A 72089-nucleotide genomic window follows, 5' to 3' on the forward strand; every position below is an offset into this window, starting at 1 on the left:
AAATTCAAAAAGCCTTTTTTACACATATGTATCTGTCGTGGAAAAGATCATGCAACTTCTCTTTGAGGGTTACATCGAGCAGAACTTTAATTGTGACATACACACAGGAAGCTATAGCTATAGGGAAGCCCAGACAGCATGTCCCTGTGCTGATCTCTGGAACTTCACCTTGGTACAAAATACAGATAGCTTACATAGGTTTTTTAAGATTCCTTTTTACATATTGATCATATAGTGGAGTTTCTGATACTTAACAGGTCATTTACCACACCTGGGGTACTTATAACACACAGTGAGGGTCTCACGGTGCCAGCATGTCCGGGTGATTCTTTAGTGCCAGTGAGTCCCGAGTCACATGCAATCATTTGCTATCTATTTGACAGGTTATGGTTGGGTGCAGTTACAAAGGTAGTTAACGTCTTACAACATAGACCAACGATTTTTGCATTTCTATTGTAGTTCTAAGACATCCTGCCTGAATTTCTATCACAGTTTCCAGTCTAAGGCATCCTGTCTGAATTTTTGATTCCACATATCCCTGCCTTATCTATTTGCCAAGAAAAGTAAATTTTTCTTTGGTGATCTTCATTTTCACTAGTAAAAGGACAGGCAGTTTCAGAACGGATAGCTACCTGTGTCCAATAGGAAAGATTTCCCCTCAAACTAAGTTGCACTTCTATTAACCACCGTAACAGAATTCAGTTACTTGGAGCCATTGCACATCCTTGTTGCTCTTGATGAGCTCACACACAACAGCACAGCGAAATGAAGTCTCAAAGCATTTTCAGTCTACCATTACTGGAGTGGCCTAGTATCTCAGTCTTGTTTTGTAGCTTAGAACAGCTGTGCCTAACTGAAGTGCAATTGTTTCTGTGCTGAAAGAAAACCAGGGACAGAACCAAAACAAGTGGATTTATGTACCATCTTGGTGACTGATGTGTAGTCTTGTTGGTTAACGCACAACTGGAAGGTGCTCAGATACTATCGTGATGAACGCAGTATAAAAACCTACATAGAAGAGCATCGGTTGGGACATAAATGCCTGTGCTTCCCAGGCACTCAGATGTTACTGCAGCAAGAAAGCACCATACAATGTAATGCAAGTTAGCCATCACTGTGCCTGCTGATAGCATGTGCTACAAAAAGGACAGGGAAATCACTCCATTCAGAGTTATAAAAAGGTTTCACTCAAAACATATTGGTCTTCAGTTACACATCAAGACTTGGAAATGTTATCTTAAAATACAGCATCAATGTTTTTGAGGCATGGAAAAACTTCCACGTGAAGAAAGACTGAAAAGATTGGGACTGTTTAGAGAGGAAACATACGATAGGCATAATGACTGGACATTTATATGGATAACAAGAACATTCAGAATTATATTTGTTGGGATTTTTAAAAAGTTTGGAAGTGATTTTAGCCATCATGCTTATGGGAATAAACCAACCTTTAACTGACAAGAGTTTGAAAGAAACATTCCCTATGAGCAAGTTATTTCATAATTCCCTACCGAAGGGTTTCTTGCCCCTTGTTCTGGCCACATCTGGAGACAAGACATTGGACTAGATGGACCTTGGATCTGATCCAGTGTGGCAACTTCTAAATTTCTAATTCACGAAGAGCTTCTATACACTAATCTGGGATCATAATGTGGTAAAATCTCATTCTGTGGGCAAGTTAGTGACAAAAGTAAGGGAAGTGTCATTTAATTTGTAAAAATGTATAGAATCATAATTTCAATGGTGTCACACTCTGCAGCGTGGTGGGGGTACCCCAGCTCCAGGTCATCTGGTTGGTGAAAACATTTATTATACAGTTTCATTGGAAATGGGTCAAACTGAGAGTAATTTGAAAGCCCTTTCTCCCACAAACACAATGGTACCAAACAGGACAAACCTAGAACAATTATGTAGATATATATTTGAGAATGTTTACATTTTTTAAAATTATACTTTAACACAGAAATGCACTGCTGACATAAAAAAAGACATTGCTCTTTGGTAATCCTAAAGTTAGCTTTGACATATAGGAGTGAAAACATTTATTCACCCACATCATCAGTGTTGTCTCCATCGAAGGCACCACTGCTAGACTTGTCATACTGATTCTCATTCTGGCCACACTCACTCACCTCCATAAAGGCAGGCTTCTGGCCAAACATTTATAACTTGGTGAGCGACTGGTCTTTGCTCACAAGCATTTGATTATCTGAAGGATTGATTTGGGAGTGCAGGGTATTTCACACATGATCAGTTCATCCTCCAAGACCCATCCATTCCATGCCTGTTAGTGGAAGTAGTTTTGGATGTGGTTGATCATTCCAGAGCCATTCCATTGCTTGATAATTTGTTCTCTAGATAGCTGGTATGAATGTACCCCTTGTCAGTGGCAATTCTTCTCCCTTTGTTTGCTTCTTGGAAAACATCCACCAGCTCTGAAAGTGTCATAATGTTGGTCTTCAAATGGTGAACTTGGCATATAAATGCCTCCAGTGCATTTATGACTTCATCATTCCAAGCACCTTAGAGTAAGGAGAGAATCTTTGGAGGTTGAATCAAATGACACCTTTTAACAACCCAATTTCCTTTTTGAAATTCCACCTATGTGTCAGGGTCAGACTTTTCTACACTTCTTGTTTCAGTGAGGTGCCAGGCAATCATTCAGAATAGTTGGTTAAATCTAAAGCAAAAAAAGTATTTTATGTCATCTTCCATGGCTGCAATGTGCAAATCACAATTAGCAGTCCTGATGGATCTAATAAAGAGAAGCAGAGACTCAACCATCTTCATATATCGCTGCACCATCCTGAAAGTTGGCTTTGCTGTTGATTCAATCTCATTTATTTGCTCTATCCGTTCTGTGATATTGCTTCTCTCCATCATGCACTAGAGGTCATTAGAGTGGAATGTAAAATGGCTGTGTGGAACTGGTCTCATAAGCCCCACACCTTTTGGGAAATAACTTCAAACACATTGGTATGTTTTTCAAAGAAGATACCTAGGTAGTATTTCGTGTATGCTTATTTAGCACATTGCAACTTTTTCCCTGCAATAATTTGGTTCACAGTATTGTCACTGTACAAAATCCTCCAGGTCTCCGGAATACCAGAGCCATCAGCAACACTGTATTATCAAAATTTTTACACTAGAGGACCTGGAGCTGGGATTGGAGGGGAGGGCAGAAGGTGACACTGCTGAAATTATGATTCCATACATTTTTACAAATTAAATGACACATCTCTTACCTTTCTATCATTAAATTGCCCATGGAATTACACATGCACCCAAACTATATTCTGCTCTTGATTTCCTAATCACAATATCTGGCATTATTTAAAATTCAATGTTGAATGGGTGTGTGCGCGCGCATGTTTTACAATCAATGAGATAGATTTGGTATGTTGTACTTTGAAACTGTCAATATCTTGTTGAATTCACTATGTCCGCCCAACTGGTGTGTGTGTTTCTGAAATAGACAAGCAAAGGTTTATAATCATGATAAATATATTGAAATATCCACAGATGTCAGAAAGTGTTAAGACTAGTTTTCATGCTATGTCAGCAAATCTAATTAAAACATTTGTTTTGCAATGGTTGTCTCAGTGTAGGTGCTAATTGTTTCATCTTGGCAATCAGAACTTTCCTCAGGCGTGAAACCCACCACACACTGGTTCCCTGACAGCCTCCATCTCAGTTGCTACACTCTACCCATACATCTGTCTCAGACATGATTTACTGTGTGGGGAAAACACAAGCAGGGAGGCTGGAGAAATTGCCTCAGCAACAGTGTGAAGTGAAAGTTTCTAAAATGAACTCCAACCTTCTTGATGCCATAGAATAGTTATCAGCACTATTCTAAGCAACTCGCTGAGCTGGTTTAAGCAATCAGAGTTACCATGGATTGTTCTTAGTGGGCCTAAGTAAGACGTTCTTACTCAGTTTTATCTCTGTTCTTACTGAAACATAGTCTTTCTTAAAGTCCATGTGAGTTTACCAGAGTAAAATGATCGGTACAAAAATGATGATGAAAAAACAAAGATAGCCCTAAGACTAGCCAAATGACAGGTATGAGAAATATTTTGTGGGGGAAAAAATAATTTAATATGTGATTGTCTCTCTCTGAGTTAAGATCCTAACAGCATGAAATCAAATTATGCAACTTAACATATTTACTGAATGCACCAGTATTTCAAATGGGTTTGGCTCAGTAAACACAAAACTTCTCAGTACCAATGTGAAGCTCCACACATTTGTTCATAAATGGTATTTTTCCAAACACATCCTGCCTTTCAGTTGTGGTGTATTATAGTGCAAAGCCTGGATGATCTGGCACCCAGGAGGTCTGGTTTTGTGGGGGTTACGCTAAAATTGTCATCGAGTAATTCCTGCATCAAGCCCATAACTTCTGATTGAGCTACAGCATTTTTTGAGAACAACATCCAATCTTGATTTAAATACTTCAAGTGATGTAGGATCCACCACATTTTTAGGTAAGTTTTTCCAATAGTTAATTTCCCTCACTGCTAAAACTGTGCACTTTATTGCATCTCATGCCTTTGGGCCCTCTCGACTGCATTACAGCAATGCAAAATATCTGGTCATGTAGCCCTCAGTGCTTAGGAAACTCCAGCTAGTACAGAATGCTGCAGTCAGACTAGTCCACTACTCTCTACACTGGCTTCCCAGTGGATATTGAATCAAGTTCAAGGCCTTATTTTCAAGGCATTCCATGGTCTGGGCCCTGGGCCTTAAGGATGAAGACTGGGGTTGAAAGTTTTGCTCTTGTGGCACAATGGAACTCTCTATAATAAGGATAAAGCTCATCTGTGTGGAGGACAGAACTTTCTCAGAGGCCAGCCCAACACTGTGGAATTAATTCCCTCAGGAACTAAGGACCATCACAAATATCACCACCTTCCATTCGCATGCAAAGTGCATTTCTTTGACCTTGCCTTTCTTTGACAACTCATGGGGTAATGGCTAAGATCCTGGGCTTCTTCCTAACCTGACTCCTGAAGCCATGGTCTGGGCATCATCTGGGTCTCTGGATCCCTCGGTGTACATAGCACCTGGTGACTGAGGGCTCTATTAGACATCTGCAGGCTTCTGGGTGACCACCCGAGTCTTGGTCTGGTACAGCAGCGGTTCCCAGGCTAGAGCCTCCACCCCAGATCCTTCTTCCTCAGCATCCAGCCTAGAGTGTGCTGAGCTACTTCCTTTGATCCTGGGGCAGCAATTGGAGCACACCCAGCATGGCAGGAGGGGTGGGACTTCCTCCACCCATAGTGTGGGGTTAACCCCTTCCCTATCAGAGTGGAGTGAGTACACCCCATCACACCAGGGAAGGAAAAGGGAATGTCTTACCTGCTCTACAACATTTCTGAAGATCTGCCCTTACAAGTAAGCTCAGTATTCCAAAGGGAGTTCAAGATACATCTCATCTTATAGCATGGGTACCTCATGCTAGAAATATCATGCTGCATTAAAACACTGGTAAACACAATCTCACAGTCAATTAGAAGATCCATACTCTGCTTTTACCAAGTGCATACACAACAAAGACTGGTGGAATACAAAGTCAAATAGATGGCAGCACTTTCAGTTTCACTGCTACAATGCATATGCACAGCATTTTTCATAAGGTAATGCCGAGAGCGCAGTATACCAGGACCCACCATCAAGACCAGCATGAGCCCACCCTGAGAATTCAATATACCAGCAGCAACCCATCTGAGAAAACTATGAGTTTATCAAAATACCTAATAAACCGAACACTTGGAATGTCACTTTTGTAATAAGTTTGTCAACTCAGTTCCGACCGGCAATGTCACTGTCAAACTGGCAAAAGAGCTGGGATTAAGCTATCCTCCTCAGAGGATATGCAGGAGGTTACTTTGCCTATTGGCTACTATGTACAATAAACAGATTCAGCCCAAAAAAATTCCATATGCTTTTAATATAAACTATTTAATCGAACAAGCAAGCCACCTGGATCACTAAATAAGTGTGATCCAGGGAAATTCTAAATCCTGTTATACAATCCTCCAACTTGATCCAAGCAGAAAAAAATAGTACATTTCTTGGTCGAGGGCTTTGGAGGGGTACCTTTTGATTATTTACTTGTATAAAATGAAAGAAAGAAACTAAATACATGAACAAATAACACTGCTGTCAAATGTTCTGCGCATAATCAGTGGAGTGTTTTCAACAAAAGAAATGGATTCTCTGCTTTTTCACTTGTGAGAACCAGATGTCAGCCTTATTGTCCTTTCATTCATATTTTCCATAGAAATGTGAGTGCACCATTATATTGGAATGTCAAGCATGTTAATGCGCTCACCCGCTAAGACGACTGTGCTATTCTGTTGCATATATTAGGGGTGTGGATAGAATGGCACTCTTGGGATTTAGGGTCCATGAGCATAGGAGAGGTTGGTTACTCTTGTTTTGGAGACACAGATGCTCACCCAGGTGCTCACCTCATCACCTAGAACTTTTACATTTTTTAGTTATTATTTATTTTTGTCAAAGAGACTTTGTTAACAAATAACTGTTTAGTTCCTGTAGTCATGCAGGAACCTGAAAGTTGCTTCAGTTCTTTGTTTTTCATCAGCTCCTTCCCCCAGGCTAAACTGATTCTGCATCTCCTCTACCTAGCAGTGCTTAGCTCCTTGAGCCATGTCCTCTCCCTTTGGAGCCATATACAACTAATTATTGTAACTCCAACCTGGCCTGAACAGTGGGAACTACAATGTATCTTATAAAACAGAACTGTGAACTAATGCTATGTCTTCATTACATGTTGACCTAAGAGATGAGGAGGTAAGATGAAAAAAATGGCAATGGCCCTTTTGACATCTATCTAGCTTTCAGGTTTGCCAGCTGTGGTGGATAAGATTTAGTTGGGCTGGTCCTTCTTTGAGCAGGGGGTTGGACTAGATGACCTCCGGAGGCCCCTTCCAACCCTAATCTGCTATGATAAGACAAGACTGGTCACACAGATGCTGGAATTCACATTCCACAACATCCCACTGCCATTCTTTCTGCAGCCTTGATGGGTATTTGCATGTGGCAGCCTAGCACCCTGGGGCTCTGTGATAGGAGGAGATAGTTGCTATCCAACACACATAGACACTTCAGTTACAATACCGTAATATACATTTACTTACATGACGTTTTATATACAAAATGAGGAAAAATGGACATACATTTTCATCTACCAAACATCACAAACTAACAAGTCAAACAATATATTCCACCACCAAGAAAAGCTACATACTTACTAATGAACGTGTTTGCAATAACATTTTTATTAGTCTCAAGTCATCATTTTGTTTTTTATCAACAAACACATTGCACCATACATACGATCATTACTTCTCAAGAGAATGAGTTTTGTTGCTTGTTGTAAAGGCCTGTAATCCGTTGCTTAACTGCTGTGCTGATTGCTCTAACAAGGTTCTTTGTGATAGTTCCTTTCTACTGAGCTGATACCCTGTTCTATTCCACTGATGACTGAGGCATGTTTTAGGATAACTTTTTAAAAATTAAAACCAGGAAATAATGAATACTGTAAACTGTAATCTAGACTGGATGAATTCTTGGTCTTTAACTCTGCAGTTTGTTTCTGTGTACGTGTGATTCTGAGGGTCAAGAGGGAGTTTGGACACTCTAGTGTCCTGCATAGTGTGTGGCAATTTAAAATTTCCTGCTGAGGTGTTACCCTTTACTGCACATCTACTGCTTTTCTTCTGGTCTGGCAGAGTGTGTTTTGTTATTGGTTCTTTGTTTTTTTCAGATAGACTTTATTTCTAATACTGTAGAGCTTTCTACAGTTCAGAATAAAAGGAAGTGTGAGTGCCAAGCAAAAAGAAAAATAACTTGAAGTTGGAGAAATATTTTATTTAGGGATGTCACAAGATGGAGATGGCAGGACACCACTTTCATTGCCTGGGAGCTTGTAGTCTGATGTTGCAGCTGAAACACTCACCGAAGCTTCATGTTTGGGGTGTGATTTGCAGACACGGGGCTAGTCCCATAACAATATTTAGTTACATTCCCAAAAGCATCCAGCATGAACCTAATCTTTGCGCTGAAACTGGATCTGCTATTCTGTTTCTGCAGGCACACTGGAGCATAGATTGCTTGAGGAGAACATTTTCTGGGATGCAGCAGCATCCTAAATAAAGGAATTTGGGCTGGATAGATTTTTTCCAGTGATGAGATAGTCAAAAATAAAATGTAATTTTTATAATACATTCAAGTTGTGTCTTGGCCATGTGAAAAGATACATCTAAATAGGCTCTTTTTCCTTTTCTAGGTGTGCTGGGTATACAAACCCTGTGCCTTAATTAGCTGGGTAACAGTGAATTCTCTTTTTTCCCTTGCAAAGTTAAATGTCCCTGCCATTTCTGCTGGGATACTCTAAAGCAAAATATTGGAGGGCAGGGACAGCTGGAGAAAGACATCCTCCTGACCTCATGCATAAAGGAGTCAGATGCTGGAAGAAAGAGAGGAAGGATATGTGTGAACTGCTGAAAAAAGATGCATGGTCCTGTGAACCTCCAGCAGAAGCAAGAATAGAAAGCAACATAGCAAAGTAGGAGACTGATGCTTTGGTTTGTTTGCTTTTCTCCTAAGTTCTCGGCTGATAAAAGTCATCTGAATTCTCATTATGACTGAGTCTGGGAAGCAACAGTGGGAGGACTGATTCTTCATTTCCTTATCTTTGAACTTGGCTAAAGTGAGCAGCCCTTTGCTTGATCAAAAAGCTAAAAATGATGGGGGAGAGGGTCAGTTTTGTTACTGTTGCTGAAATCCGCAGCTGTTGGCTGTGGCCACACAGCATAATGTTAGGTTATTGCACCTACCAATACTCAGGTGGAATATTGACACCTAATCAGAGCTGGTTGAAAAGAGGTGCATGTAGATCATGAAGAAAAAGTGAAAAATGCAATTTTTTTCCCATTTTGTTCCAAACATTTATTTCTGAATTTTAAAAAAAATTTAGAAAATTTTCAAAAAACATTTCAGCTCAATTTTTTTAACCCAAGGGTGGGGAGGGAATCTTTTTTCCCAAAAAGTGAGCAAAAATGGGATTTTCCCCATCAAAAAGGAAACAGTTTATTTTTTAAATATTGAAAAATTACAAACAAACAAATTATACTGATTTTTTTCATTTAAATCTTTTTTTGTTGGAAAATGCTACATTTAGAAGAAATTGAAATGTTTTCGTGAAGTACATCAATTGGGTCAAAACAGATTTTTTTAACTATTTTTTGTTTTGTTTTATATTATTTGGTTGTAAAATTGTCATCAACTTTAACCTGGCCTTAACCCCACCGACCCCTGACGGATGCACATTGAGGGAACTGATGAGAGCAACTCTGATCCACTGTCACTATTTATGATTAATGAAGAATCAGGACACACAGGTGTGGAAGGGGTTTTGCTGTTGCTGTTTGTGTGTGTCTGCCTGCATCTGGAACGTTACTGCAGTAGCAGTGGAAGTTCTGGGGTTAATGTTAGGAGTCTTGTTACCCAGATGATTAATCATTTCCCTCCAGCATGGATGCTTTGCCCTATTCCTGACTATGATCTTGCATCAACATGCCCAGTGTACTGGAAGGATCATCAAGGTGTCACTCCAAACCATTTAAGAATTGGCACTAGGGAAGGGCTCCGTGCACATAGGAATGTTGTCCAGCTCTTCTGAGGCCTGGGGGCTCCTTGTCTACCGCTCAGGGAATTGACGTGATCTTATGGCATTCTCTGAAATTCCTCTCACAGTAGGTAAGGGTTAGCAAATTTCAATATCTGCATACGTAGCAGCTGTGATTTAACCCTTTTGTTGACTTGCTATTTTTTAAAACAACTGTGAAAAATAAGCACCCATGCCTACGAGGCTGTTGACTTGTTCTGTCACGAACATTGTGATTCTTTAGTGACACCCATTAAGCATTTTTGACAGGCAGAGCAAATGTCCAAATCTGTCAGATCGCCTGATGTCATTAGTGAGCACTGAAGAAAATTAATACTTGGTCATCCCTCAGGAATGCATTCAGCCACAAAAAATGCACCCTGCATGGTTAGTACATCAATGTATAACATGTGAGGAAAGCCCTGCTGCTGTAATGGAAAACAACCTCGGTCCACAATGTGAACTGACTAGGTCATAGTAGGGCTATCACAGAGACTCCACTAGTTTTATGGCTGAGGCAAGCACAGACTGAAAACAAAAGACAATGCTGCATGGATTTAGAACCCATGATGGCTGCTGTCTGACTATGTGTCCTTGTCCAGTGTTGTATTCATTCATATCTCATCCTCCATAAAGTGGTGTCCATATGTATGCATGATCTAATCAAGATTACTATCACTTCCCAGTGACAGATGCCAGCTGCCAATTCCATCCAAATCCATATCTTCATACGATTCTTCAGCTCAGTGAGCTGCCAATGGCCATGTAGCTGCAATGACAATGTTGTCTGCACTCTTTACACAAATTTCATAGCAAACCATCCAGTAGGTAACATTTTTACTATGAATTATTATACTGGATGTTTAATAAGAGGATTCAAGAAAATTCCTTACATCTTCTGTGTCTGAGATTTGTCAAGAAGACAACATTAGTTAAAGAAGAGCCATAAGGTGGGGTATGACAACAAGCTACTAAACCTGCCATTTGAAAATGAATCTGTGGCAACATCTCAGTAAGGAAATATGCAAAGGGATACGACAAATGCTGTTCAAATTTGAAAGCTTCAGGGTTGCCCTACAGTTACATACCAGCACACACAACACAAGAAGGGGCTCCTTCACAAGACATCATAGGCTTGCTTCTGTTATCAGACCATTACCTGCATTGTTGGCATTGTAGTCGGCCTCAAGAGGCGTGTTTGACTTTTAACATGCAATCATCTCTGATATTACTCCGCTCAATGAGGGTTCTTGAGAAGCTAAGGACAAATGTGTGCTTTGTTGTTTTGCTCATATCTGCATCGTGGTAGTCTCCATTGGTTCTCAGAGGCTACTGGAGGACACAAAAATCTGTCCAAGGTGATTTGTGCTGCATTCTTTGCCGGCTAGGATAAACATGCAGTTTTTATCCTCTCCTGACAATGAAATATAGCAATGTGGTTCTACAAACTCTGGGATCCTCAAGAGATTGTGGCAGGTCTAGAATCCATTTCTTGAATCTCTGTGCAGTGCTTGTGTAACATACTATGAAAGAAAGGATAATGGTTCACAGGAAAAACAGATATGCTGATATTGTAGGGACTTAGCAGAAGTAAAAGTTTATACTTGCTCTTGTATGTTTCCATCACAGCAATCCCCATCTATGAGTTCTTAATTTGTGATGGAGAGTAGCAGCTCCTTAATACAGATCAGGTGCAGGTCACACTGTTTTTACTGACCCTGGTTTGATTCTCTTAACCTTTCCCATCAAACATGTCTCATATCACACCATTTGTGTTTCAAGGTGTAATATCATATTCATCACTCCAGAGATCTGATTTGAGAAGTATGATTGTGCCAGATGGTTTTCTTTTTATAGAAGGAAGAGTTTAAGGCTTTTTGTCATTCAGTTGTTCATTGAATCCAATTTCTAAATGTACTAACAATTAGAAATCTTCTGTTGTAATCCATTTCTTACTTTTGAACCTAGCTTCATAAGTTGCTTGACCACCATTTTGTTTCTTATTAGCATTGCTCTTAAGAACTCTAAAGCTACTTGTCCCTATGTCATGTAAACCTATTTCGCTTTGCACCTGGATGCTCCCTAACTTCATTTGGGCTGTTTTGATTATTTGGATTGGCGCCCAGTTTGTTGCTCAGCAACGTTGCATGCCTCTGGTCAGTGAGAGCAGGCATTGGTCATGCCATTTTCAAGTTTAAACATCTACCCCTCAGACACATGTGATCTAAGATGAAAGAGCTCATTGGGGGAGTCATCACCTGCCTAATTCCGAAATTGTCAGCTAGCAAGGGACACTGCTTGTAGTAAAAATGCGAAGTGCACCTAAGATTGTAGAACCGTCACGATTTCAGAAACAATCAGCAGTTGAACCATGGCCAACCTTCCCACACCACCCCTGGAGTGGTCACCTCATCCCGGCCTGTAAAGTATCCGAGGCCCCTAGACTGTTTGCCCTGCCCCGGGATATAGACTCCCGGCTTCCCTGCCCTGCCCTGCTTGAGGGCCGGGACCTATAAACTGCTGCCTCACCCTGCCCGGGGCTAGAGACTGCCTACCTGCCCCGCCCCACCTGAGAGCCAGGGCCTATCAACTGCTAACTCACCTGGCCTAGGGCTAGAAGCGGCTGCCTCGTCCTGCCTGAGGGCCAAGGCTATAGACTGCAGGGGCCCCTGTGATCTGCAGGAGGGGCCAGAACCCCTGCCCCAATGCTAATGCCCCCTTTTGAGCCAGTACCCACAGGAGCGCCATAGCGAGGGGACGTGGCTTCCCTCCCAGATGGACAGGGAGGGACGGCACACCGCCTTACAGAATGGTATTTGTCACTAGCTACTATACAATAAAGGCAGCTGGTGCAGGTCAAGGGCAGCCTGTATGAGGAGTGCATATTTGAGAAGGGGTAATGCTGTCTAAGTAGCACAGCAGTGGGGAACCGAAGGACAGTTTTTGAATGCATTGATGTGTCAGCCCCTTACCAGGAGGCTTAGGTTCACTAATTCTATGTATGCATATGGCTGCTCCCTGACTGATCTTCCACATGCTGTGGAATACACAGGAGTGGGAGGCACGCAAAACCTGTGCTTGTTTGAGAGAGAATACATTGGCCTTGGATTTGAGTGTTGGACATGACTGATCAGAAATGCCTACAGAGCTTAGAGCTGCAGGGATCAGTGAGCCATTAAGGATCTTTGTATCCTTTGGAGACCTCAGTTGGACAGCCATGCACATTACACACACACTGTGCCATGCTGACAAAGAAATCTTTGCTGCTCTGTCTATTCTTGCCCCTGGCTCATTCCAGAGAGTTAGTGGAGACACCTCATTAGTATCTCAATCTTTACTATCCTAAAATTGACTTGACTTTATAAAGACCCTACTTATTTATGCTGGGAATTATATTCACTTCCCTAAGACTATGGTAACAGATAGTGCCAAACTTTACTTTTTTTTTAACCTGTTAGAACACATTGCACCCACTTTCCTGTCTCCAATTCCCCATCTTGGAGAGAGAAAACATATAGGAATAGAAAATACTCCCACAGCTTTAAGATGCAGATGCATGGGATGCAAATGAAGTACATTGGTTTCCCAACATATATCTTGACATCAAATCCAGTGGGCAGGAGTGGATTGCTTTAGCATTTGTTGGTTGCTCTTGCAGCAACTAATCAGGTTTTGTGACTGATCTTTAATTTTTAAGGAAAAACCTGATTTGCTGGATCAATGAAAAGCCCGTTTTAAGAGGAGCAAACTTTGGAGGGTTGGATATTGGATTTGTGTGTCTCACTATGGGTACCTATTGCCTTTCTCCTGGAAGATATTACTCATTCAAGAGAGCTATTCAGTGATGGGAGTGCTTTGATATCCATATCATACAGTGCAAAGATATAAAAAGTGGTGCTCTGCACAATCAACCTACTCATGACAATTGTTTCTGACAGATGACTGGGACATGGCAACCCACGGACTTTTGCGCATTTCTACAGTTTTGGAAATGAAGGTAGTTGTGGTGTGTAGTCTCCTAACAGCTTTCCATTCTGCCTTAGTTGCCATTATGTCTGCACCTGTATTGGTGTCAGCCTTCTTCTCTAGTTCCTTTGGTCACAAAAGCTATGCTTGTCTCCATTGTGTAGCTTATGTGGGAGGCAGTAGATTCTCCACTATGTTGGTATGTTTTCCCATGCATATCACTGCATAGGGAAAACACTTGAAACTTCCTTTATGCTCTGGACCTGAATGTCTCCATGAATATTATCCCAATTCAGTTTTCTTATTCCATTAATCAAGAAGGGTAAATCTCCAGCTTGGCTCTATCTTCTCTCATTTTAAAAGAAACATCTTGATACAGAAAACAACATCTTCCCTCCTATGATTTGAAGTGGATGAGAATTTTTGGCCACTCCAATTTCACTTAAGCTTCTCTTGCTTCTCATAGTGAAGTTCCTATAGTATTGGTATGTAGGAATTTAAAATGCTTTTGAAAATTCAGCCTCTAAAATAAACTACATCACACATTGCCCCTGCATGTACTACTATCACTTTCCATGAAAAGAACAGATTTATAGCACTTCAAAGTATGCTACTTTTCAGTTTCAAATATTTCCCTCTATTCATCTAGACACTTTTTTGTCAGTAAGTTGTCCACATGCTGTATATAACTTAATCTGTTCCAGTAAGGAGGGGAGATCCTGTGGTTCAAATACTGTGCTGGGAAGAGAATTTCATTTTCAACTTTGCCACAGACTTCCTGTAGTACTTTCGGCAATTCACTTAATTCATCTGAGCATAGTGACTAGAATAAAACTGCTGAAATCTATTTTAAGGTGTGATATTATAAAGTTTGAACGTATATCCTCAGAAATTAATGGCTAATCCCGTGCTTCTCAACCAGTGGGTTGTGAACACAAGGGTGATCGGGGTGGGGAGATGTCAGAAAAAAATTTGGGGTGGGAGGTCACAAGGGACTGCATTGTAATCTAAAGCAAAAATAATCTCATTCCCCCATTCTCTGCACACCTTTACCCTTTCAAAGTCAAATATTATCTGTCTACCTCTCAAAGCACACACACAGATTATATAGGCTTATTGCTATCATTGATATATTCTTTACTCTTTTTTTTCCCTTTAGTAAATGTCGGGGTTTTGAAGAAGGGTCACCGACCTGAAACTCTGGCCTACTGCATTAACTCAATACGATATAGAATACCCTCTTCCATCCTTCCCCCAAAAGAAAAAAAAAACGTATTCTTTGTATGGGCAACTTGTAGTTATTTATGCAGCTATGACCCAAAAAATTACAAATGATTTTTAATTTTATTGTGCTTAGAGCTAAATGAGACAAGAACCTAAATAATGATCATGAAAGATAACATCAAAAGTATAGGTGGAAACTAAACAGTCATTTTCTATTAAGAAAAAAAATTACCATCTTAATTTGGGATCCAATAAGAAGCATTATCTTTATACATTGCCAGCAAGATGTCTATTTAGACAAGGGGGAATTCTGGTTTTGAAACACAGTCCTTCTAATTCACTATGGGAACATTGTGAAAAGTCTTGCATTGGAGCAGTAATTGTCACGCTGAAAGACCTGAACATCTTGTCTGTAGTTATTATAGGTTTAGAAATCTGTGTACAAAAAGCCCGTGTTGAATGGAGCTTAAAGGCACAATTAATATATGGCAAAAATACTGTTCATTAAAAAAGGTTATGTTTAACTGCCAGTGATGTCACAGAACTGGATAAATGGTGGTACTTCATTAATGGTCCCAAAGCCCCAAATCTCAGTACTCATTAAACCTGAGCCACAGATTAATGAAGAGACATTTTATATTTTCTGTCTGGGTCATAAATAGTCATGCAACATTAAAGGCAGTAGTAGGTAAGGAGGCAGAGGGTGTTACTTGGCAACAGCAAGTACATTTTACAGAGTTGTTTGTTTGAAAAGGAATAATCAAAGCAAAAAAAAAAAAAAAAAAAAAAAAAAAAGCACACTATAATCAAACAGAAGAAATGCAGGAGGTAGCTAACTACAAAGTTTCCTCTGGAGAATTTCCATATCTATTTGACTAACAAAAACACCTGAACATAAAAGTGCCTCAGAACATATTATTGTTGTACATACAACACTTATTAGTATGTAGAATAGTCCACAGAAAATTTGGACTTAGATTGACAAAAATCTTTTAAGATTATTTTCTCTGCATTTAGAGCAGTGGTTCTTAACCTTGTTGGAGGTACTGAACCCCGCAAGTTTCATACGTGCATTCACCGAACCCTTCATAGTTGGAAAAATAAAATGTTTTTTTTTTCAAATTCAAAACATAGATATATATATTTTATTAGTGCACAAAATGAACCATGCATCAGTTGCACATAAAATCACTGTGTTCAAAGAACAAAACCAACAAAACATGAATGTCACACAAAAACAAAAACATAACTCAATGAATATTTACTGCAAATCAATGTGACTTTTGCTGTTGCCTTTCAGAGACAAGTTCAGAAATGCGCAGCTTCACCTTGGCAAGTGCCACTCTCATATCATTTTCGCAACAAAGTCTGTTCCTTTTCTTCATTTTTATGTCTACCATCCTCGAAAAGGATTGCTCGCAAAGATATGTTGTAACAAACGGTATGAGTATCTCAAGGGCTTTCTTAGCAATAAGAGGGTACGGTACGATTTGGTGACACCAAAACGTTGAGAGCGTTGTTGCTCTGAAGAGCTGCTGTTGAACCTGGCTCTGCTGAAATTCAATGATTTCGTCGAGGTACTCATCATTGACATCTGCTGTCGCAACACTAAATGTGAACGGCTGTCTCACCCATGCTGGATATGACTCTCTGGTGGGGAAGTATCCGTTGAGAGACTTTGCGAGCTCATCTAAGTGCATGGCAATTGCTTGCTTCAGTTCCCCAGGTACAGAAATGTCTCCGATTCCAGACACGTCTTCGATCTTACTTACACAGTCGTCCAGCAGGGGAAAGTTTGCGAAGTTATCATTCTCTGTTCGTCGTTTCCATAACGGTAGCTTTTTTTGAAAAGCCTTCAGGTTTTCTTCCGCTTTGATGATGTTGACTCCACCCCCCTGCATCTGTTGATTGAGATGATTGAGAGCATCGAAGATATCGGCCATGTACGCCAAAATGAGAATGAACTCAGAATTTTCGAAGCAATCTGCATGACAATGTTGGTGCTCTCGCAAAAACAGGGCTAATTCCACACGCATGGCAAAAACACGATTCAGCACCTTTCCCCGGGATAACCACCGAATGTTAGAATGGTACAGAAGTACCTCGAATTCAGAGCCCATTTCATTACACAGCTCTTTGAAGATGCGGTGCTTCAGAGCACTATTTCGCACATAGTTCACACATTCCACTACAATTTTTAATACTTCTGCCAGTTTTGGAGGCAAGGTTTTTGTTGCCAACGCATGCCTGTGCAGAACACAGTGCGTAACAATGATGTGTGGAGCATCGACTTTCACCAGCGCACCAAAACCAGAGTTTCGTCCCAGCATGGCTGGAGCTCCGTCCGAACAAATTGCAGAAACCATATCCCACGAAAGATCATTGTCTCTGAAGAAGTCATCCACAAGTTTCTTCACATTGGCTGCCTTAGTTGTTGTTGTAAGAGGCTTACAAAATAAAAAATCTTCCTTTATCATGTCGTCTTTCACATAGCGCACAAATACAACAAGCTGGCTTAGATTGGAAACATCGGTGGTCTCGTCGAGTTGGAGGCTGAATTTTGCTGGGCTTGATATCAGATCTGCAACTACTTGAGCCAAGATGTCATTGCTCATGTCATCTATTCTGCTGCTGATGGTGTCATTTGAAAGAGGAATTTGGGACAACTTATTTTCAGCAGCTTTTCCCAGCATGATATTCGCCATCTTCAACGCAGCTGGTTTTACGAGTATTTCACCACTGGTGTGTGGTTTTCCCTGCTTTGCGATCAGGTACGCAACTTCGTATGATGCTGTTAAGATTGGTTTGTCGATGGGTACAAAGCCGAGAACAGGCAGAGTAGCCCTTTCATCGAATCTGACTCTCTTCACCTTGAATTCAGCAAGTGTTGGGTTCTTGTATTTCCCATCTCCATGCAGCTTTAGGAAGTGTTCCCTTAGTTTTGCCAGTGCTAGACTAGAATTACTCAACTTGGCATTGCAAATCATGCATTGAGGACGCTGACTCCCATCACATTCCGTTATACATGTGAATCCATATTGTACGTATTCGTCCGACCACTTTCTTTTTTTGCTCGACATAGTACGAAGGGATTGGAACATTAAAAAGGAAATCACAAATGACGTACAATCACGACAGTCACAAGTCGACTACTGAGCGACCAAGTTCTCTGCAGCACAGATATCAAGGCCAAGCGAGCAGCCAATGATGGCCGTGCGGAGCGTGACGTCACGAATCATACGAGTGGGGTGAACGGCAGGGCTGCCAGGTCGTGCCATGTATGGCATTTTTTGCCTTAAATTACGCAACAAATTTTAGAATTTGCCATAAATATTCGTCAATATCCTTCAGTTTCTTATGGTGAAACATTGAAAATGCCATAAAAGTATTGTGTGAATGCCAAAAGTATATTAATGCACCTGGCAACCCTGGTGAACGGAATGGACACACACACACCTCCGCCGAACCCCTGAGACTGACTCACCGAACCCCTGGGGTTCGATCAAACTCAGGTTAAGAACCACTGATTTAGAGGGAAAAAATAGGACTTGTGGCCTATGAGCCACATCACACCTAGGATATTTCAAATAATAAGCCTCTTCACATCTTTTAAGCTGTAAAAGATAGCAGGATTTGTTTTGGGTTTTTTTTACCATGTATAAATGGGCAAACCTCAAAAGCCTCCAGAGTCTGCATGCTTATTTATTTCTTATCCAAAAGTCACCTGGCATTTTGGCCAAAGTACGTTTGTACAAAGTACTAATTTTACAAAGAAAAGGACAGTTATTTTGCATTAAAAAACTCGTAAACAGGCTCTAGTCCTCCATACTGCTGTATTACCAATGGCTTCTCTGATCTGGCGCCTCATCTGGCAATTGACTCCAGCAGCCACTCAGACTCAGTTGTAGTAGCTATGCTTCTAGCTATGTGAGGAAACTGGAGCTGTCACTGATGAAGAAGTGAATGTCCTTTATAAGAGCAATGGTGCCCATTTTTAATCATCTCCAGCTAGAGCTTTCATAGATTATAGATGAAATGATTAAAGCTGAGAGAATTGCATTAAAATTTGTTAGTGAATATTTATTTAAATCACAAGTATGAATTTTGATTGAGCTAAGAGTGATCTATGGTCACTTCCTAAAATATTCCAGTACTTGAGCTTTGTTAATAAAAATTTCATTTCCTGACCATGAATTTTAAAAATATATTTGATAGTTAATTTAACAGTTTACAACATCTGCAGTGTTTGTAATCTACAAGGAAGTAACATGCTACCATTTCTCATCACAGTTTAGATTATTTCTGTAACTGACCAATAATAAGAATTTCAAACTCTATATTTAATAGTAACATTTTCAATTCACATTGCATTGATAAATTACTCAAGTCATGTGGTGTTGTTTCTCATTCCAGAATAGACGACCTATCAACTCAGCGTATTGAATTGTATATTTGAATGTAATTTGAGCCATCAGCTGACCAAGAATTATTTGATGAGAAATTTTGTGAAACACTTGCATGAGCAAAACCATCTCTTGTCATGATGTTATTGAGTTCAGAATTTGGCTAAGTATTTTAGGCTAGTAAGATACATAAAAGGAATCGGGATGCTCTTATTTCTCAAATTCTGAAGACAAGAATTTTTAGATCCAAGTCAAGTTAAATTACAAATATTGGATAAATTCAGGTACCAATGAAGACAGATTTTATTTAGAACAGTTGTAAGCTCTAAATCAAGAAACTACTTTATTATCAAAAGTGATTTGAGATTACATGAAATGCCAGTAGAATAAATGCGTTCAAACTTGCATATATATTAGCTGTATCTCAGGGATATAAATTCAGTTCAGGATATCCTTGTATTTTAAGACAATTAAAAATGGCCCTTCTTATCCAAACTGGAAGTGTTTTCTGAAATCCTCTTGAGCAAAGTTTAGCTGTGAAATCATGACTTTCTCAATGTTGTCACTGGAGGTATGCAGCCACAGACTCCTGAATATTAAATGGGGGTTCCGCAGAGCAGAGGAATCAGCCTCAGGATTCATTAACTTTTCCACAGATTCTCCAGTGCTTACTGGGAGGGGAAAGGGGAGGAAAATGGGGGTTAGGACCCATAAAAGGCCCCCTACCAGCAGGAAGAGTAGATCTACACAGAGAACGGACAATCTTCTCTGGAACTGCAGAGACATAATTCTCCCCATGGACTTGCTCAGATATTCTTATCTATTCAGCCTCTCCTTTTCTAATAAAGTACATTTCTTTTCCCTATCTAAAAATGTGGTGCATTTGCTATGATACAAAGTGCATTATAATTTTCATCATCTGAATTTTGTATGGATAAAAAGGTCACACTAATGTTCAACAGATAAACTTTAGGAAAGAATGGACCATTAAGATCCTGTCCCTCCTCTTATGGGAAGCAGTAAGAAAGATACAGTAAAGGAATGGATGTAGTAAGAATCCCCCATCATACATACATTAAACTTGAAGTACAGTAAGGATGTCATAGTTTGTGGGAAATATTTCCCTATTACTCCATAGACCCCTCCCATCTAGTACAGCTAACTTTTGAAGTTAATAATTCAGATGGAGACACGAGTCACAAAGTTCACCCTATGTTGAAAGTCGTTGTTTACTAATATTTATGGGACATTAAAAAGACCTATATGGAGTTAAACTTCCAATATTTACGTCCCAAGATCAGAATTCTGGAGAAATCTCTACAATTTGGCATTAAAAGGCCCCATATTGTGGAGGGATCAAAATTGGATCATTTCAATAAGGCTAAATTCTGTAATCTACCCAGCTCAGCATCAGAGGAGGAGGAACATCAGATAAATGGGAGGAACATTAGATAAAATACTTCTAACGGGACTGACATTGGAGAGGAGCATAGGTGTGAACTGAATAGAAGCAGTGAAAATTATAATGGCAGGAATATTAGCCATACTGGATAAACACAGCCAAGAATAGCAGTTCACAATGCATTCATAGTAAATTACTGAACAGTCTATGCTGGTCAAGTCACACAATTATTACTATTAGAGTTATGATGATACCCAGCTTACCTTAACACACACACAGACAAAGATGCAGATTTCTTGCCTCTAACAGCACAACAAATGACACTGTAAATCCTTGCAGAAGAATCTCTTAAAGGAGCAGTTGGAGCTGGTGATGCAAACGGCAGCTTATAAAAAGGGTCAAGATACAGAAAACAAGGTCATGGAAAGCAATTTGAAAATTGAAACCCAATTTTCTGGTTTCTGAATTTATATTATTTATAAATTACCACAGCACTCTTACAGTGGCATCTGGGACAATGTCCAAATACTAGAAAAATAATTCACATAGAACCGGGTCCAATGGACAAAGGGAAAAGACAACAAATCAGGACAAATGATAGACAACTCAGACTAAGTAAGGGAAGAAGAGGTGAGACTGAAGACTTCCTTCTGCCTCTAACAGATAAGGAAACACACAGCATATTAATTCTCCCCTACACTGTAACCCCAAAACTCTAACTTCAACCTCATACTCTCCGACCCAACAAATAAAACACTACATACTCAACCTGTGCATGAAAATGCTGAATATTTGCTAACATTCCTGACGTGGTAATTTCAATTGTGTTGTATTATGAGGTAGATGAATGTGTTTTGTGTAGTGTTTTCCTTCTTTGATGGCGGCAGAAGGAAATTGCTTGAGAAGATCAGAGTCTGCCTCTGTCAGCAGAAATGTGCTGTAGGGATGTAAGTGTAGGGTTAAGAGGTCTCCATTAACTTGACATTCCTTCTTTTTAAGGGTGTGTATTGGGACGTGGGGGGAGATATCAAACAATAAACCTTACTCTTTTTAAAACTAGGTTTAAAGGATGAATTTATTATTAGATTTCCCATAGTTGGGGTGGGAACAATCCATATCCTATCTTATCTCAGATCCTGAAGACTGCAGGGCAGGGGATGATGGTGCCACAGAGGAACCATCCTTGGTGGCAGATTGCTTGCTGTATCCTCATTGGCTTTGCTCAGACAGAGTCCAGTGTTTCTCAATGACTTCCTTTTTTTGTCTGCTTCACTGACAAAAGATGGATTCATTTTGGTTTGGACTGGCTGATGTCATGGTGGCAACCAGGTCTGGGTTTTAGTTTGTTTTTGTGGGTAGGAGGCAGAGAAAGGACAAAACTTTCCAGCATTTTGGTCAGGTTCCAGAGGTGATTGTCAAACTTAGAGCTACAACTTGCTAATTGAATCTGTACCCCTCAAGGCTGTTCAAAACTTGCAGGAGAAATTGATTCTATTGTTAGTGAAGATGATCGCTGCCTCCCTCCTGGGGGCAAAAATGCAAGCCTCTCTAATGCAAGTGATTAATAGGCTCCTGAACAAAGAAGCCACCTTCTGGTGTTGGTCTAATTATCGCCAGTCTATACCAGTCCTTTCTGGGAAAAGTTATTTAGAAGTTTGACTTTGGCATTTTCTAAACTTAGGTTTGTTAAATCACTTTCAGTCAGCTTTTGGTCTGGGGTATGGGATGAAAACTGCATCAGTATTGCAAACAGATGATCACTTTTTGACAAGTGACAGAGATGAGGGGTGAAATTTTGGCCCCACTGAAGTCAGCCGTTGACACCATCATCCACGAGGTAGTGTTGATAGCTGCAAATCTTGTCAAGGATAGATTGAATCAGATGAAAGAGAAGGAAGTATGGTCAATTGTTCCTCTGCCCCAAAGGCTGTCCTATGGAAACCAGCAGAGCTCTATTTTCTCCCCTTTGCAATGTGTATGTGAGTCTGATTGGGAAGATAGTGAGGTGGATTATGTTTCTGTGCCAGCAGTATGCTGATGAAAGGCAATGTTAAATCACTGAATGTAGATAATATGATCTCTTGGATTACTCATCTTCTAGCCAAAACTGAGATTTGGTTGACAGCTGCTTGGCTTCTTTTGCATGTCCAAATAATCCCCTCCATCCACTAGGGGCAAGAGCAACAAGCCATGTATGTAAGAGAAAGTTGCAATTATCTGCTGGTATACAAAGTAAGATATGTTTCATTACCATTTGTAAGTCAGAGAGCACATCTTGGCTCTGTCAAAATATCATAAATGTGAGGCACGACAGTGGTGGGATAAATGTTCTGGCTGGGAAATAATCTTATAGTCCAACATGCTCTTAACCTTTGAAAAACAATATTGTCTACAACCAAGTATGGTTGCAAACCAATGACTAATTTTTTCTACTACTTTCCAGTTATAGTGTGTTCAGTGCTACTATAAATATATAGATTTTCTGGCAAAACTGTGTGTAAACTAAGTTCTCATCACCCAGTAAGCTCTTGCTTAGAAGTGGTGCTCCTGCTGGTATTATAGTAATGAATGTTTGATGCCAGTGGCATAAAAGGTAGATACAGGTGAACTATGACTACAAAGCAAGAAGATTTATTCCTTTCTTAGATTCCTCCTCACATCCTTCGATACATGCTCTGTTCTACACTGTAACATAGCAAAGGGTGTAGGACATATTATCCACAAAAAAAAAAAAAAAACAGAGCCAAATAGGAATAAGAATGCTAAAGGTGACTCATCACATGAATCTGGGACCCCATTTCTCTCTTTTCCTCTTGATTTTGCAATGAAAATGACCATTTAGGGATAACTGTATAATGGTGAAAGTGATTAACCATTGGAACAATCTACCAAGAGTCATGATGCATTCGCCTTCACTGGCAATTTTAAAATCAAAATAGGGTATTTTTCTGAAGAAATGCTCTAGGAATTATTTTGGGGATGTCCCAGGGCCTGCACTCTATAGGTCAGACTAGAGGATCACAAATGTCCCTTCTGAACTCTGCAGTGCTTTGAGAAAGCTAACTCAAACAGCTAATGTCAAGCACCTCTTCTAGGATAAGTTAGCTGAGAATGTAATAGAAATTGTCTGTTTCTTTGGAGATGAGTGGAACCTGTTGTAACAATTGGGGCCTGATAAGCCTCCCCCAAATGTGAGATCAACTGTGGGAAAGAAGAGGAGGAATGTGGGAAATTAGTTAGCTGGCTGCGAGATTGATGAACTGAAAGGAGCAAGCCTTACCATCATGGATGCTGCCCCCACAATCTCATGGGATCCTGGGATTCACTGTGATACTGTTGGACCTTCATCCTGTTGCCTGAGATTGCCTGACCAGACTAGGCCAGAGAGAGGGATGCAGATGACACCATTACCTCCATATTTAGCTCTGGGTAAATTCTGACCAGCAACTGGGTTGCAAGACTTTGGTTCCTGCTGCCACCCCTTTCTGGTGTATCCTTTTCCTTCCCCCACCTTATTTCTTCCCTTCTTTTTGTCTTCCATCTAATCAGTAGCAGGGATAGAAGCTGCATTTTCCATCTTTGCTATTCTTTTCCCCTTTTGTCTCTCTCATTTGTCTTTTAGGAAATAGGATAGGACTCTAACAGCAACAGCCCCAAGCCATCTCAATTAACTTTTTCTATTCCTCACCCCCCCAAATACCATGTAAAGACTATCGGACAGAGGGTGCGGAGGGTTCCTATAAAACCTCTCTACAAATAAAGGGAAGGGGAATAAGGGATACCTTTAAAATGAAATCAGTGTTTATTTATATTTCAAATGGTTTAAGTTTTTCTCTTCTTTTTTCTGTATACTTAATAAAATGTTTAAAAGATTTTTTCAACAGTGTGTTTGCCATGGTACTAAACAGGCTGAGGTCTCTGTACTCAAAACCCTGAAACATGTTTAACTGTTTAGTGTTGTTCCATGACAGGGTCATGTTAATTCCTTTGAGAGTCTGGGCCCATTTTATTCCACTGAAATGAACACACCGGAACCAAGAGGAAGCAGTGCTACCACAGTATATCTAAGGAGTGTCTTTTTATTTGGAATTAAAATAAAAATATTCTTCTCACACTGTCCCCCATACATGTGGTGGCAGTCTGTTTGCTTTACAGGATTTGAAGAGCATCACAATATTAGTTTAACAATTGCTTGAAAAACCTCCACATACCTCCCAACCACAATGCAAAATAGCCTTTTTTCCTCAATAGTTTTTCTTCCTTCTCCTTTAAGCCTTTTCTTATTCTTTTCTCCATTACCCTTTTCTTCCTCTACTTGTCCGTTGCTTCTACTTCTATCCCTTCCTTCTCTATCATTTCTCTCCTGTAGGGTAGAAATGTTGTACATGTTGCTCCCACTTCTCCGGATTGATATTATTTTCTGCAGGGGGCAGAAAGAGATCTGAACAGAGAAGTGCTCCTCTCTGTGCTTGTCATTTTTGTGTGCAGAGATGTATGTGATTCAGAGAGCAAATCAGAAGGAATTCTATTAAGTCTATTAATTCTATTAACTTAGTCTCCTTAATCTTTGACTTGCTTCTAAGGGGTTCAGCCCCCTTTTGTTTAGAATATTTGAACCCATCCTGGACCTTCCATTTGTTTTTATTTCTTGCCCAGTTGAACTGCAGATTTCAACTTTGAATGTAAAAGATAAAGGCTTTGAGAATGATCCAAATGGCAAGTTAGAGTCAAAAGTTAAATGCATTCACAGATATCCCCTTAACCTCAACCTGCTTCTCAGGTTGGGCGGATAAGTAGTTACTGCTGTTCTTGGATACAAGATGAGCTACACAAATAGATTTCACTAAAATAAATCACAACTGCCTTTCTTTGTCGGAATACAGGGATGACTTGCAGTAGATATTCTTCATTCTCTGACAGTACGCTCTCTCAGAAAGAGAGAGCACTGTAGGTATAATTTAGCAAACACTTAGTGGTCAGACTTACAGTGTAAACATTTACCGAACTGGAAGAATATGGAATATCCTCTAAACAGAACACCATAATGGAAAGTCAAAATTTTAAGCATAATCTTGTAAATGGAATTGCTACATAAAAAAGACATAATACTGACTTGTCCTGAATTGAACATACTATTTTCTAGTTCCTTAACTAAAGAAGACCCAATCACCATTCTAAATTTGGATAAGGTTAAGAGGGAGCAAATAAGACTGAATTACAGAAGAACACAATTCCAGATAGTTTTAAAAGGTGAAGGAGACTCAGATTTTTATGCACTTGTCGGTGTCTTACTCAGCCACTACTATAGGGCTGCACTATGTTTCTTAGAAAAAAATATTTTTTTCTAATCTTGAACATTCCTTAGATTTTTTTTTCAGGCTACCTATTATTGTAGCTCTGTTGGTACCTAAAGATGCACTGATCCTCCATAATCTCCATAGAACTATTTCCATTTCCTATTTCTGGGGGAATAAAAGTCAGAGGGTGCTACTCATCTACAGCAGAAAGTCAGACTGCAATAGAGTATGGCTAAAAGACAAAGGGGCTTGCTAGAACAACTTTGCAAATGGTATGGCCAGTCCTAATTGAAAAGGAGTAGCCCTGTACTTGCCAACCAGCTGCTATAAGTAAAGCTAAGGGCCCAATTCTCCTCTTCTCTGTCCAGTTTTATATCATTGAGTGGAGTTGCACCCCATTTATACCAGAGTAATTGAAGAAGAATCAGTTCCCCAAGCCTCCAATAGCCAAAGCCACCCAAGACATGACATTCTGTAACCATAATCCAAAGGTTATTTAGGCAGAGGAAAAGGAAAACAGGTGAGAAAGAGCAAAAGAAAAAGCTATCTGTGTTTTCCTGTGAAATCACTCAGTGAAGCTCTACATAGGAATTTGCATTGCCTGAGTCTATAGAACTACACTAGGAACTAAATCTACCCTTAGCCCTCAAGGAAAAAGTGAATATTTCTCAGACAAAGGATGTTTCACTCAGCTAGGAACCAACCCATTTAGGTTTTTCCCCACCTTTCCCATAGCATCCTTGGTTTAGAGAACATCATCTCTCTCCTATGTGCAAGAACAAAACAAAGCCTACCAGTCCTCCCTTTTTATATTGAGCTATATCCTGGTTGATGGGGGAATCATAAACACCTGCGCCAAGCCTGGTTTTCACCCTGGTATGGTTCACATGGAGTGTCTGCAGTAAGGCCAAACATCTGTAGTCAATTCCCTGCTCAAGGGCTGGTTAAGGCTTTTAATCCTCTCCTCATGATGCAGCCCAACAACAAGATTCTTCCCCTCTCCTGGTTTCATGGGGGGGGGATTCTGTGGTAAGAACAGCCTCTCAGGTAGAATAGGGAAGAGCTGAGGGAAATGAAAGTAAATAAATAATTGAATTTTAAACATTATCAAAGATTTTTCCTTGGGCTTATAAGGTGGTTGGGGAGAATGTAAGATGGAATATAAAAATATTTAAAAACAGAGTTTGCTGTAAAATCTTCACATCAAAACAGATCTGAGTTAACCTCAGAGAGAAAAATTGGAGTGACTATCTTAAATGTATGAAGCTTTCCTATTTATGAAATTTTGGTTTATCTAGTTACAGGACAGCAGGCATCTTTCCTCCAGCCAAGGCTCCTAGCAATAACATATAAATAATAGTGTTCATTCTTAATGAAACACTGTATAATATTATGTATAGTATATTTCCTCATTAGAGCCATTTCCTCCTATTGCTGCAACCCAGATAAACCTAAAACTCGATTTGCATTACACTGTGACTTTTCTATTTTCTCTCATGTACTCATCTCCAGAATTATTATTCTCACTCTGAACATACCACAGCAGTTTAAAAGCCAAAGGAGAATAATCAGTGAGTTAAATCATTGTTCTTATTATCTATTAACAGAAACCATCAGAAAAAGCTGATTTCATTGGAATAAGAACAGCTGGAAACAAAAGAACAGATGGATGGGGACATGGATGGAAAGACCATTTTCACTGAGTCTGCCTGGGAGGTCTAGGGGGAAAGTAGTTATACTTGTTGAGAAAGTTCAAACTTTATATTGAAAAAGGTAAGAGGGAGGCTGTGAAATGCTCCTACTCTGTCTCACTGGCTTTATTTACTGCAGTTGCTACATCTAAGATGTCATGAATCATCTAGAAGAAGCAGAATGATCATGATAATTTTGGCAAAGTTTTAAATTTAGCTTCCTCAGTACAATATGCATTTATATTATCTTTAATAACATAATTATGGGATGTTGACTATATGGTCATTGATCATTAACCTTAGCATTTGAAGATAGAGCTGTTATTCTGTATGGCATGGGTATTCTTGCAAGGAGCCTACCATCTAAATCAGATACAGAAAATACTGTGTAGCTGAGTGATGCAGCAATTACAGAGATGGCCCAGATATCAAGTCAACAGTTACAAACATATAATGGAATGAGAATGGACCTCCAGAAAAACAAGTCTTTTGGGAGATAGTGGACAATTAGCCCACAAGTAGAGAGAAATTTGAAGCATAATAAGCAGCATGGAAGAGAGCAAAGAGCTGAGAATAAGAAAAAAATAAAAGTGGGGATTTCAAGAGAGATTTGAATATGGGCAGGCTCAGTAGGGGGGATGTAAGAGGATAAAGGCAGGAATGGAATTGTGCAGTACCCTGAAAATAAGGATGAGACACTTGAAGTTGATGGGGAAAACTAGAGAAAGCCAGTATGGTGCAGATCCACAAAATGACTTAGGCACGTAAATCCCCAATTTAGGTGCTACTGTGATTCATGAAACTCCTCACCCCAACTGCTGCCCATCCACAGAGGCACCTAAAATCATTCAGTACTTAAATTTCTGCTGTAAAAGTAAGGTCTTATGTGTCTCCCTGCCAGTCAGATGCCTCATGCCTAAGCCAGGGAACAATCCTTATTCCAGGGGAAGATTGGTGGAGGAATGGCTGTTTCACTGTCTGGGCCTAATCCAATAGGCATGCTCTAAGCACATCTGAGCTATGGCTGTCTCTCTTATGACCTTTAGCTCCATGGCCAGAGCACTCACCAAGAGGGGGTGGAAGACCCTGCTTCAATTACCCCCCTTTGCCTCATGAGGAGAAAGTATTTGAACAAGGGTTCCCCCCCCCCATCAGGTGAGTGCCTAACCATGGGATTATGGAATATGCTGATGTGGGTTTTTCCTCAGACTCTTCTTGAAGCAGTTCCACTTTATATTAAATTTTTAAATATCAATTGGGACAGAAAAGAAGTAAGAATGACTGTATAGTGCAATGACTAGGGCACTCAGTTGAGAGGTAGATGACCTCTGTTCAAATCCCTCCTCTGCATCAGGCAAAGGAGGGACTTGACTTGGAGTCTTCTGACAGCCTGAGTGAGCTTCCTAGCCACTGGACTAAACGTCATAAGGGAGGCCTCCTTTTTGGCCATTTTGTGTGGAATTAGGCTGGTGCCTAAGACATTCCTGCAAGAAATCCCTAAAATGACAGACATCCGGACAGAGGTTACGAGCTGTGGATCACATGCAGAGATAGGTACCTAAACCCCATCTCTCAGATATTTAGGAACCCTCCCCCACACCTTCTTGCAGACATCTGCTATTGGTTATCACAGGTCACTCCCTACCTAACATGCTAGGTGTTGTGGATCCGATTCTTAGGTGCCTGTCTCTCCCCATTCATTATATAGGGAACCTGTGTCTAATTCAGGCTTTGTGGAGTCCAGTGACTTTTCTAGGTACTTAAAAATTAGGTGTTAGACAGCTGAAAACAACTTTTATGTTCTTTTGTGTAGCCAGGCCTACAGAAGTTCAAAAAGTGGAGAGCCCTATTATGCTACATGCTGTACAAACAAAAAGTAGGATAGTCCCTGCTCTAAATAGCTTTTAATTTGATTCAAGATAAACCACACCAGTGAGTATATAAAGAGGCAGGGTGAAGGAAAAGAGAGATAAGACAGTATATTAATGTAGGTGAACTTAAATTAAAGTTAGTTAAATTAAGTTAAATTGTTTCAAGTCGTGTGTATTTTTACAATAACTATATCTGATAAAGAATACTAGACGTCCAGACTGCCTGTCTATTTAACCATTATTAGTTGGCAAATTAGCCAACATAATGTTACAGAACTAATTCTGACTCCAATCTTAGCTCCCCATATCCACAAATATGCAGAAATATGCCCAGCTGTCGGCATGCAAACAAGCTACCTGGCTCCCAGGAAGGTACTGTTTGGTGAGAACGCAGCAAAGATTGTTATGATGGCCTAATCTGTGTAAGTCTATGCATGTCAGCTGCCTTTTTTCCCCTTTACCTCCTTGTTGCTCGATGAAACTCTACACCAAACACAGGAAGAAGACCTCCTTGTTCACTTTTCAGCTTGGAGAAGTCAGCTGGGGAAAACATTTTCATTTTGAAACTTACATATATGCCACAAGGAACTTTTTAGAAATGTTATCAGTTATACGTTTTGGCTAATATTGTTGGTTTCCAGAAGGTTGGCAGAGTAAGATGGCAGAAGGCCTTCTCAAGAAGTAAGTCTATTTAAAATGTAATTAAAGTAACCCTTACAATAACTTTGAAACATATCTAAGTCAGGGGTAACAAAACTTCAGTGCTTTCATTGTGCCCATATTCTCCTACAGAATCCTAGTGTTCTGGTAAGAGCTGGGAAATTTCCGTCCCATCCCAGATTAACCTAGGTGAGGTTTGTGCAGGAGAGGAATTATCTCATAGGTGCTATTTACTGACTATCACTACTAAATTTGCTAGGCCTCTATGTGTGACATTGTTCCCACTACAGTGTATTTTTTATTTGTCCTGTGCCTACAGGGTCTAGAGCAACATTAGGTGGTTATCATATTAATAGCTATGTCAATACTTCCAGACCCAGAACACTACCAGAGCCTTGGCTTAATTTTAGTGTAATAAATATGACTGTTCTTTGTAAGACTGAGGCATTTTAAGAAGACTTTAGCCATCCCAATGTGTAAGTCCTTCTATGTAAAGACATGCTTCTGGAGCAATAACATTAGCTTAAGGGTATTAGGTGAAATGTATTCTTCGTAGGCATATTTTAGTCAAATTAAATTATGTTATAAAGCCACAGACTTGTGGAACTAATTGAGATAGACAAGAAAAAGACCAGATCCTGGGTAAATATTGTCCTGGACTCTCCTCTGATTGGTTATTGTGAGCTACTGCAAATTACTCTAATTTATTTTATTAAAAGTATTTTCTTAATCTCCTTTGGTGTGATTTTTTTTATTAATCTGAACATTATCTTAAGGGAATTAATGGGTGAGTCTGATTCCTAGATGTGTATTCAGAATGGAGACAGACTACTGAATCCAGCTTCAGACCCACTTGTGTATCTCTGTACCTAGTATATACTGAATACAGGATTTTTTTTACTGTAATGCATTATTAGGTTTTGAGACGAGGGTCATCAGGATTAAAAGATGAAACAAAAGGTTGGCAGGCACAAAGTATGTCAAAAGACATTACTCTTAGCAGTGGAATACTGGCATTACATCATGTAATCTGAAAACTATGACGAAAGGAAGCATGACGTCTGGAATGAAGACATTTTCAATAATCTAAATAACATACACCAAAGACATCAACCAAAGTTTTAAGAGGAGAAAAAAGTTGAATGGACAAATAAAAAAAACTGTTGTAGAAATGTTAAACGAATGGAGCTGATAAATATGAAAAACAGTCCGTATGCAGAGTCAAAGAAAACTGATACAAATGGATTCCCAGTCACCTCATAGTGTACATTGAAATCATACTAAAGTATTTTAAATCTGTTAGCTGAGAATAATGTAGATAAACTGTACCATCCAAGGGCAAGAAAACTAGAGTTTTATTTGTACTTAATTTGAGAACATTGCAATATAAACAAACTTATGATGTGGACAAAATATTGCTTATAGTACAAACAATCTTACAACAGCTAGGAAATGAAAAACAAAAATAAAATTTAAACACAATAGGGGAGCTCTTAGCTGGCAAAAAACAGATGTAACAGGCTTTTGCACCATAGCTAGCGCTGAGCAAATTAAAAAACTTTTTTTTTTTTTTTTGGCTTGGGGGCAGAACTGGGAAAAAAATATAGAATCAAAAGTGATTTTGCTTGTTTGTTTGTTCTTGCTAAAATGAAAGACTGAAAAAAACTTCATATGGGTCAATTGAAATCTACATTTTAAAAATTAAAAGGTATGTTTCAACTGACATTTTTCTAAATTAAATGTCTTGTTTAGAAAATGTCAACATGAACCACTTTGACTTTCTAATTTTTCCCCTCATTTTTATTTGGCTGAACCCACATTTGTGAATAATCACACTGAAACTGCATTTTTTCAGTAAGTTTTTAGTATTCACAGAAAAAAAAAAAAAGTTACCCAGTTGTAAACATACTTTCACTTAACCTCTGGCTAGAGTCTTGTTGAGGGTGTGGCTATATCTCAGTGCACTCTGGCTATCCTCAGCTTGCATAAGGTCCCTTAGGCTCTGTTGCCACCTGGTGTAAGTTAAAGCAGGCTTATGACTGCTCTAAGAGAGTGGGGCCAGACACCGTGCAGATGTACTATGAAAATCCGTGAGCTGCAATGACCTCACTATGTCCCCACTCCAGAACAAAGGAGATCAGGAAAGAATCTGGGCTATTACCTGAAATGACTGGTCACTAGCTATGGGACAATCCCTGCAGAATGATTTTCAAACACACGTTTCCCACCTAAGGAGGAAAATTACTATAGTTAATATTATGTGAAATCAGATTGATTAAGTTTTCCTCCATCTGTGTGCTCCAAATGATTGACTATAATTTGAATTCGTCAGAACTCCCAGGAGAAACAAAATTGCAGAAGAAGAGGTTCTAGCAGATGTCACATCAAGGGGAGCAACCAATATTCAAAACAATAGGAAAGGAATTATAATACAAGCCAGCCAAATACACAGCTCATCTTGAATAAAAGACATTATGCAGCACAACAAGCAATACTATCTGCACTGAGAGGCATACATTTATTTTCCTTTCTTTAGAAAATCAATGGTATGGGAACTTAATGTAAATAGATAGATGTCAGATAAAACCCTAAGAAAATTTCTGAAAACCATTAAAGGCCACTTGTTTTACCAAATATTATCTGTTTTTAGCATTATGCTTCCCTTAGGATCACATGTAACTATTTGCTAAAAGACTCCATTGCTTTTTCCTCAACAGCTTTCACTGCCAATCTACTTGTTTTTAGTGACTTCATGGGGGAAAAAATGCTTCCTGAAGTGTGTTTTAAATTAATGTTTCATTTTATTTCCCTTTAGCCCTTTGTCCTGTCATCTGAGGTTAGTTCAAACCAATATGCCACTATAACAGGCTAAATTTATCTCTTATTCCAGTTCCTCCTTTCACTGTGGGAGATGTAATTTTTTTCTTGCATATCTTGGGTTTTTTTAAAGTCCTGAGCACTAATTGATGTCACTTTTCTAGAGAAAATGAAAACTGTTTCTATTATAGATGTGTACTTAACATAATTTTTTTTACACCTTCACAACAACCCTTCTGTTTCATACAGTTCACCAGAAATATAAATTGCATTCCAAAAAAGAAACTATTTAATTCTAAAACATACAACTCACAAAAATGATCAGGCAAGACTAGGCAACACAGGGGACTTGCACAGTTGAGAGGAAACATGGTCAAGTGGTTAATGCTGAAGGTTATGACTCAGGCAATCCAGATCTTATTTCTAATTCTAGGCCATGTTAAATTGGGCATCCAAAACAGAAGACTCCCAGAATCAGTAGCCCCATTTGAAAAACTATACAAAACTAGTGGCCATTGGTGCTCATTTGAAAAACTACAATTATTTTGACCTTTGCCTATATTTCTGAAATGTTTAGGAGGCAAAATTAAGTGTGAGTAGGTGATGTAAATTGGATGGAGAGACAGTGGGTAATGAAGGATTGTATGACAGCAGGAAATAGGTTAGATCTATTTGCTCTCTAATTCCACACAGTGAAATGGCTGGGATTTTTATTAGTTTATTTACTTAGATTTAAAATAGCATTAAAAAAAAATCAATGCAAAAATCTCTAGGCACTCGAACAATTAATTGGATTTAGCACAAATGATGACCATCCACCAGAAAAAATAATCATATAGGAACAATGAATTTATACAGTCAGCCAATCAGCTACAATAACAAAACAATTCCTTTAACCTTTTCAGAAATATATCCTCAATCTCTTCTTCACCCCTCACCCCCTCAAATCCATTCAAATAAAAAACATCCTTTTAAAATACAGTAATATTGATTTTGGGTGGTGCCTGGGCTTCAGTGAAATGCACTTGCAATCTTAACTCCTAATGATACATTTTGTTTGCCAACTTGCCTGGTGTGTTGAATAAGCACCAGAAATTTAAATCCTAGATCTAATGAAAGGATTATAGCTTCAAGCGTTACCATCCTGAACTTTTATGCTTTTTACAAATTTGCTTAGAAGTCTTACATCTAAAATAGGTCTCTACCCTCCGTTTTTCTTTAGGATCAGAACGTACTTGGACCCCTTCCCCCTGTTCAAAGCAGGAACTGGTACTATGGCTCCTATTCATAGATGGAGTTGATTTCCTGTTTCAACAAGTGCTTGTGGGAAGGTTTCTTGAAGACTGATGGGCAAGGCTGATGGGATGGAGGAAGGAAGGCAAAACAGATGGAGTAGCTTGATGTTATAATCTCCAAGACCCATTTGTTGGTAGTAATTTTCTTCCATAGCTGTTGAAAGTGGGAGAGGTGGTTCCCAAAGGCAGGAAGATGGGTGAACTGTTGCAGCTGAAAGTTTTTGAGTGGGGGGTGATTCAGACTCTCAACCAGCCAGTCAAAACTGGTGTTTTAATATTGACAAAGGTTGTGTCACTGTGGCATCCCAGCAAGAGAGGCAATGTCTGAACCCTGGTGATCCTGGTATACCCCATCACTATAGAAGAGGCTCCCAGGAGGGAGGGGGCAGGAAATTAAGAGGACAAAAAAAAGAAACAATCCGCTATAAAAACTAACACTCTAATTAACTATAAAATGCTAAATTAATTTAAAACACTGAATACATGATCTCTGGCAGAGGCATTTGAGGACTGTGCAAATGAGCCTTGGTGTGGGGCCCTAATGAGCCTTGGTGTGGGGCAAGAGAGTGTGTAGGGCACATGCACAGGCCGAACAGGCACTGTTACTGAAAATCTCTGATCAAAGACAAATGGGGTCCATGCGCACCTGAAGTGGAGCACACACAGGGACAAAGTTAACCCTGAGTTAGCCATTGGAGAACCAGTGCCAGGCTAAACTGTCCCATCACACACCCTCTCACCAAGAGGCGTCCAGTGGGGCTTCCCTTTCCCATTGTCTCCTTCTGCTCAGGAGAAGAAGTCTGTATTTGCATGGGCTTTACCTGGTCAATGAGCGACTTGGAAGTCATAGGGTTGGTGGGTGAGATACCACCTCATTACCCGGGCACTGGTTTCTTTCTTACTGTGGAGCCATCTGAGGGGCATGTGATCAGTGACCAACTGGAAGGGGTGCCCCAGCAGGTAATGTCTCAGGGTGTCAAACTACCTACTTTACCACACTAGCCCCTTTTTCTATAGTTGAGTACTTCTCTTCACAGGGAAACAACTTCCTGCTTACGTAGCGGACTGGGTGCTCCTCTCTGTTGACTATTGGGATAACACTGCCCCAGCTCCATGTTTGATGCATCTGTCTGCAGGATGAAGGGTTTGGTGAAGTCAGGTGGAATAGGTTCCTTGGTCAATCAGTCCTTCAGATCCTGAAAGGCCTTCTTGCACTCCTCTGACCATTGGACCTTCTGTGGTTGGGAATCTTTGGTTAGGTTGGTCAAGGAGGTGGCCAGGGTTGCAAAGTCCAGGAAAAAGTGGTAATAATATCCTGCTAGACCTAGAAATTGGCATACCTGTTTCTTTGTCCTGGGTGTTGGGTATTCTCACAGTCAGTGGTATTTGCCAATATCCCTTGGCAAATAAAATTGCTTTTATTGTTGACGTGACCGCTCTGTATTCTTTGGTGAACATTTGAGTTGTCTCCAACGCCGAGACAGGCAATTAGAGCTGGATGGGAATTTGCTATTGGAATGATTTTCTGACAGAAAATGCCCTTTCTGTAAAATGCCCTTTTTTTGCTGAAAAAATCTGATTTTTCCATCGGGAAAAGCAAAACGACGGTTCCCTAGATGCCCACCTGGAAGGCTCCTGTCACTTTCACTTTCTCCCTGCAGCAAGTGAAATTAACAAGTGCCTTTCAGGCAGGGTGCCAGAAGCTGGTCACCCCACCTCTCTACCCACCCCACTCCCCAGTGCAGCTGCCGACCATGGGGAGGCTGAGAATTGGGGTTCTTAACCTGCATACCCCCTGGGTACCCCCTCAATTTCACTTTCTGCCTGTAGACTAATATTCCACTTAGAAAGTTCAAGGATAGGCATGTGCTTTCCAGAAAGTCAAACACTGGAAAATTATTGTCTGAAATCAAGTCAATGAAGTTAACAGAGTTTATAGTTTTTAAACTGGAAAGACATCCAGTCTTGATTTAAAGATGCATTGCTACATCTCTGCTAACCCATTTTAATGGTTTACTACCCTACCTGGTAAAATTTTGCTTCTTATTTCCAGTTTGAACTTTGCTGACTTTCTGCTATTGGGTCTTTTTGTACCTTGCCAGTTAAATTAAAGAGCCTTCCAATATATCTTTCCTGTATAGGAATTTATAGAAGTCAGATATGGAAACCTCCTTTGGAGAATTAATAAGAGATATAAAACTTACTGTTAAAGTGATTGAAGAGACTTCAGGTGATTGAATGTAAGGATCTAAATTTTGAGCAAAAATTGATGATTTGGAGAAACAGGAAGAGAAGAAAAAGCATAGCATTGAAAGGTGTCCCAGAGTAATAGTAAAGAGGAACTCTTAAAATGTATGGAAATGCTATTAAGAGATCTTTGCGGGAAGGAAGAAAGGGCACCTATGCATCTAGACAGAACATAGTTTCCAAAACGAGTTATTAGGTCTGCCCAAAGCAATCTGACTATCCAGGTGCACTACTCTGACAGTAAGGGTTGCTTACTGACAATCATAAGAGAACATTGTTCCCATAGGAAATACACACACAGAAAAGGGGCTGTTTTTCCAAGATCTGTCTTTACTTGCTTTCAGAAAGAGAAGGGAGCACAGCAGAATCATTGAAGTGCTCTGACAGGCCACTGAGGCTTCTCATTTAAGATCAGGGGCTGAAATTCCACTGTGACTTTTCATTTAACATTTGCTTTTCTGATAAAATTCAAGATTATGCAATCAGAACTGTGACAGTAGGGAGAAAATCCCTAAAAGATTATACTTCACTTGGGGGAGAGAAATGAGGCTAACAAAACATCTCCACTGATGTGGCAGCAACTCAAGCACTGGAGGACCTGCTACCAGGACAGGCATCTTCCAAAGAGAATAAATGGCAATGAATAGAACAAAGAGGAGCAGAGGATAAACAGGAAAGAGATGCTGCTAACTGGAGGGCTGAGGAAAGTATGGGATATTCTTGTAATGGAAAATTTCATGGATGATCTGAGAGATCGGGATCTTCACAGGGTCCTAGAGCCTGGGCTGCAGCCTAAACTGGAATGGCTACACTGCAGTTAAACAGTTCTGCAGCCTGAGCTCCATGAACCTGAGTCAGCTGACACAGGCCATCCACGGGTTTTTAATTTCAGTGGAGACATACCCTGTATCTACTTGTGTTCCTTAAATGGATTCCCCCACTTTGGTGCTGTTACATATCTTTAAATATATTGGGTTCCAACATAATATTTTATCGTCTATACTCCAAGGCACATAGCAAAACACATTCCCCTGTGATCTTTTCTGAGGGATGATTTCTCAGTCTTAATAGACACATAAGGTAGTGTGTGTAATTGTTATAGTTAGGGCACATATAAATAAAGCATATGGAAAATCTTCATCATATAGGTTGCTATAGATCCAGCCTATTATGTTTTGCAAGGTATTTTTACAAACTAATAGAGATGTTTATTCAGGCCATTGATGTAGGGAGCATGAAAATACATCATCTCCCTATAGTTTGCAAGAGACTACCTTCTGATTACAGTGTAGTTAAACAAAATAAGAGATATGGAGCTGATCATTCTTTGCGTCAGACAGTCCTAAGAGTGGTGGGCTCTAGCCGATCAGTTGACTGTAATATGCAAGAAACAAGGACAAAACAATGACCCTGAACTAAAACTACATTGCAGCATGCATATTAATGTGACTTTCATTTGTATATTGTATTAATATTACCAACACACTTACCTGAAAATGAATATTCTGCATTAAATAATTGTTACCTACCAGTGTAAACTTGTCAGTGTCTAATAATATTGCACCAATTACGTGTGCACATTCTTGTATATAACTTTGTTGCATCAAATACCTATATATATTCTTGTGCATAAAATGAAGCACCAAATACTTAAGTTCTTTCGTGTATATGACAATATGATCGTCTATGTACATCTATATTTATTACATGCTAAGTTGGCTGAAAGTTGGATTTTCCATCCCGTAGGAAATTCCAAGATTTCAAAATGGTTTATTTTTCTAAATCAGGATGAAAAGATAAAAATCTCTGAATTTTCCCATGATGCAAAATATTCCAAAATATTTTGTTAAGACCTTATCAAAATATTTTGTTAAGTCAAAAGGTTTTGTTTGACTTATGTTATAAATAATAACATACTATAACATAAAAGATTAAATGAAATGTTTTGTTAATTTTCCACTGAAACTTTTGATGAAATCTATACTTCACCACAATATGTTTTGATCATTGACTCAACATTTTTCTCATAGAAATCTGTACCATCAGAAAAATTTCAACCAGCTCTAAGTACATGTTTGTGTACTTACCAGCAAAATTATTTTAAGAAAAACTGAGAAGTGGAGAAAATATAGCACAAAACTGCAAAGGAAATAAAAATAAATAGAAAAAATGATTTTTTTTAAAGTAAGAAGAAAATAGCTGGCAAAAAAAAGTGAGTGGGACCCATAAAGGATACTGGATGGGAAATAGTAATAGATTTAGTAGTTAAGAGTATCTCTGGGAACCTAAGTGACCTCTGTCTATTAATAAAAGAAGCTGGAATGGAAACTGCATTACTAAGACTGGAATATATTTTAGAAAAAGTGTAGGATGGGAGGCAGAAAGACATTGAAATGTCTAAAGTATTTATGTGGACACCAGAGCACATAGTTATCCACTTAATACTATAAAAAGTAAACTGTCCTGACTTCAGCTGTGATACACCATAAAGTAACATTTAGAACATATAATTTGATGCAGGGCAGTCAGCACAGATCCATGAAGGGAAAATCATGGATAACAAATTCCCCTTAAACACGTTGCTAAATTGGAACACAAAGGTGAAACAGCTGATATCATTTTACTGTATTTCAGGAATGTTTATAGCATTGGAACATACCAAAAAATTATATGTAACGTCAATTAATGTGCTCTATAGAACAGGGGTACCAAAAGATTAAAAATAGGTTTGAAGACATGAAATGGTGTATCAGTAAATGATCAGGATAAAGATGGAAAATAGTAGTTCCTTTTTTGTTTAGTGTTTTTTATGCATGACTGTAATGGGGTTTAATCAAACCCACACGAAACCAGAGCAAGGCTTGGGGCAGTACTGAGCCAAGGAGGCCTTGGCCCCCCAGCAGCTGCAGGGCATGCTCCAGGTGGAGGGACAGTTTAAAAGGGCACTAATAACCCAGGGACAAAGGCGGTGGGAGGTGTTAAAGGCTGCATCAAGGCTTATGTCTGGAGCTGTGGGAAGAGTGACTCCAGCATCGGTAAAGCCACTTTGGATGCAGTGTTCCATATTTTCTGTGTCCCCCAATGACTTTTGGGAAAGTGGTGGGAAAAAATTGCATATTTGAAAACAAAACAAACAAACAAAAAAAACCAACATACTGAACTGGGAAAAAACATCAAATCCACAACATTTTCTATGGGAAGGGATGTCCAGAAAAATTACATTGTAGGAGAAACAGGCCAGAGTTAAGCACCTAACTCCATTTGAGGAGTGAGGCTTAGACCACACCCCTCTCCTTGGCATTTTCTATTGGTTAGCTCAGGCAGTTACCCGCTCAGTGTGCTGGCTATTTGTGAATCCCATTCTGAGGTGACTAATTATTCCCATACATGGTAGAGGGAGCCTTGGCTCCTAACTTGTGACTGGGGATTTTACTGGACAGCGGGGTACCTGAAATTAGGAATTGCAAGGCTGAGCCTAAGGCCTGGTTTACACTCATGGCGAAATTCGCAAGCTACGTGGAGTAGCTTGCATATCACCCATCGACTTCCTAACTTCTAACTAGCACGATGTCCCCACTATGCTGTGCTGATGGGACATACCTTCCCGTCGACACAGCGTTAATCTTTTTGTGGGGGTTTATTAACAGTGTCGATCCGGTGGCACCAACAGTTTTCTTTTGGGATCTGGCCCTATGCGGCTGAGTCACTTTTGAAAAGTTCACCCTCAGTAAATAATTATAATGGGCTAAACCCTAAGGTCCTTTATGCTATTTTTGCTCAGTCTAGGAGCACTCCCTTTCACATCAACGGTAGTATGCCCATTTAGAAAGAAAGAGCCTCAGGATATGACCCTATGTCTCTTTAATTCTTTAAAACTCCCAGTGAACTCTCCTGATTAGCAGCACAATAACGAGATGTTACTGTATCCTTATTGTTAAATTCTTTAGGAGGGGCCTGAAAAGTGCCTTTCATTTACTTTTTCATTTCAATAAGGTAGGAAGATAGTGCAGGCTTGACTCCTCCAGGTTAGTATTAGGAACCACAGATTTGATATAATTATTTTTCAATTATGGTTTCAAAACAAAACAAAACAAAAAACTCCTGAGTTTGCCAGAGAAAGAATTTAGGATTAAAATGAACATTAATCCAGAATTACTCACTTTGTGGTAGGATTCAGAAATAGTCCATCCTAGATTCATTTCCTCAGGATAATAAGAGCAAAAAGTAAGTTGTTCAATGAGTCACCATAGATGCCAGGGACCCTCCTGTGGAGCCATGACTGTTACTTTAGAAGACTGAAAAGTATAGCAAAGAATTATTTCACAGCAGCTTTATTGTAGAAGACCAAGTTTTCTTTGTCTAGTTGATTGACTCTACAGTATATAGTGAAAGAGAAAGGGAAAGGATTCAGCTATCCTGGATTAAATGTTAGCAAGGTAGTTAATTTCTTTTACAAAAACACAATAGTTGTGCAGATCAAATTATGGAGGCAGACTGTAGGTGTTGTCCAGTGATACAGTGAATGTATTGTACAGATAGTGTGGCTGACATTTACCTCAGTGGTATGTGCTCAGAGAATCATGAAAGAAAACAAGCCATCTGCATATAATTTCAATTACCCGCTTCAAGCAGCATCATCCATTAAATACAGGTTTTGTTTTCAACCTATTACATTTAATTTAAATGCTCCATCCTGTTATCTCCTTTAAAATGTGGCAGAGCATTTTGCATTTGCACTATTAAGCTCAGTAATTGGGAAAATAATATAAATCAGGTTCAAAAAAAAAAAAAAAAAAAGGAAGAAATCGTGAAGGTTTGGAAATGTATATGCTTCTTTTTGTTTAAGAACAAATGTATTTTAGCTCTTCCCTTTCTTTTCACATGGATCATATCTTTATATTTATACACATAAAAAGTAACTAGATTTGCAATGAATTAAATGAATTTGGCAGGATTAGAACTCACTGCTTTTGAAATATGAAATTGAAACACTGCATAGTTTGAGTTAGACATTGTGTAGCTATACAACAGCTAATTTTCTGTAATTATTAATTTAGTAATAGAAGAGCATCCGTATAATTCCCTAAATACAGAAAATACACATTGAAAATTAAAAGGAAAAAATAATGATGAACATAAATGGTCAAATTCAACCCTAATGTAAGCAGGTGAAACTCCACTGAAGTTGATAGGCAAAGAATGAATTGTGCTAATTAATTCTCTTTGTCATATAACGGTTATGGGCTTTTTAAAAGTAATTACAATAATTACCAAACAGGTGTTGCAGCTTTAGTCATGCCTCAGGCATGACTAATTCACTAGATTCAAGTTAACACATACACTTCACAAAGCTTGCTGGATCACATAGACAACACTCCAACAAACCCCATTATACCATGATTAAAAGACCACTCCACACAAACTATTTAGGTAAGTCACTAGAAAAGACTAAGTAATCTAGAGGACTCCAAGAAGGCTATGTGATGGCAGATGAAATTCATGGTCAAAAATAAGCAAACAAAGGGGAATCACAAATGGGTGAGATAGGATACAAAATAATACCTAAAACATAACATTGCCATTACACAATTTGATGGCAAACACATCTACAAGACTGTGTTCAGTTCCGGTCAAAAAAGATATATCTGAAATAGAAAGGGCACTGAGAAATGGAGAGCAAAAATGATCAGAGGCAGAGATGTCTATGTGAATGACTGAAAAAAATTGAGTCTGTCTAGTTTAGAAAGGAGATGAATAACAGGGGCATGCTCTGAATGGGATAGATAAGATATGTTTATTGCTTTTACTTACCCTTTCTCATAATATCAAAACAATGGGACTTTCAGTGTTATTTAAAAGTATCCAGTCTGAAACCTATGAAGAGGAAATACTCTTTTCACACAATATATAATCAACCCGTAGAACTCCTTGCTACAAAATATCCAGGGCTTAAATTCTCAAAGATTATTTCCCGGAGCCCCCACCACCACCTTCAGGGCTGAATCTTTGAGCCTCAGCATGTGCCATGGGGCTGAAGCCCCGAACCCCAGTGCCTCCCATTGGGTTGAGGCCCCAATCCCTGGTGCCTCCCGTGGGGCTGAAGCCTCAGCTCCACAGGAGGTGCCAGGGTTCCCACGAGTTACAGAAGTATGGGTTGGATGAATGGACTATAAAATGGATAGAGAACTGGCTAGAGCATAGGGCTCAACGTGTAGTGATCAATGGCTCCATGTCTAGCTGGCAACCGGTCACAAGCGGAGTTCCCCAGGGGTCGGTCCTGGGGCCGGTTTTGTTCAACATCTTTATTAATGATCTGGAGGATGGGGTAGATTGCACCCTCAGCAAGTTTGCGGACGACACTAAGCTGGGGGAGTGGTAGATACCCTGCAAGGTAGGGATAGGATACAGAGTGACCTAAACAAACTGGAGGATTGGGCCAAAAGAAATCTAATGAGGTTCAACAAGGACAAGTGCAGAGTCCTCCACTTAGGAAGGAAGAATCCCATGCACAGCTATAGACTGGGGACCAACGAGCGGGGCAGCAGCTCTGCAGAAAAGGACCTGGGGGTAACGGTGGATAAAAAGCTGGATATGAGTCAGCAGTGTGCCCTGGTTGTCAAGAAGGCTAATAGCATATTGGGCTGCATTAGGAGGGGCATTGCCAGCAGGTCACGGGAAGTGATTATTCCCCTCTATTCGGCATTGGTGAGGCCGCATTTAGAATATTGTGTCCAGTTTTGGGCCCCCCACTACAAAAAGGATGTGGACAAGTTGGAGAGAGTGCAGCTGAGGGCAACCAAAATGATTAGGGGGCTGGAGCACAGGACTTATGAGGAGAGGCTGAGGGAACTGGGCTTGTTTAGTCTGCAAAAGAGAAGAGTGAGGGGGGATTTGATAGCGGCCTTTAACTACCTGAAAGGGGGTTCCAGGGAGGATGGGGCTAGGCTGTTCTCAGTGGTGGCAGATGACAGAACAAGGAGCAACGGTCTCAAGTTGCAGGGCGGGAGGTCTGGGTTGGACATGAGGAAAAAGTTTTTTACTAGGAGGGTGGTGAAGCACTGGAATGGGTTACCTAGGGAGGTGGTGGAATCTCCATCCTTAGAGGTTTTTAAGCTGAGGCTTGACAAAGCCCTGGTTGGGATGATATAGCTGAGGTTAGTCCTGCTTTGAGCAGGGGGTTGGACTAGATGACCTCCTGAGGTCCCTTCCAACTCTAATATTCTATGATTCTATGACTTTAAATATATTTACTGGAACTCCACTCTGGTGGGCTCTGGCTGAATTTAAGGCCTGAAAATATCATGATGTCCAAGTGTTTTGTAAGATTCAAAATATATATTGATATAGCTAAGAGAGCTGCCACAATTATATTACACAGGAATTTTAAAAGAAGGGATAGAAATCTTCATGCATCAGCGCAGAAGGCAATGACTAACAAGCAAAGTTTTATGGAGAAACTTTTCCATATAGGCAAAGCATTCCACGAATATCTACTGTAGGGTTTCTTGCACCCATCTCTGAAGCATCTGATACCGTCTTCTGGCAGGGATCACTAGTCTGATCTGATACGACAATTTCTAGCTTCCTTTGTAAAAACTAGGTAAAAGTTGCTGAATGCCTCATTGAGCAAGGTACTTAAGCATGTGCCTAACTTTAAGCATGTAAACTTTACATTGAACTCAATGAGAACAATTCACATGCTTAAAGTTCAGCTGTGTATAAGTTCCTTGTCCCACCAGGACCTAAGATAATATACTTATACCATGATTTAGAAAAGTCAGGCACTTGAAATAGGGAAATGATGTTATACAAATAACTGGCTAAATTTTTATCTTAGTTACAAGAATGTAAATCCAAAGTAACTATATTTGTCAAGTTAGGTGCAAAACACTTGGCAGATCTGGAGAAGAATAATGGGTAAGATTTTCAAAACCGGGTGTCCATAGTCAGGCCTCTAAGTCTATTTTTAGGTACCTAATAAGTGGCTTGATCATAAAAAGTTCTGAGGATCCATCAGCTCCCTTTGTAGATGTAGCTCTATGAGATGAAGTATGATCAAGGAGCCTGACCTATAAAGCAGAACAGGATAATGAGGCTTTTGAACTACCACACCTCTCATGAGGTGCTGCAGCTGCATTTACAAATCCAAATATTTCAATTATCAGACAAAATTCTTCAGTTTTTGAATTTCTGCTGAAAATTTAAAAATTTCTGTGGAAAACAGATGAAAATTAATTTTTTTTTTCATGTTTGTCAAAATCTTCTGAGAAAAAGGTTTTACTGGCTGTATTAATCATGTAGCTTAATTTCAATCCATTAGTTTCAGTAAATGAGTTTTCAAGGAGATTAACTATATGGACATTTTGACGGGGCAGTAACAAGTCATTTTTGAGCTGGTTCCGACAAAGAAACATTAGGCAAACGCCAAAATTTCAAATTGGAGTCATTTTTGTAGCAACCTGTAATTAAAAATCAATATGAAAAATGGTCTTCATACTTAGCTGAAATTTTTTTTTTCTTCAGAGTATATCTGGCAACTTTCAGGCCAATCTAATTTTCCAACCCAAAATAATAAGACAGGTAAAGAATATTTTAAAATTGAAGCTGGTTGCAACATTAACTATTAATATTAACTTCCCATAATTCAGTGCTATGTGGCATCTTCAGCCATCTTTTCCCTAGCTAACATTCAGTCACTGGTAAAACAACTGGCAAAAAACATGAGGATGTATTGCTTCTTAGTTCATCCTGTGGCTTCATTCCCATGAGGTTGGTTGTCATATATTCTTGGCAACATAATACAGTAGCCTTAGGGCCACGGATATTTTATGCCCTCAGATTGCAAGGAGAATTTAATTACAATCAATATCTTCACTTCTAAATATAGACTCATTCTGTACAATGGAGCAATGCCTTTTGATATATATCCCTGTCAACTCCTGTCAATCTGTCCTGAAATGAAGACAGTGAACACTTAGCGATACAAGTAGAACATCCTTTTAAAAGAATAGATCATTGGAGTAACTGCAAATGAATAATTAGCATTTTAAAAACATTCTGATTTTTTTCTATTTTTATTTCTTCTACCTTTCTCCCCCAGTTTCTATTATCTTTCCAATGAAGCATCGTAGTTACGAATTTGTCCTTTATGAAATCTTAGGGGTTTCTTTACCTATCTGAAGTTTTTATCACTTAATACCTACTTGTGCTTCCTTTTAGTTACCATCAAGGATTCCTTACCAAGCCTGAACTGAGACTCAGAATGTGTAAGCAGTTTCTTTCTAACTGAAGGCTGTAGTTCTAAAATAACTTCACTCAATTTCACTTATGGGTTAGACTTTTTTTGCCCTACTTATAAGACTTTTTTTTTTTTAAATGCATTGTGTATTTGCAGACAAAAGTTATGCTTGCTTTATTAGCCAGCCTATGTTTGGATCTTTTTTAACTTCACTCCCCAAATCAATTCAAGTTTTTGTCAGTGCATGAATAAGAAAAAATCTCTAAGTTGTTTTTCCATTTTTATTAGCGTCTTCTTTTTCCTCACAATGGCTACATTTAAGTCTCAGAAACTAATCTCTTGGATTTTCATTAGCTTTGCATTTCATTCCATATGCAGGTCTGGTAGCTTCTACGCTATTATGGAATAAGCCAGAAGTTTCCTACAGCAATATAAATCACATCAAGATTTTTTTTTTGCTTTCTGAAGGATAATTATCAGAGCATTCTCGGTGATCAGTATGTCAGGCCCATCCTAGCAACTGCATTTGCTCTTTTAGTATATGCAGTATATCAGGCATCTCTCTACTCTCTTTTTATGTAGCAGATGCATTCTTTAAATGAACAATTTTTCTATCAGTGGGAATATAAATCTCCTCTTCAACTGTTATCCACTGAATCTTTTTTAGAATTGGACATTCTAGTTTTTCTTTAGCTGATTTTCCTTTTTGTTATTATTTGGTGGTAAGTGGATTTGATAGAAAGATCTTTCTCATATCACCCTGGAAAGTTGGGAGAGAGGGAGTCTTGGCTGTACTTTTTCTTTTCATTTTTCCTTAGGTTTAGCTGGTACTTTTAACAAGCTAGCTAAACTTATCTATTTCTGCAGACAATCAGAAATTCCTGTCTGTACATTGTTTAATTATTGTTACATTTATTCTGTTCAATATTGAAATAGTTTTTAAAACACTGAAATGGATTTTAGGAACACATGAATAGACAAACAGTATTAGTCTACTGATCCATTCAATTCAGTCGCCAGTATCAAGTGTTTTAGACACACCAAGCCCCGTATTTGGCAATCGTGGTATGTAGGAAGCCGCTGTGGCCTCCCACGGAGCCAGAGCCTGAGGAAGGACACGAGCGCGCTGATTGGTCCAACTCACGCCCTGCCCCGGAGTCTGCCCGGCAACAAGGGACCCGGGTCGTGATAGGACCACCCAGCCAGGCCAATTGGCAGCCGCGGAGCGGAGCCCCAACAGGCAGGGGAAGTACAAAAGCCTGGCCCCTGAGCTCAGTAGGCCCGAGACTGCTGCCAGAGGCAGACATGCTGCCCCGCCAGCAGAGGCCTAGGCCAGAGCCTAGCCGCTGCCGAAGACGACCAACCCCGGCCCCACCTGGACCCGGGGATTGGATAGGGCCCTCGAGAAGCTGGACTAGGCAACCCAGCCAGGATGTCTGGGCTGAGTTACCCTGACCCCGAGCCCGGGCCCGTGCCCTGGAACTGCCAGACTGGGCCGAGACCCCAGAGCAGCCCGAGTGGCGGGCACCCCCGGAGGCTGGGCTGGATTTGGAGGCACTGCCGGCCGCCGAGCCCCTCCCTGCAGCGGGGCAGGACTTGGAGGAGCTGCCCGAGGCCGAGCCGCTCCCAACATACAATGACCTTGAGGAGTTGCCCCCTGAAGAGGAGCTTCCTGCCTTACCCCCAGTCGATGAGGAAGGACTGACGGCGCTACCCCAGGTGGACTATCCTTGCGGCATGGAGGAGGCAGGTACTAAGGTCAGTGGGGAGGAAGTAGCCCAGGGACAGCCACGGCCTGTGGCTGAAGCCGCCTTATAGTCGGTGTGTTGCGGCGGGAGCCCCGCCGACTCAGTGGCAGCCACTTCTGCCACTGCTAGGGCCCTGGGCTGGGATGCAGTGGAGATGGGTGGGCCTGCATCCCCCTCCCCTTCCCCTGAGGAACTGAGCGATCTGCTCACCCTGCCTTGGGGTTGGAGCAATAGACTCCTTGCTCGCTCGCCCAGACTGAGGGCCTGAGCGATCTGCTCACCCTGCCTAGGGGTTGGAGCAATAGACTCCTTGCTCGCTTGCCCCGTCTGAGGGCCCGAGCGATCCGCCTCTGCTCACCCTGCCTAGGGGTTGGAGCAATTGACTCCTTGTTCGCTCGCCCCGACTGGGGGCCTGAGCGGTAGACTGAGTGCTCACCCTACATATGGGTGAATTGCCTACAGTGATCACTCGCCAAATGTGAGCTATTCCCCTGTCCGTAGGAAGCCGCTGTGGCCTCCCACGGAGCGAGAACGCCTACACGGTATAACCTGCCTATAAGAAAAGTTTCTTCTTGACCCATATTAACTAACTATTGGCTTGTACCCTGAAACAATGATTTATAATACCTGTTGTATCCTAATTAATATAACAGTTCCCATTATACATATAAATGTGTGATTATTTTTTGAAGCCAGCCAAGCTCTTGGTATGTTGTAGCAATGAGTTCTTTAAGTTACATTTGTATTATGTAAAAAAAAAACCATTTCCTTTTATCAATTTAAATTTTTTGACTTTCAGCTTCATGGGATATCTTTGTTCTTGGACAAGAAAATGTAGATAGAAGCACGAGTTTTATCTTCTCTACACCATTTATTATTTTATATATTCCTGTCATATCCCCTTCATCAACTCCTCTCTAAGCTAGACAGTCTTTTCAGTCTCTCCTCATAGAAGTCTTTCCATGTTTTTACTAGGTTTCAGCACCTATTTCTAGACCATGTCTATATCTGCTTTATTATTATTACTTTTTTTTAGATTGGTTGACCAGACATGAGCACTAGCTCCAAGTGACAGTATACCATTGATTTATATGACAACATAATATTTTCAGTATTCTTTTCTATCCCATGCTTTCTATGCACTAACATTTTGTTCTCTTTTTTGACCCCTGCTGCAAATTGCACACAAATTTTAATTGATTTGATTAGGCTGATGCCTACATCTTTTTTCCTGAGTCTGTGCAGTCAGTTTAGAAGCCACCAATGTGTATGCCTAATTCAGATTATTCCTTATAATGTGCATTAACTTGCAGTTGTCAACACTGAGTTTTATCTGCCATTGTGTTGCTTAATTGCCTAACATTTTTAGGTCCCTATGAAGTTCCTAACTTTTTACAAACCTTAAATTGTATTATTTGCAAATTGTCACCTCACTTTTTCCTCCTTTTCCAGATTCTTAATTAATATATTAAAATACACTGGTTTTAATACAGATTCACACTATTGTTCCTGGTTGTCAATATCAGTGGGGAAGTGCTTGGTTCTTTGTTAAAGTGGTCTGTCAAGTGGTTTCCCTTTAGGAGAGTGGAATGGTGGTGCTGCCACTGCTGAAAGCTATCACTCAACACTGACAATCATCTAATTTCAAACCTTCCGTTTTTGGTTAAGATTTTTGAGATGTCTGTGATGAAAAAGCTCATAGTATCTAGATGCCTGGAATCTCAACAGCTATTGTCAATCTGAGTAAAACCCTGGATTTGGCATGGAGATGGCACTGGTTGTGTTGGTTGATGATCTCCAGGAGATAGATAAAGATCCAAGGTGCTGGGTGATATTACTACATCAACTGCCTTTGATACTCTTGATTAAGAGGTATTATTGGGTCATTGAGTAGACCCCAGCTGAATAGATGGAGCAGTACTTGTGTGACTTTGTTCTTTTCTCTTTAAGAGCTCACAGAAGATAATAGAGAGGTGTTGACTTTCTGTCCCAAGGGCAATCAATCTCGTGTAAGATTCCACGGGAGTCTTTTACCAGGTCTTTGACTGAAGATTAGAACTCATTCAAAATGATAAGTATTTTGGATTAAAAATTTTGAAGAAAATGTTTTTGCCCCAAAATTTTCAGAAAAAGATAAAAAAAATTCTGACTTTGACCAAAAAAAAAAACCAACAAAAAAAACCCTCGAACATTTTGGTCATCCACGACCCCTCCACCCCGCTGGCCCGTTCAGGAGCAAAATGGAAAGTATCAGAAAGGAAAACTGGGGTCAGGAAAAGAAGGAAGAGTAAGAAGCAGGAAACAAATCCAAACACATTTTGTTTTTCATTTTCAAAAAGAGAGAAACATATTTTTAGGTTTTAATTATTTTCACTGAAAAACTGGAAGATTTATTCCTAAGCCCCTAAACATTTTCTATGAAAAAAATGTTTTTTGAAAAGAGGAAAACTTTCAATATGTTCTTATGGCCTTTAGGAAACTTTGGATCTGATTCAGGGGAGCACTTAAGCACGCATTAAAATTGCTGCCTCTGGGCTTTCCTCACAAGAAGTCAACATCAGGAAGGATTGGAGGTGATTATGTTGAGAAAGAGAGCCATGTGATCTAGTGAGTTCTTCCTTAGGGTAGGCCAGCTGGGAGATGCATTATATTCTGAACCTTTTAAGTGCCTCTGTAAGCAAGTGGACTAACTCATGAGCCTGTGCATTCTCCAGAACATTCTCCAGCCATAAGATTGCAGTCCCCCTTTTTTTCAGATTGTTTCATTTCTTCAAAATAACACAGGTTCAATATATCAAGCATGTCTTTTTTTTAGAACTAGTCAAAGCTCAGTTTTTTTTTTCATGCGAATGTTGTCACTTTGAAATTAGTTTTCATTCCCATTTGAACTTTCCTGCACAATGCAATTAAATTCTGGTTTTGGAATTCTAAAGTTTTGCTTTGAAATTTTTTTCTATTTTAAATTTTTCATTGCTTTATTTTTATACGTTTACATTATTTCATAAGTTACTCATTTCTACTATTGATATATCATAATATGGTATAGTATAATCATTGAAATATTTTATTATTTGTTATTCTTTACCACAGAATTTTCCACCCTTAGAATTTCTTGAAGGTGGCCTCCAGCACAGTTCCATTTGCCTTCCTTATGATAGTCCCCTTGTTTTTTTCCTGACCAGTTAAGAAAGTAACCTACTTCCTCCTTGGCAGCCTTCTCCCACTGCTTGGCTTAGTCAACTTGAGTGTGCAGCTCCATCTTTTTTTCTCTGGCTTCTTCCAATGCTGTCATCAGGTGAAAGCTTTGTCATCCTGTTCTCAGGCAAATGCTTTCACTGTGATTCTGTTCCCTTGCAGACAGGGCAGAATGGGTCTTCTCTTCTTCTAGCAGCAGTTCCCACTTCTGTCTGTCCAGGTCCCTGCAATTGGTGAGCTCTATCTGTTGTTGATTCCCAACTCCAACTGTAGCTGTCTCTGAGTTCCACTTCCTGAAGCTCTGTCTCCGTCTTTGGGTCCTGCCTTTCCAGCTGCAACTCAGCTGCTTTTCAACTGCAGCTCAGCACAAATCTTGCCTACCTCCTTTTCCGTCACTAGGCAGCACACAATTACCTTTTCTTCTGAACAGCAGATTTCCACCAGATCCTTCTTATACTCCCTCAGCTGCACTTGCTGGTTGTGTAGCTGGTTGGCCATTTCCTCCCCACTCTTAATCACCACCTTGATCTCAGTACCTAGTTTAGTACATTTCAGCTCCCTGTCTGCTTTTCCCTATCGAAGTTCAATTCCTCCCACTTGGCTAGTTTCCATTGCTATATTAGTTCCTCCACAGCCCTGTCTCATTTCTTGGGTCTGTACATCATGCACCTGTGTCATTGTCCAGTTCCTGTAGAAGACATTCATCTGCACTTGGTATCTGTGGAACTGTTTGACTTCATAGGTCTCAATGTCTGGGGTTATCTGACTCCCCTGATCCTTCCAGCACTTTTCTGGCTTCCCATTTCTCAGCTATCCAATAGTTACCTATTCCTGAAGACTCAAATTTCCCAGGGGCATAGTCCATTTTCCCAAAGTCTGAATTTTGAATGGAGCATTGCCTTTTAACATGCTTTATGTTCTGCCCTTTCTTGAGCCTGTGCAACAGACAGAGCATGACCCAGGGACTTTCCCATTTCTTCTGTGCTGTGTCTTAAAGTCAGAGTTCATTTTGGGGCAAGCCCTTCTTACGTGTCCCACTTACCCAAAGTCAGAATGCACCTTCAGCCAGGCCTCAGGCTCTGTGGATTCCCAGATACCTCAGTCCCTTTTTGTGTCTGTAGCCACTAATGCTTTCCAGTGTTAGGATATCCAGGACATGTCATTGCTGCTTTTCAAGTACTGCCAGTTCCCTCTGAAGATCTCATACACACAACACAATTCAGGAATGATGGTGGGTGCCACCTGGTTCTTATTCTCTGAAACAGCCTTTCCACAGCTCCTCTTAGTTCCAGGGGCCATTTGGCTGTGTGGCTCCACCACAGATAAGCCAGTGAGCTAGTTCAACAAAGAACACTCTCAAGTCACTGGATTTTGGTTCTTTTTTCTTCAAGGCTTCAGTTTTATTTATTCAAGATAACACAGATTCAACGTATCTGTCATGGCCTTTTGACTCAGGGTCTTCCTCAGGAGCCTTATTCCCTACACCAGTGTCTCTCAATTGGTGTTCCACGGAACCCTGGGGTTCCGCGGGAACACTGTTAGGGTTCCGCAAGCAGTTGTTCTCTGCGCCGACGATCAGCTGTTCTCCATGCCGCCGAGAGCAGCTGTTCTCCGCGCCGCCGAAAAAGGGAAGATGTCTCGGATTTTCCGGCGGAGGGTATCCAGTGTAAGTGTAATTTAAGTGAGAAATGCTGACCTTTGCTTATTTCAACATCTGAAGACTGCTAAGAGTTTGGGGGGTTCCGCAATTATTTATGGAGTTTAAAAGGGTTACATGGCCAAATTTAATTGAGAAACACTGCCCTACACAATTATTCTTCACAAGCCATTCACCTGTGAATGAAGACAAGGCTTTTGTCCTCATCAAAAAGAAACCAAAATGTTCATGAAAATTTTTGTTTTGGTTGAAAAGATACTTTTTGTTGAAAAACGTTTTGATGAAAAATTTTTCAACAACCCTTGTTTAAAATCACATCCCTCTTTGAGCTAGTATGGTATAAATTCCCATGCCATTTATGGAGAGGAAATCAGAATGTTTAAAAATCAAGCCAAATCCACCCCTGCCTCCCTTCTGTTAAAATACACACTTTCCCCCCTCTTTATTTTAGACAAAATTCAAATCCATGAAGAAATAATATTTCTCCTTACCTACTTTAGGACATTTTTCCTTCTTCAACAACATGATACACTTTGAACTTTAATCAAGTTGGAATTTCTAAATATTACAGATGACAATTTCCTAACTCAAAAAGTGTTACAGCCAATACAGGGGAATTCTTTCTTATATCTTGTCTTAAGAGATAAAGAGGAACTGATCCGAGAACTAAAAATTAATTATAGCATAGGTACAAGTGGTCACAGTTGATCACATTTATAATGTGCAAACAGAATGAAGTCCAGACCAGTGAAATCTAAGAACATAAAAATGGCCATACTGAGTTAGGCCAATGGTTCATTTAACCCAGTATCCTGTCTTCTGATAGTGGCCCATGCAACATGGGTGCTCCAGTAGGGCCAATTTCATAATGTTGAAATCATTTATGAACCAAATCAGCTGTGATGAAGAATTTAATCATAAAAATGTGAATAATTTAAGCACCACCTTACCAGATGCCCAAAAGTCAACAATCTGAGTATTGAAGAAGAAAACCATACTGAAGAGAAAACCGACCTGGTTTAGAGAGGAAGAGAATGCAACTATAAAAGATAAGATATACCAAATGGAAGAAAGGGGAAGTATATAGTTATGAATATAAATAAGAAGTTAGGGAGTGTAGAAAATCGGTAAGGGAAGCAAAGAAACACAAGGTGAAATCTATGGCCCACAGAGTTAAGTCGAATAAGAAGTTTTTAAAAAATATATTAGGGACCAAAAAAAAAAAATCCCGACAATGGCATTGGTCCACTACAAGATGGTAGAATTATCAGTATTAATGCAGAAAAGGCAAACGTGTTCTATCAATAGTTCTGTTCTGTATTTTCGGAAGAAAAGTTAGAGTGTTATCATGTGATAAGATGATATTTCTATTCCACTAGTATCTCTGGAGGATGTTAAACATAAGTTACTAAAGTTAGACATTTTAAAATAAGCAGATCCAGATAACTTGCATCCAAGAGTTTTAAAAGAGCTGACTGAAGACCTTACTGGACCAATTTTTTTTGTGGGGATTATAAATTTGGCTGATAAAGGTAATTACTAGTGTTGATGTAATAGACATAGACTTCTGTAAAGCACTTGACTTAGTTTGGCATGACATTTTTTATTAAAAAACTAGAATGACATAAAACTAACACAGCACACATTACATGGTGTAAGGTCTCAAAATAAGCAGGTGTTTTTCCAGTGGGTACCCAGAGGGATCAGTTGTTGGCCCTACACTATTAAAGTTTTTTATTAATGAGCTGCAAGAAAACATAAAATCATAATTGATAAAAAAAATCATAACTAATAAAGTCTGCAGTTGACACTAAAATTGGGGGAATGATAAATAATGAAGAGGACAGGTCACTGATTGCTATCTGGATTCCTTGGTAAATGGGTCTCAAGCAAACAATATACATTTTAAGATGGCTGAATATAAATATATACATCTAGGAACAAAAATTATGTTCCTAGGAACATTATCCTAGGAAAAAAAATAATGTAGGCCATATGGGGATTCTATCCTGGGAAACAGTGATTCTGAAAAAGATTTGGGGTTGGGGATGGATAATCAGTTGAACATGAGGTCCCAGTGTGACACTGTGGCCAAAAGAGCTAATGCAATCCTGGGATGCATAAAGAGGGAAATCTTGAGTAAGAGTAAAGAGGTTATTTTTCCTCTGTATTTGGCACTGGTGTGACCCCTGCTGGAACACTGTGTCCAGTTCTGGTGTCCACTATCAAGAAGAATGTTGATAAATTGGCAAGTGTTCAGAGCAGATTAAATGCTTAGAAAAACATGCCTTATAGTGTTTGCCTCAGGGAGCTCAATTTATTTAGCTTAACAAAGAAAAAGTTAAGGGGTTGCATTTATTAGAGTTTGTAAGTACCCACTGTGTGCAAATGCTGGATCAGGGCTGTGAGTATATACAGACACTCAGGGTGCAACCTGCATGCTGTCTGTCTGTCTGTGAGGAGCCCAGGTTGGGACCTACAGCAGCAAAGCATTGTGAGGCACCCGAGGTAGCAGGGCAGCAGTAACACAGCCCCTCAGTGGTCTGGATTGCACCCTGGAATGTCATACCTAGCTGGGGAACCAATATTTAATAATGGGCTCTCTGTGCTCACAGAGAAAGGTGTCATACAATCCAATGGCTGGAAGCTGAAGCTAGACAAATTCAGCCTGGAAATAAGGCATCATTTTTTAACCATAAAAGTAATTAGCCAGTGGAAAAATTTACTAAGGGTCATGGTGGATTCTCCATCACTGACAATTTTAAAATCAAGATTGAATGTTTTTCTAAAAGAGATTATTCTGGGGAAGTTCTATGGATTGTGTTATACACAAGATCTATGGATTGTGTTATACTAAAGGATTGCAATGGTCTCTTTGGGCCATGGAATCCATGAAGGTATGAAAGTTGTAGTCATCCTTTCACACCCAAAACTGTGTCCTGATTTTGCATGCAAAGTGGTTGTGTTCAATCTCACATTCTAGCCACTATGCAGTTTTCTCAACCCTTTCCTTTATACCATGGGGTTCTTTGCTTTGTGTCTGGTTTACCAGACTATGCAGTTTCCTAGTTAAAAAACAAAAACAAAAGAGCAACAGTTGATTTTTCTTGACCACTGCATTTGAAACATTCTTCAGACTATTTCCATAGCGCATTCAAAGTCTGGAGAGTTTTCTTAGTTCTTTCCAAACTGCCTTACAAATTAGGCATCTGTGGAGTAAAGCTGCTCCTTCAACCTCTCCTCCATTATCTGGAGGAAAGTATCAAAGAAAGGTTTGGCTCTATTTAAAACCCACTCAGTAATGCAGCTGGGAGAGAGGAAGAAAGAAGCAGTACCATAAGGAGAAATCCTCTTGGGGCCCTCTCTTCCTACAGCACCACTCCTGACTGCAAGTAACTAACCAGTGGGCTCCCTTGTTGTTGTGGCTTGTCCACAGTTTCTTTTTATTAATATATTTATATTACACCAGCACTCAAAGGCCACAACAAGACAGTAAGGTCCCGTGATATCAGACCCTGCACAGACATTTGGAAAAATATGGTTCCTTCCCAAAGATGCCACAAGAAAGACAGAGGACGAGGAGCAAAACAGAGGCACAGAGAAGTGAAGTGGTTTGCTTCAGGTTACACAGTACACTAGTGGCTGTATAAAACCAAGGTCTCCCAGTCTAGTCCCCAACCACTTGACCACGCTGCATCTCCTCACTCTGTTGGTTTTTTGTGTATCTTCGGGCATTTCCACGGCTTCAAAATGTAGAAATGAAGGTAACTTGGGAGCATCTAGCAAGATAGACATAAAAATGACATCTGAAAAAGAAAACAAAGAGAAGACTTCAAACTGGCGATAACAAGAGAGTCACTCCTCTATACTAAGTGAAAATTCAGCTACCTTTTTGTTGCTTTAAACCCACTGAGATAGATCATTTCACTGTTTATAAACTAATAAGAAGGGGCGTGTATCCTCGACGTTCCCTCAGTTACACAGCTGTCGGGTAGTCTTTTGTTCAAGAGGCTATGAGAAGCAGGTGGGATTCAGTTATTCAGCGTTGAGACGTGCCTGATATTGCATTTACAGGCTAACAATAGTTAGACTGAGTACTCTTTCCTTAACTCCTTGACACTTTTCATTTGACTTTTTAAGGTAACTTTTAAGTGCCAAGAGTTTAATTTTTAGTGGACTGTCTCTGCCCTATGCTAATTGGCTCTGTGCTCCAATCTCTTCTCTCCCTCAGTCTCACTCCACACCTGCTCCCCTCATCCCCTTCCCTGTTCTTTCCCTTTAGCTGATCCCCTCCCAAGTAACATTTCCCCCGACCAAAAAAAAAAAAAAAGAAAAACCACGAACTAATGACACTTGCTGCCATCGCATTGTTCACTCTGCTTGAACCCTTCCAATGATTGCTTAGCATCAGTAGTTAACACATATTTCACTTTACATTGACATCCGTGTTAACTACTGATGCTAAACAATCTGTTCCACCTTGTATTTAGCTGTGACTTTCTGAGTACATTTCCCAGACCTGAAGAAGAGCTCTGTATAAGCTCGAAAGCTTGTCTTGCTCACACTCTGAAGTTGGTCCAATAGAAGGTATTACCTCACCCACCTTGTCTCTTTAATATCTTGGGACCGACACGTCTACAACAACACTGCATGCAACATACGATTAACAACAGTGATCAGTCTTGGAAATTTCTGTTAAATTCCTTTGTCTTCTTTTTCAGTTAGAGCTTGGGCACCGCCTAGCTTTTTGTTGTATAATGCACTGATGTTTTCATTCATTGACAGGGAATTTTTTATCTTCCATTTAAAATGTCAGTGTCTCGGCAGATCCTCCTTCTGTCTTGAGATTTTCCATAGCTGTTATCAGCCTAGCTTTTTTTTAAAGCTGCCATTGTTTATTTGGTGCTTCTTTTGTTGAAAGCAATCTTTTAATAAAAATTGCTTCTTTTTTCATAAACATATCTCTAACTCTCACCTAAAGAAAGTCTGTTTCAAAAAGAAATTCAATGTTTGTCTCATTGTTCTTCCTGTTCCAGAGAAATAAAAACTACTTATGTTACTGCAGGAAATAGTTAAGATTACTTTTTCCTCTACAACACTGTTAGCAAAAACTGACAATACTCTGAGTTTCTGACAGATGAACTATGTGATTCATGCTTGGATGTCCGAGGTTAGATACTTCCTACATTTTTTCTATTAACAGGCCTTAGGATAGTTCCATTGTCACCGGATTTTTGTCAGTGCAACTCTGCATCAATTGGATTTTAGGATTGTAGGCATATTTTGGGGTGTTCAGACATGTTTAATGGTCTCCTCACCAAAACCCCAGGATTTATTTTCAATCTGTTGCTTTCCTAGATGTTAAAACTAATTCCTAGTTTTTACATCCATGTTTTCAAAGTGAAAACTATGAGTTAACAGTGTCTTAAGGCAAAATTTAATCCAAAAATCTGTGTTTTCTGTCAAATGGGTAGTGGTCTTTCTTTTTTGGGTAAACTGCTTGCTAGAATAAGGGCCCAATCCTGAATCATTTCAAGACACTTGGCAATTTTTCCTATGAGTGCAAAGGAAACAGAATCAGGTCTAAATTGGAAAATAATCTGAAGTGACCACCTGTTACCGAAAATAGCCTTCTGTTAACAACCCCTTTGCATAATAAATAGAACAAAAATTTTATAGGGTATGTTTGGAGTTTATAGGCCCTCTTTTACATCCCTTGAAACCCCAAAACTTCCACTGGCTTCAGTAGGAGTTTGGGTTTGGAATGATTACAGCATTTGGCCCCATATCTGTCAGATGATAATCAATATTCTCTTTAAAAACTATTAATTTTAGAGAAGACTTAAATAATCTGGAAGGTTCTTCTGAGACAAAGCTGAAATGCAAACTTTTCCTATTCCTCTTAAGTAATATTCCATTAGTGGACTGAATGCAACTCTTCAGAGTAATGAGGAATGGTAATCATGCATCAGGGTATTGTGGTTTTCGGCTGAGGACAACTCGATCTTAAAATAGCAGACCTGTTTCTCCTCTCACTCAAAGACTGCACATCAGGAATAATTCCACTGAAGTTAATGGAGTTTCTTTCATTTAAAACTGGTGTCAGTGAAAAAAGAATGAAATGAGGCCCAAAGAGCTAAATCAGAATAGGTGATGGACATCTCAGTTGCTAATTCCTACCTCTCCACAAGTTCTAGTAATAAAACTTAGATTTTACACTAAGTAACGTATCTTTGCGAGACCAGGTGGGTGAGGTAATATCTTTTATTGGACCAACTTCTGTTTACACAGTTTACACAGAGCTCTTTTTCAAGTCCTTCAGAAGGGGAGCTCTGTGTAAGCTCATAGGCTTGTTTTTTCTCACCAACTGAAGTTGGTCCAATAAAAGATATTACCTCACTCACTTTGTCTCTCTAATTTCTTGGGACAAACATGGCTACAACAACACTTTATACAACAGTAAATCTTTGAGGTAGTGTTCTCAAACCATTATGGGATTCCCATTGAGATCAACAATCTCCCATTGACTTGAATGAGCATTGGATCAGACCCTATGTTAACTCTTTTGATGGTCCGCTTTGATTAATGAAGTCAAAGCAAAGCTGTCAAATGTAACTACATAGTATAATATTAACAGTAAAAACCTCCTTCTCTTTGGGATTCATGGATAATCAAGTGTTAAGCACCAAATTGTTTTTGGTATTTTTTTCATAGTCAGGATTAAAATTCAAGTGAAAGAATTAACCTATCTGCCTCTATGCTCCACAGGGGATTTTATTATTCAGATTTATTCATTAGAAGACTTGCTATTCATGTTTGCTCTATTTGCTTTCATTAAATATTTGGCACCAAACTCCTTTCTATTACAACTTTAAAAAAATGCTGTGAAATAAAACTGATGTATCCTGATCGATATAAAATCATGCATTCCTTTAATAGAAAATAGTAGAAGGGAAACAATAGCAGGTGAATACAAATGTTTAAAAGCCCAACAACAAGACCGTTAGTGGTTTCAGAAGAGTCCCTTTTTGCTTGTGAAATCTCGGATTTGCTGCAGCTGCCCATGCTTTGTATTTTGTAACACAGAAATTCTATCATTTCCCATCCATTAAACACATCTTCAAGAAGTATAGTAAGTGAAGGGCAAAGAGATGCAAACACAGCCTTTTACTTCCCCAGCCAACAGTAGTAGTTTTCAGCATTGGTGCTACAACAGCATCCTACAACAAAGAGCTTCATATCAGAGCTATGTGAATTGTTTTTTAAAATACGTTTAATTACTGTGAAAGAATAAATCCTCAAACCTGTGAACACACTGTGTGAAATGGGAGTTTTATCATTGACAATAATGGGGCCAGGATTTTACTCTGAGCTTATAGACTGTATGATGGGGTGGTCCATAATGTGAGGGGGCCTGGCTCCCCTTCCCTAAGGAGAAATGGACCGGGAATTAATGTAGTCTGGCTTTCACTGCCTTTGCTGTGTTCAGCCCTTAGCTAACAGTTTGGACCCAACCCCCCCTGCATGATGGGATTCAGAAAGCACCCAGAGATCTTGGCTTCACAGCTTACAAGGGTTAGGACTCCCTGTGTGGAATGTCTGAATCCTGCCTCCTTCTAAACCCTAGGGCACAGAACCACACTAATCTTATGAAGGAAAATGAATTTTAGATATAACCTCAGATGAGAACATTACAATAGTCTGTTTGTTCTGGCAGTCATGTCTCAGTCAAGGGCTAGCTTCCAGAGCCCAGGCGGTAAAAGGCTTAAAAATTACCTAACCCTGTTACCTCACATCCTGATAACATCAAAAACGTATCCTGTCCTTGGTGGAGACAATCAAAGGCTCGCTAACTTGATCACGTAGCACCATCCCTCTCTTCCTTAAATTTGTACTCAGCCAATCGCAGAACAGGAGCGATGCCAGATGGCCAGTCACACAGCTCAAATAACAAATTCATTGAATAGTGAATGCACGTGGTGCCAAATTTATAAAGGTACTTAGATGATAGGTGGAGATAGGTGCCTAGTGGGATCTACAGAAGAACCTAGGCAGGTTAGGTTCCTAATTCTCATTCAGTTCCTGGCATCAGAGTTTGTTCACATGAAATATTTGTCAAATGATTTCTAAACAATTCCATAAAAAAATCAATGTTTGTACGTGAACAATTCAGAGAGAAACAGAAAAAGGGGGAAAATGCATTGAATGTATTGTTCAATAGAACAGCTTGCCCAGACCGAGTACAAAATGATTAGTCAAGGCATTCTGTAGTGTAAGAGGATTCCTCTGTAGCCTGTTAATTCACTTGGATTTAAACAAATCTAAACTGGATGGGTTATAGCTATGATCTGACGCTCATATTCCTGTAACCCCTTGTCCTGATGGTCTCTTACATTTATTCACACATTGGTGAGATATGTGGCATTAAAATGGGTGTCCAGAGATTTTTGCCATGACTCTGAAGGGGCAGTAATGAAATGAACAGCAGTAATAAAGGGCAGTGAAAGGGCAGATCAAAACCCACACAGAATATTCATTAGTCTTAACGCTAATCTTTTGCTTTACCCAAACAGAGATCACATAAGAGAAACAACTTAGGTGCCAATGCAATGTTTTTCAGGGCAATTATGATTAGTATTGATCACACACATTTATTTCTAAAGGGCAGAAGGTCAGAGTGTATACAAAATCTTCATTAATTACACTTTAAGCTTCTACTCACAACAAATATTGCCACTGAGCTCAAAGTAACATGTATCTATCTAGCAGTGTCTAGCTAAAATGTCTAGCTTTACCTATAAAATCATGTTGAGGGTCATAATTAATAACTAATAATAACTATAAAGCACCAGAATAGATAAAAACTTTAGTATTTTCTTGTAAAACTAATTACAGCTTAGTTTTTTATTTAGTTTTTTAGACATTTCAGTTGTCTAATGTGTTATTTTGCAGCAAACTTGAACTTCTTCCTTTTTAAACTGGAATGAGGGAAGATACTATGCTAGTGATTACAGAGATCAGAATCAGATAGGCAGCAGATTATCATTCTAGTCACACAAACAGCTATTACTTTCCAAGAAAATGCTCATTTTAAGATTCAACAGTGTTAAAATGCCAAAATAGTCACAGTTACTCTTTGTGACCTTCCTTTTAGTCATTGCTGGCTTTTGAACAAGGTGTAAACTAGAGTTGGATTGGGGGTGGGGAGATTTAAATAAACCAAAACCACCTAAAATATAAAACACCATTAAACTTCTAAGTTACTCACAATCAGAGCCTGGATCTGAATTTTGCAAAAGGTCCTAATAATGATTTGAAGGAAAACTCCAGATCCAGAACAGCTAGAGGATATAGGGTATTCCAAAGCTGGAACAAGATATGAATTTTTTGGCTTGTGACCATGTCTAGTGTAGACTTTTATCCCCAAGAAGTAAAATAGTTTGCTTTTAATCTATCCTAAATTTATATTTTCCCATTTGAACATATTACTTATCAACTCAGAGGTCAGCCGGAGAAATTTAAGTTATTAAAGGAAGGATCCATGTTTGAACTCAAATTTGATACAATTTCATTTTTAAATTTTACTTTTCATTATAATGGTTATATTGGAGTTCATACTAGGGTTTGTTTGATCCAACAAAGTATGAAATTGTTTTATATTTCTGTTTTATCAAATACAGTTTATTATTTGAGAAAATAAGTGATTTAAAAAAAGGATACCTATCTGTAAAATCCAAATTTCTCTCATAGACTATGTAACATATGTCTGCAAATTGTATCACAGTTCTCCTCTTTTAGTAACATCTCAGCAGTTAAGATCTACAGAATTTACACAAGGTGGGTATGAGACATGTAGTTTGGGTAAAATATTCCAGGGATTTCAAACGGCACACCAAGCTATCATCTGTAGCTATCAATATTTTATCTGTGCTTGGTGTGAGCCCTGTTCCAAAGATATACAAAAATAAGATACTTTTGAGTTGTTGTTATTGAAACCTTGAGTAACATTTTCAAAAGCATCTATGTGACATTTGACTTTCAATGGGATTTAGTTTTCTTGGGCTGGATCCTCAAAGATACGTAGGCATCTAGTGGGATTTTCAAAAGTGCTGAGCAGGTTAGGTGCCTATCTCCCATTCATTTCATTTTGATTGATTTCAAAGGAGGTTAGGTGCTTACCTGCTTATCCACTTTTGAAAATCTCAGAATATGCCTTTGTGCATCTTTAGGCATCTAAATACCTTTGAAAATCTGGCCCGAGGAGCCTAACTCACTTTAAAAGAATGGGATTCAGGCTCCTAAGTCACATAGGCACTCTTGACAATTTTACCCCATCTCTCTATAGTGGAACAGTCTATAAGAGAGCATATCAATCATTTTTCCTCAACAGGTTGGAAGAAAAGACAGAGTTGGAGGGGCACCCAGGAATAGAGATGAAGAAGGAGGGGAGGAAATGCGGGGAGAAAGTTCACTGCATAGCATTGGTTAGCTTTTGTGAAAAACATGGTACGATTGTGGGCTGAGAAGGAGGAGGAAGAAGAGAGTAGGATTTAGAAGGGATCCAAAGATGGATAAGGGTGAGTAGGGGTTGTAAGCACAGGAGTCAATCAAGGAGAAGAATGTATTTGTATATCAAGAAAATGGTGGAATGGAATGGAGATAAAAATAACTTCTGGAAGAAGCCTGCATGTCATCTGGAGTTCTGCAGTGGTAAAGTGCATTATGGGAAGAGGAGCAGAGAAAGCAGATAAGAAGAGTCAGCCAAATCTGGGAAATGGTGGGATGGACCAAGCAGTGTGAGAGAAGCAACAGAGTTGTGTCTGAAGTGGAGTTCAGGGTGGAGACCATGATATTGAAGGAAAGGCAGGCTGTCAGTGCAGGAAAGAGGGAGCTGGAAGAAGCAAAGAAATCATGGAGATGGATGGACTGGAAATTGCTGGAGATTTGCTTGACAGGGTGGAGGGATAAGAAAAGGGGTGAAAAATATTAAAGGAAGTGAGCTGGTGATGAGAAAGAACGAACTCTTTGATGGAAATGTTAGAAATGGAGCAGAAATTGGTTAAGGCCAGGACAAGAGAGTGATCAAGCCAATGTTTGTGAGAGTCATTCCAGAACAATAACTTCTTTGAGTAATTTAGGTAAAAAGAATCAGAAGGATAAAAATCAACAATAAAGTGGAGTGGAGACAACAGGCTCTGGTCCTTTGGTGCCCTGGTGACTTGTTCAAAGAAACTGGGACTGAAGATGTGTTTCATACCCCAGGTGGGTTGGTAACTGCTACTGAGTACAAGTGGGCAAAATTTTTCATGCAAACCTTTCTTCACAGAAAAATGCAGATCCAGGTCAACCAAAACAATTTGCAAATGCAGTCAATTTTGGAAAATTGTTTTGGTAAAAATATTGGAAGTGTCAAAATGGTTAATTTTGGCATTTATGAAACTGCAGGAAACTTCATTTCAGATTGATATTTGTTTTGAAATTTCCCTCTTTTTAAAAAATATATTTAAAAACAAATCAAAATATCAAAATTGGAAACATTATATTTCTGTTTACTTAAAAAGTTTAAATTATATTTGTTTCAAGTTGGTCCAAATCATTTTTTTTTTTTTAATTTTCAGGCTTGTATCATAAATCTAATATTCAGTCATGCACACAGACCTAGCACTAAGCCACATCATTTGGCTCTTGCAGGTGCTGAGGTCAGAAAGGGAGCAGGCAAGAGGCTTTGGAAGATTTAGCAAATTTAGAGGTGGAAAGCAATTTGGGTTACAGTGCCATAAAATGGTAGATTTCATTATTAAAAAAAAGGAGTGACAGAATAAGAATAATGTACTTAAAACAAAACAAAAACCAGTCTTTAACTGACACAGAGAACTGGTAAATAAAGTTCCATGGGGAGAAATAAAAGGGAAAAAGAAGTTCAAGAGAGCTGGCGGTTTCTCAAGGAGATAATATTAAAGGTACAACTGCAAACTATCCTGATGAAAAGGAAAGATAGGAAGAAAATTAACAGGCCAATATTGGCCAATCAAGAGCTCTTTAATGACCAGAAAAACAAAAAGTGGAAACATGGACAAATGGCTAAGGAAGGCTACAAAAGAACAGCACAAATGTAGGGACAAAATCAGAAAGGCTAAGGAACACAATGAATTACAACTAGCAAGGGATATCAAAGGGCATAAAAAGAGGTTTGTGACAGAGTGCTGGGCACTAGCCCCCTTATCCAGCCCACTGTCATGCCAGCCCCAATTAAGTGAGGTGTATTGGAGTTGGCTAGGGACACCTGCACCTGATTTGTGAAGGGGCAGCTGCTGTCCGCCTAATTAGCCAGGGGCTATATATAGGCCCAGGTGAAGGGAGGAGAAGCTGGAGGAGTGGAAGGGGAGTAGAGGTTCTGGCTGCAGAAGTGCCAGAGGCAGTGAGACAAGCTGTATATTGTAAGAAGGTGGTGGGACTGCACATTGTAAATAAACTACACTGGACTGTTAAGTCTGGGAGTCATTCGTGACCAAGAGGGTGGCCAAAGTGGAGGGGCAGCGGCAGAGAATCCTTAGAGGTTTCTTTAAATACTTTAGGAGCAAGAGAAAGATGAAGAAAAGTGTAGATCATCTACATAGCGGGGAAGGAAAGCTAAGTACTAATGACATCAAGAAGGCTGAGGTGTTTGATGCCTATTTTGCTTCAGTCTTCACTAAAAAGACTAATGGTGACCAGATACTTAACACAGTTAACATTAACAGGGGGAAAGGAACACAAGCCAAAAAGGGAATTAAGATGTTAAAGAATATTTAGTTATATTCATATCAGAAGGGCCTGATGAGATTCATCCTAAGGAACTAGCTGAAGCAATCTTGGAACAGTTAGCAATTATCTCTGAGAACTCATAGAGGATAGATGAGATCCTAGAGGACTAGAGAAGGGCGCAAACAGCATCTATTTTTAAAAAAGGAAACAGAGGAGCTGGGGGATTATAGACTGATAGGCCCAACTTTGATATCTGGAACAAATTATTAAACAATCTATTTGTAAGCACCTACAGGATAACAGGGTTATAAGGAATAGACAGCATGCATTGTCAAAAATATATCATGGCAAACCAATCTAATTTCTTTCTCTGACAGGGTTACTGACCTACGGCATGAGGGGAAGCAGTAGAAGTGATACATCTTGATTTTAGTAAGGCTTTTGATACAGTACCACATGACATTCTCATAAGCAAACTAGGGAAATGTGGTCTAGATGAAATTAATAGGAGATAGGTGCACAACTGATTGAAAGATCACACTCAAAACAGTAGTAATCAATGTTTCACTGTCCAATTGGGAGGGTTTATCTAGTGGGGTTCTGTAGGCTTGGTACAAGTCAGTATTTTCATTAATGACTTAAATAATGGAATGGAGAATGTGCTTATAAAATTTGAAGATGACAAATGCTGGGATGAGTACCAAGCACTCTGGAGGACAGGATTACAATATAAATCAACCTTGACAAATTGGAGAATTGGTCTGAAATAAACAAGATGAAATTCAATAAAGATAAGTGCAAAGTACTACACTTAGGAAGGAAAAATCAAATACACAACTACAACATGGGGAATAACTGGCCAGACAGTAGTACTGCTGAACAGGATGTGCGGGAGATAGTGGGTCACAAACTGAATATGAGTCAACAATGGGATGCATCTGCAAAAAAAGTGAATATAATTATGGGGTTTATTAAGAGGACTGTCATATGTAAGACACTGGAGGTAATTGTCCCACTCTACTTGGCGCTATTGAGGCCTCAGATGGAGTATTGTGTCCAATACTGGGTGCCACACTTTAGGAAAGTGTGGACAAATTGGAGAGAGTCCAGAGGGGAGCAATGAAAACCATAAAAGGTTTAGAAAATCTGACCTATGAGGAAAGGTTAAAAACACTGGGCATATTTAGTCTTGAGAAAAGAAGCCTGACGGGGGGGATTGATAACAGTCTTCAAATACATTAAGGGCTGTTGTAAAGAGGACAGGGATCATTTTTTTCTCCATGTTCACTGAAGTTAGGACAAGAAGTAATGGGTCTAAGCTGCAGCAAGGGAGATTTAGGTTAGATATTAGGAAAAACTTTCTAACTATACAGGTAGTTAAGCTCTGGAATAGGCTTCCAAGGGAGACTGTGATATTCTCATCACTGAAAGGTTTTAAGAACAGGTTGGATTAACACTATCAGGGATGGTCTAGGTTTGCTTGGTCCTCCTCAGTGCAGGGGACTGGACATGATGAACTCTTAATGTCCCTTTCAGTCCTACATTTCTATGATTCTATGACATGCTGGCAGTGGCTGGGACTGGAGTTCTCTTAGGCTGGGGATTTTATATTTATCTTAGAAATGTTTCCAGCATGTTTGATAAGATGGGTACTAGCTACTGATTCCTCCATACCTCATTCTGAAATACAACACTTCAGCAATTGTGCACAGCAGTGCGACTAGCAAGTTCAGGAAGATTTCCTACAAGATGCAAAAAAAAAAAAAAAAAAAAAAACACACCGAACAAATGCTTGTTCCCTCCCCTCCATTTTAAGGTGAAACTATTACTACAGCAGTTTTTACAATCTGCAGTTCCCAGTGAATGATTTTAATATGAATATTTTTTCATGTTGTATCCCATAATCCTGCAATCCCATGATCAAGAAAGAAGGCCTTATTGGTTGAAAAAACAACCTTGTATAGAGGGGAAGTTAAGGCAGGTATAAAATAAAATAACAAATGGAAGAAAGAGGAAGTTGATAGGAATGGATATAAATCAGAAGCTAGGAATTGTCAAAAATGAACAAGGAAAGCAAAGGGACACAAGAAGAAATCTAGGGGCAACAGAGTAAGGACATTAAGGAGGAGTTTTGTAAATATATAAGGAACAAAAAGAATCCTGGTAATGGTAATGGTCCATTACTAGATGGAAATAGTAGAATTATCAATAATAATGCAGAAAAGGCAGAAGTATACAATACATATTTCTGTCTATATTTGGAGAAAAACCAGATGATGTAAACCTGTCATATGATAAGTCTCTTTCCATTCCATTATTATTTCACGAGGATGTTAAATGGAAGCTTCTAAAGTGAGACATTTTTAAATCAGCAGGGCTGGGTACCTTACAACAAAGAATTTTTAAAAGAATTGGCTGAGGAGCTTGCTGGACCAGTAATGTTGATTTTCATTAAGTCTTGGAACACCAGGAAAGTTCCAAAGACTGGTAAATGGGATGACCCAGGTAATTATAGGCCTGTCAGTCTGACACGTATTCCAGGCAAGATAATGGAGGTGCTGCTAAGGCACTCAATTAATTAAGTATTAAAGGAGGGTAACATAATACTGCTCAACATGGGTTTATGGAAAATAGATGATAAACTAATGTGGTATCTTTTTAAAAAAATGAAATTACAAGTTTGGTTGATAAAAGCAGTACTGATGATGTAATAGGGTTCTGTAAAGCATTTGACTTGGTACCACATGACATTGATAAAAAAATTAGAAAGAGATAAAATTATTACAGCACACATTAAATGGATTAAAAGCTGGCTAACTGATAGTTCTCAAAATGTCATTTTAAATGGGGAGCCATCATCCAGTGGGTGTGTTTCCAGTGGGGTCCTTCAGGGATCAGTTGCTGTCCTACACTATTTAACATTTTTATTAATGAGCTGGACAAAAACATGAAATTATTACCGATGAAGCTTGTAGATGACAAACTGGGGGAGTGATAAATAACGAAGTGAACAGATCACTAATTCAGAGCAATCTGGATCACTTGGTAAAGTAGAAGCAAACAAACAATATTCATTTTAATATGGCTAAATGTAAATATCCACATCCAGGAACAAAGAATGTAGGCCATAGTTACAGAATTCAGGACTCTATCCTGGGAAGAAGTGACTCTGAAAAAGATTTGGGGGTGGGTGAATAATCAGTTGAACGTGAGCTCCATGTGCAATGCAGTTGCCAAAAGGGCTAATGAAATCCTTGAACAGGGAATCTTGAGTAAGGATAGGGGCTTATTTTACCTCTGTATTTGGCACTGGTACGACCACTGCTGGAATGCTGTGTCCAGTTCTGGTGTCCACAATCAAGAGTGATGTTGATAAATTGAACAGGGTTCAGAGAATAGCCATGAAAATGATCAAAGGATTAGAATACATGTCTTACAGTGATAGACTCAAGGAGATCAGTATATTTGACTTAAAGAACAGGTTAACAGGTGACTTGATTACAGTCTATATGTACTTACATGGGAAACAATCTAGGAGAGAAAGGAATAACACAGTTCAACGGTTGGAAGTTAAAGGCAGGCAAATTCAGATAGGAGATAATGAACACATTTTTAATTGTTAGAGTAATTAACTGTTGGAACAAGTTACCAAGGCTCATGGAGGATTCTCTATCACTGACAATTTTTAAATCAATATAGAATTTTTTTTTCTAAAAGATACGCTCTGGGAATTATTTTGGGGAAGTTCTATGGCCTGTGTTATACAGGAGGTCAGACTAGAGGATCACAATGGTCCCTTCTTGACTGTGGAATCCATGAATTTCTAGCTGCTGAGCAGGGCTAGCAATGAAAACACAGAAAAATACAGTTGTGTTCTACTGGTAGTTGTTTTAAAGGGCCCGGTGTTAGTCTTCAAGCCCTAGACTACAGTGGAGGAGTGCAGTGGGGCTATTACAGCAATGGAAGCTCCCTGAAGCAATTCTAGTAGCTCCGTCACCCTTTCAATGGGAGAGGGTGATCTCCCTTCTGTATAGGAGGGTATAGTAAAGAATCATTATCACCATCTTTTAAGTCTCCCAGTGTCTTTTTCTTATCTGGTATTTGACTGTCTTGATCCCATAAACCGTAATACACATTAGAACATGAGCATTCCCATTGCTTTACTGGTAAACAAAAAATATTGAGAACCATTTAGAAAAGGTATTTGATAAAGATTTCAATAAAAATGAAGGCACAGAGAGTGTCTTGAGAAGACAAAACTTCAACAATGTCAACGACTAACAAAATTTTAAAAGACCATTTTTGACAAAAAAAAAAAATTGTCAAAGATTTTGACCAGCTCTAATATTGCTCTGGCCTTTTGTAAGTCTATCCATTGAAGTCAAGTATAGGGATGGAATCCAGCACTCATCTCATAGGTGAGTGACAAGGCTTTTCCACTTCATACATGGTCATCATTCCAGACTAGGCAGAAATGTAGGCTGCATCCCTGCTGCACCTTCTGTAAGGGGGCTCTCAGCCACTAGTTCTGTGTATGTGTTTGGTCTAGTGGCCTTTCCTAGTCCCACCATCAATGTGACATCAGTCTCTGATCCTTCATGCAGCTTATTTCCTCAGTATGCAGGCAGTGCACAATAGGTCTTCCCCTCCAGGCCCCTACAGCACTGAGGACACTCCACAGGCCCTCCAAATTTAAATGAGCATGTGAAATGCTTTACACAATTTAGTCCATGGCAAGGAACACTATTTATAAGAAATAAGGGCAAAGACGCTGCTTGGAGGGGTTATAAAGCAACCTTTTACTCACATACAAGAAAAAGTCCCAGAAAAGGCATATCAAAGAATGGATCTATTCTTGTCGTAATAGTACATAGTATTTCTCAGAGGCAGCAAAGAAACAAACCTGACAGACTGAACATTTCTCTAGCACTGTTGGTAGATCTGAGCCTGAAAACATCTTTTGATTTCAGGTCTGTCTCTGGCAAATAATGCACTGCCAATTGATTTTGGTGTGATAAAGAAAAACAAAATGGGCAGTTTAGAAGCCCAGGAATGAGAGAACTTCAGAATAGTTAGAGCATAAATTCAGGAATGCTAGTTTGGGTCTCAGTAAATACACTTACTAGTAGATTCACTAGGTAAGCTGGGTCTTAGTGCTCACTGGTTTTCCTTAATGGAAAAGTCCTATCAAATTGAACATAGATAGAACTGATAGGGTTCTGTGTTAACTATTCTGAAGAACTATAGGCCTAAATTTTCAAAAGCAACCTAAAATTTTGGGTGTCCAGCCTTAGACACGTTTTATTTAGGTGCCCAAAAGTGGATTTAGGTGTTAAACTCTAGGAACCTAGTTTTGAAAAATGTAAGGGTGTGTGGTGGGGTGTTTACCCCACACATGCTGGGAAAGGATTAATATGGACCTGAGATGCCAGTTAATCTTCCTGCTCGCACCTATAGGCCAGGCCTAATGAGAAAGATAGCTCGCCTAGAGGAGAGCCAGGTTAGGTGCCATAAAGAGCTGGGTGAGGCCACATAGAGAGAGGAGATGCAGAGGAGAGAGTTCCATTCCCTTTCTCTGGGGAGCAGCCTGAAGGAAGGTTGGGAAGGAGAACCTTGAGCTGGAACAGGAAGGCAGATTGGATGCTGGGACTCTGAGGAGTGGTAGCCTGCCTGAATCCTTGAGTAAATGGAGGAGTGTGCCAGCACCATTGCCAGGGGGTTGATTGAGGCACAGAAGCTTGTGGTTAAACACGAGGACAGTATAGAGCACCACAGGCACACCTGTGATGGTGTGGCTGCCAGCTGAGCCCAGCCAGGTTGAAGGTTTGATTTGCATTTCTTTTGGACTTGTATAAAGGACCCCATGACTCTGGGCAGGGCAGGACTTTACACAGTGGGGTGGCTGGAGAAGACCAACAGAACGTGGGACAAAATGAGGCAAAATGCTGCAATGCCACATCCAGCCAGAAGGGGACATTCTGGGGTGGCAATTTTGCCATAAGGTGGGATTTTGAAAATTGCTCAGCGGTGACTTAGTCATGCTCCCATTGAAATCAGCATAGATCTCCCATTGACACCAGAGATAACGGAGTTAGGTCAATTCTGAGTGCTTCTGAAAAATCCCAACCTCGGTGGCTATACTCAGGCTCCCTAAAAGTTGAGACATCTGAAGTTAGAGGCCATTTTTGAAAATTTGGCTCACTGAATTTAATAGAGAATGATATCCTTTCTTCAGGTTTTTTGAACCACGCCACAACATTCAAGATAGAATTATATATTGAATTCTATGGGATTGTTTAAAAAAAAAAAAAAAAAACCCTACAGAAAGGATGTCAGCCTTTATTAAATTCTATAGGGCTTTCCCATAAGAGTTGCGGGCAGGAAAATTTGCAAAACTACCTATAGAGGATAATTTAAAGTACTCCATTAGTGAAAGAGGGAACACTTTTGTGGATTGTCTTAAGCATAAAAATATAATTGCTATTAATGCTGGAGGAAATGCTGTTGACATAAAACTTCAGAAAATAATCTGGATAACTTGCATCTGGTGACTTCAGCTATGATAATATTTCTACTCTTCTCTTGATTACTGAATAATCATTGAACAATAAGTCCAGAAGAAAAAAGCTGTAATCATTTCACTGCATGAAGATTTTAGCGGTAACCTGAAATGAAATTCATTGTGTGCTCAGGGCTGAGGAATTTTCCTTTTGGGGTAAAATGTGTCACAGAAATCAGAAACTAGAATTGGTCAATCTGTATTCTATCTCTAGGACTGACGAGCACTGCAATGGAGTGAATAAAACTAATTATTAATAGACTGACTCATTCTTTGGTCTAGTGGAGTTCATCTAGTTGAGCTTGATTATTCTGATAGTGTCTGCTGGAGCATTTGAAATAGAAACGATACAAAGAATATTAGTAAACTGGATAA

General features: G+C 39.5%; 1 long non-coding RNA gene across 1 annotated transcript; it reads right to left on the reverse strand.

Moving 5' to 3' along the window:
• Nucleotides 1-18996: 18996 nt before the first annotated feature.
• LOC137162738 (uncharacterized) lies at nt 18997-26763 on the reverse strand. The gene is made up of 3 exons (XR_010922480.1): nt 26717-26763; nt 20959-21080; nt 18997-19964 (listed from the first exon to the last, which is right to left on the reverse strand). It is a non-coding gene; the product is annotated as an uncharacterized lncRNA (long non-coding RNA).
• Nucleotides 26764-72089: the final 45326 nt, after the last annotated feature.

Source organism: Emydura macquarii, unplaced genomic scaffold, assembly GCF_026122565.2.
Source record: "Emydura macquarii macquarii isolate MOO-44397 ecotype Brisbane River unplaced genomic scaffold, CSIRO-AGI_Emac_v2 contig_2457, whole genome shotgun sequence".
In the NCBI taxonomy this organism is placed as follows: domain Eukaryota; kingdom Metazoa; phylum Chordata; order Testudines; family Chelidae; genus Emydura; species Emydura macquarii.